We start from the raw sequence: 60,948 nt of genomic DNA, 5'->3' as shown, positions 1-60,948 counted from the left end.
GGGCTGTTCATGCCCAGCCTGGGCTGCTAGCAGGGGTTGCTCCAACCCAAGTGTGCATGGCCTTGTTGAACCTCATGCAATTCTCATGGGCCCACTCCTTGAGCTTGTCCAGGTCCCTCTGGAGGACATTCCATCCCTGCCTGTGTTTTGTGGTCATCAGTTTGGCAATGGGCCCATTTGAGTCATATTTTATTGACATTGGAGGTAGTTGCCAAGTGAGACCCGAGACTTTGAGGGTCTCTATCAGCACTGAGACCAGCTGCACCAGAGATAGTTTGCACACAGAGAGACGGATGACAATGCTTTGCAGAGCCCTTGGTGTACAGGGTACAGTGTACAGCCATCCGATGGAAAATACTGATACGGGGGTAATGGAAGGCTTAAAGACTTGGAAGCTGTTTTGGGAGTAGTGAACTTGCCTCTTTTATAGACACAGCTGTAAAAACAGCCCAGAAGATTGAAAAGTGTTCCTATGTGTTGGGATGACATTGAATTCTGCTCCTGCCAGTCCATTCCTCATACAGCTCACAGGGCATCTTGACCGTGAAGACCATGGAAATACTGCACAAACTTTCAGAGCCTGATCTTGCAGCTGAGTCTGGGTCAGCTGGGATGAGCTGTGTCTGCTAGAGGTATGTATTGCTTTGAATATTTTCCCTTTTTATCTCATTTTCCTTCACAGGAATGAAAAAGGAGATTTGGAAATTCTCACTGCCAGGTCATGGTTTCCCTCTGCCTTCACTTTATCTCATGACCTTCAGGGCTGGTTTCTTGGCTTGAGAGCCAGCAGCTGCTGCTCTATCAAGGCACTGCACTAAGTGATTCCCCAGACACTGTCTTATCTCCAAGGACCTGCTTGCACAGGTCCTGATAGGCATTATCTTCTGTCCCCACCTGCTGGGGGCCACATGTTCTGTCCCCCCCAAACCTCAAGGAAGTGCTTGGCACAGCACAGCAGTGAGGTCTTGGGGCAGATTCACACAGGTAGATAGCAAACTTGTCATGGCCAGCACAAAGTTTCAGTGCTGGGTGCTTCTCTATTCTGGAATCTAGAAATAGCCCACAAGGACCCATCTACCCCAGCACTTCTCTTCATGCAAGTCCACCCCTGGTGTAAGGACAAGTGATATTTCCCCAGAATATTTCCTCAGTGTCCAACCTTTTTTTTTTGTGACTCTGACTCCCTGAGCCAGAAGTGTTTTTATACATAATAGCCTTCAAATTTTTCTCCCATTAATTTGTTTGGTTATTTTTGAAGGCAGATAAATTTTAACCATTTGCAACATCCTGTACCTAACAGCTGCCCAATCTAATGATCTGTTTGGGTGCAGAGCAATTTTCTTGGGGCTTGTTTTGATCCTGCCACCTCATAGCTTTTTTGATGCCCTCATCCTCACAGTGAAGAAAATGATAAATGGTCCTTTTCTGTCCAGCCACACTCTGCCCCTTGTAACTTTGCAGGCTGTACTATAACCTTTCCTGTGGTGTCTTTTTGTTGCAGAAGATTCCCAGCCTACACAGCTGTTCCTCCCCTGGACACAGAGACCTTGTAGTGCTATGATCATCTGAAAATTGTTTCCTTTTTGTCTCCACTCCTGCTCACTAAGTCTTGGGTACAATTCTACAGATTGTTTAAAAATAAATCAAAGGGAAATTCCCCAAAATGAGATGCCCACCATCTGCCAGGTGACTTCAAATTGTCCCATGCCCATACTTTCTTCCCTGGATGTTGCTTCTGTCCTCACACAGACTGCAAGACCTGCTGCCTCTGGTATCTGTCTCTTTGTGTTTCCTCCCACACCAGGCAGAGGGGAAGCAAAGGAAACCCCAAATGACAGCAGAGTCATTCATGGCCAGCATAAAATTTGTGTAGAATAACCAGCCTGTTTCAGGACAGAGGCCCATCTCCCAGGGGCCAGTGAAGTCTTTTGCCCATGGCTCGGTAATTCACAGCAGGGCAGGATGAGGTACCATTTAGTTGGGAGGCATGCCTGACATCCCTGGGTTTTGGGACTTTTGGATCCACCTGAATGTTAGATAGCACAAAGCCTTCAGCTCTCTGTGCAGTTGTCAGCACCTCCAGGAGGCATCTGGTCTCAGTCCGTGTTCCCCTGACTCGTCTTGGGGTATGTCTCTCCCCACTTTCTAAGCCAGGACAGGTAACTTCTACTGTTTGAGATCAAACAAGGCTAAAGGTCAGTAAAGATTTGCCAAGATTTCCCCAAAGCTGATGCCCATTTTTTTATTTTGGTGGAAGAACTCGTATTTAGAGCTCAAAGGTGTCTTCTTTGCTGGGGAAGATGAACCTGACCTAAGCACATGAGAGCTCTGGCTCACAGAGCAGCCTTGCAGGGGCTTTAGGAGCCAGGAAAGAGGGGCTCATCCCAGCCCAAAGCCAGAGTGCTTCTCCCTTCCAGCCAAAAGCACACCAAGGGATGAAGTGAGGCCACATGCTGGGGACTCATCTCAGTGCAAAAGAAGGATTCAATATTCACAAAGTAAGTCTTTAGCAAGTTGTTCCTGGAGTGGCAGAGCTTTGAAGCTGATTTTTGACAGCACCATCTTTGCTGGACCCTTGAGTGGCTAGTAATACAGTTCAGAGTGCCTCACTATCTTCCTCCCTGCAGTAGAAGACTTGGTCTTTCTCCTCCACCCAGCTGAGCTGCCAAATTCCACAAAACGGCTCTGAAGCACCTGCATCCGGAGGTGAGGCAGCCCTTGTGGGCTGAAAATCACAAACTAGGAGGGATGTGGCAGAAACACAGTCAACACTGTTGCTTAATCTCGGTTTCTATGAAAAGCAAAATGGAGAACTGTGAGGGAATTTCCTGAATGCTCTTCCTGAATTCGCATTCCAGCGAAGTTCTCCACTGCCTTGCCTCTGTTCCCCATCAGGTGAATAAGTATGTAACATACCTGTCTTGAAGAGTCGTTGGAATGTGGTGTGTGTGTGTGTGTGTGTGTGTGTGAACCAAAGAATAAAAAAGGCCAGAGCTGTTAGAAATTTGAGTCAGGTGTGCTTGAAGATTTTAATTAACCAAGTTGTCATCATCATCATCACCACCACCATCATGTCTGCTGACGTTTGCTCAGCAATATGCAAGTTGGGTTTGGAAAGGCGGGGAGGGCACTCACATTGCCAGGTGATTTGGCACTCAGAGGTTTAAGCCACAAATAAATAAAACTCACACTTGCATGTTCTTGGCTCTCTCCACTCCCTCTTGTCTCAGGAGCTGCCCTGAAGACTGATTTTTTTTCTGTTGTGGCTGGGAAACAGAGCACTTCTACTGCAGGGAGATTGCCAAGGGATGCCTTGGTGGGACAGGCAAGGCATACCAACTCATCACTGATAAAACATGACAAGACTGCAAGAGAAAAGGGTTTTTTTTTTCTTTCCTTCAGTGTCTCCAATGTGATTTTTAGAGACTGCAAGTTGTTTTTTACTACCAGAAAAAAAAAGAAAAGGGTTTCTCCTCCTTGTTGCTATGTGTAAATCCAGCCTGGCAACAGACAGGAAATAAGGTAAATTTGCTCTCTTGCCTGTTGCATAAAGCAAACAAAGAAACCAGAGAATAAAAACAAGGCACACAAAACAATCTATGTGAGATGCAAATTGGTAATTTAAGAGGAGGCAAAACTGCCAGTACATTTCAAAGCATACCAACTTCCCATTAGTTCTCTTTGTGTAATTCAGATCACCACAGTTTTCAGATAAAGCTGCCAGAGACTGATTTCGGACAGTAAAAATCAATCTCTCTCTCTGTCCCTGACATACATGTATGATTTAGTTAAGCTTTGCTTTTTGTTTTTTTCTTCAGACAGGGTGTCTAACACACCATCCCAGTATTTCACCCACCCAGGAGGGCTGTGGCTGTTGTATCACCCTGTGAACCTCGGCATTGCCCTTATAAAGCCCTGAAGCTGCAGCTTCTGCTGGTGGAGGGAGGATGCAAAGTACTTTCTGTGTCCCAATGCAGATGGCTGAGACTTAATGAACCAGGTGAGACTTAACAAACAATCATCCATCCAAGAAAAGAGTGATGATTGAACCTCGTTTTTATCAGTGCAACACTGTTTTTCCTGGGTGGTCCCTGAGCCCCAGGAGAGACCTGGGTGTCCCTCTGACCCCATCCCACAGGCAGTGTCTGGGCTCCAGCTCTCCTTGGACTTTACTTTTTCGACTGCCAGGAATGTGCTGGGTGTCTGCCTGAACCCCAGGGTGAAGCCCTTGAGCTTTTTTTAAAAACTTCAATGTTTTGAAGTTAAAACTACAAACATCTACTTTACCGTACCCTGTTGCCTTGATGAAGTCTCCCACCTCTTGGCCATTGTGAAGATTGCTCAGTGGCTACATGTTTCTGTGATATGGCCATACCTGGGATGGACACTCAAACATTATGGAGTGTGTCATTAGCCTATGTGCCCGGTTATTTTTGAGAGTTACAAATGACTCTGCCATGTGTTAATGCTTGAGAATTTAAAACACTTGAAAATACTACAGAAACGAAAGGGAGGAACTATTTAATCCTACAATGAAATGCAGATTTATTGAAGTGGGACAGAGCCCCCACTCCACAGAAGCAGCAAGAAACTCCATCAAATCTGGGTGAAGCTGCCAGACAGTGAGAAGTGCCATGTCCAGGTGTTATCACTGGGATGGGGTTTTGGGGTACTTGGTAAAAAAAAACAAAACAGCCACGGCCATGGGCTGGCCAAAGAGGGTTAGGGGATGGATGCAAAAGTGCTGGAGGGGGGAGCTCTGAACAGGAACTGGCTTTGCCTGCAGACACCTGCAGGTGATACCAGGCTACAGGGCTGTGCCAAGGTTTTTGCCGCAAATTTAGCTCTCCACAGCTGCCAGGGGAGCGGAGCATTTCCACAGCAGTGGTGTTTTTGGGGAGACCCCGGGAGGGGACAAGCTGGTGCGGGGGTTAAGCCGACACAAGTCGGGATCAATGTGACCGCTAAACTTGCTCGGCAGCCGCGTCCACCGCAGCCCCTTCCTGGCAGCTGCGCCTGATGCCTGCAGCATTCCTGAGGCCGGAGCCGAGGGAGCAGGGATGTGTGTGTACACAGGTGTGCGTGCGGGGCGGCACTCGTGCGCTTCGAGCCGTGTGCTGGAGGGCGTCACCAGCGGGGAGGGCTGAGGGCTGGCGATGCTCAGGTGCTGCTCCCAGGAAAGACAGCACCGAGGAAGCGGCTCCACACGCTCCCAGTGGTCCCTCTGCAAGTGTGGCAGAGTGGGATTTTCCCAGAGGTGCACTGATGCCACACTGCTATCTGTCTGTATCTCTTAGGAAAGCTGGAGCTCCAAAAGGTCACGCTGAGGAGATGCTGGCACACAGAGTTTGGGAATGCTTAGCATTGTTGAAAACCCATCTGGGAATGGTTTCACCTGAGCCAAGAAGTCCCAGATTTTTAGGGACAGAGTGCAGGGAACATTCCTCCAATGTCCCAGGTGTTTCTGAGCAGCATGGATGAAGCATAACAAGAAGCAGGAGCTCAGCAGTAGTTCTTTGGGCTAGGCAGGATAGGAGGAGGTGCATGATGCCTGCAAGGGCAGGCACATGGTATGGAATGCTGTAAAAATTTTTAAATTAATATTACTACTATTAGCATTGTATGATTGGGTGTAATTAATGACTCACTATGTGCTGAAATGCTTTATTAAAGAACCTGTTCTGGGGCAAGCATGAGTGGTCCTGCTCTCCACTGCAGAGCTGGCTGGGCTGCCCTGAGGTGACACATCCAGGAGCTGACCTGTCCTGTGCCCCCAGTCCCCTAAACTCCCCTCAGTGTCCCCAAAACAGACCCTGAACTCATTAGTTCAAACCAGCTGGGCATTACATGCCATCCCAGCAACAGCAGGGGTGCATAGAGGATGCTGAGGGATTTGCACAATGGACACCCCAGCAACCCACCCTGGACCTGCCCCTGAGTGAGTCCCTCCCCTGCTGCTCTCAGGCAATACGAGGATGTGTCCTTGGGGACAGGGATGACCAAACTGGTTTGCCCAGCCTTCCTAAAAATCCTGCACAGGGCTGTAATTACCCTCCCCTTAAAAAAGAGAAGAGCCTGACATTGCAGGTACGGCCACAGCACCCGCAGGTGTCTGGCAGTGAATCACTGGGGGCGTGGAGCAGAGCTGAGGGTGGCAGTCCTGCCCCTGTCGGGAAGGGGGAGGAGCAGGAGCTCCTCCAGCCAAGAAACTGGGTTTTTTTGGTAACAGGGAGGATAAAGACCTCCAAAATTAGGAGCTGATTCTGACTTGGTGGAATCACTAAAGCTGCACTCAGGAATTACTTGCAAAATTGGACAGGAAGTAAATAACCATATTAACTGGAAGTCAGTTCTGGAGGCAACTTTGGCATGCAGGGGAGTGTGTGCATGGATGCAGATGGATAAAGGGGGTTTGTCTACTCAGTTCAAGGTTCAGGGTTAAGCCTGAGGAATCTGTCCCAAGCCATTGAGATGAAAGAAAAAATGATTTGGAGGCTATAATCAGCAAAAATCCTTTCCTGGGATCCTCTGGAGATGGTTGGGGAAGTTGCTGCTGGTGGCTGGGATCCAGAGAGGCTATAATGCAGCAGCCAGGCAGGAACTGCCATTAGCAGTAACGGGGGACAGAAGCCTCATGTCACACCTACAGCCATCTGCATCCCTGCCACAAGTTGCTTGTGTGAGGCATGTGCTCCCCAAACAGCATCCTGAGTCTCCAGACACTCTCCTTGGAAAGCAGGAACCAAACACCCACCTAGAGGAGTCTTTGTAACAAAGTTGACACAAGGCTGAGACCTTCTAGCAAATTTCCCTGAATGGAAGTCATTAAATATGAGGGAACGATGAGAGGCTTGAGGGGCTCTTGGCAATAATGCTGATGGCCACCCCAGCCAAGCAGCAGGTTAGGTGCCAGCCTTCTTTGGGAACAGAAACAATGCATTCATCAGGAGCTTGGCACTTCGATGTCCCAGGCAGAGATGCTGCAGTGTGTGGAAATGAGCTCTGCAGCTGGGCAGAACATGGCATTACTCTGCTTTCCCTGGCAGAGGGATGGGTGAGAGCCCTGCTCTGAGGCAAGTCAGACACAGGAAAGACCTGCAGGGCAGATATCAGCTGCAAACATCCTCTGAACACAGATTGTCTCCCACCCCAACCCCCTCCAACAGAGCTTAGCTTTTACCCTAAAGCTGCTTGTTTCTCCCCAACAGCCTACAAGCAGTGGGCTGATCTGGCTTAGGGGTCCTCAGCTTACTTCACTGAGTTCTCTGAACTCCCATGTTTGCCTTCAGGATGGATATCTGATCTTCAACCCTCTGTCTTAACATGTCTACACATATGCCCTTGAAGACTTCCTGCTGGTAGTGTTCCCACAGTGCAGGAAAAAGAGTGAGTGTGGCCAGGGTTCAGGGAGAAGTTGGACCTGGCATGGGGATGACAGACTCCAGGGCTGCTATCCCAGAGCAGTCTCTCTGAAGAAGAAGGACGGTCCCACTGGAGACACAGCAGTACTGTTTCATGGTAGGGTGTAGAAAAGTGAATTAACTGACTACACTTATCCAAAGAGCTGAAAAGAGAACTAAAATTACCTGGGTCCAAAATCTATGTCCTCCTGTTCAGGGACACACATGGCATGGTCTTTTAAATGCCCTGGCAACCCAAATCCGAGTCCCGGAGACCCGGAGTCCAGAGCTGCTTCTGTACAGGCCTATGTATCTAATTTATATAACGGGGATATGCCCCCCACTCCAGTAATCTGCACGTAGGATGCCACTGGCTCCTGATGTCCTTCCCAATCCCTGCGGAAGCTGGCCAGGAGGATGATGGCTCCCGGTGCCCGCTCCTCCAGGCCAGAAGGGTTTTCCTGGCTCCCGGTGTCCGTTCCTGCCGGCCAGGCCGGCTCGGGCTCTCGGCAGGCCGCATCCAAGATATCCACCCCGATTAAGCATCAAGTACTACAACCGGGATCTGCGGCACGCAGGCGACCCCCGCGCTCGCCCGCCTGAAGGCGAAAGCCCGTCATACTGGCCCGAGAGCCGCAGTTTTGGGGTGAAAGGCGGTGATTTCGGCAAACCCGCGGCCCACGCAGCCTGCTAGCGGCGCCGCCATTGCTGAGGAAGCCGAGCGGCGCTGCGGACACGCCCCCCATGGGCAGGCACGAGCAGCGGGGCCAATGGGAAGCCCCGCGCCGTCACTCGCGCCCAATAGGAAACGGCGCTCGGCGACCGGTGGGGCGCGCGGCGCCGCACGTGGTGACGGAGGTGCACGTGGGCAGCGGCCATGGCGGTGAGAGGCGGCGGGTCCGGGCCGGGGGGATCGCGGGGCTGATCTGGGCCGAAGTGAACCGAACCGTGCTGTGTTCTCCCCGCAGGGCTCTCCGGAGGCGGCGGAGGAGGCGGAGCAGGGCCCGGAACCCCCTGCCGGGGGCGCGGTGCAGCGGGGGAAGAGGGCTGCCCCGGGAGCCGCAGCCCCGCAGCCGGCCAAGCTGAGCCGCGCCGAGCTCTACAAGCCGCCGACCAGCGAGGAGCTGACCCAGCTGAAGGAGACGGAGGATCTGTTCCACTCCAGCCTGCTCCGCCTGCAGGTCAGCCGGGGGGACCGCGCACTGCCCCGCGGGGGAGCGTGGGGGCTGCGGGAGCCCGGAGTCGGAGGTGGCCTGGGTTATCAAGCTGTCTGTGTTAGGGGAAGATCAGCTGGTAGTTACATCTTAGTATCATAGAGCAGTTTGGGTTGAAGGGGCCTTTAAAGATCATCTAGTTTCAACAGCCTCCCAGATTCACCTTCCACTAGTCCAAGTAGCTCAGTCTCATCCAGGCTGGCCTTAAACACTTTGAGAAATGCGGAATCCACAGCTTCTCTGGGCAACTTGTGCCAACACATTCACAGGGAAAAATTTCGTCCCATTTTTTTAATCTAAACTTACTCTCTTTCAATTCAGAGCCATTGCCCCTTTTCCTATGTGTGCTCATAAAAAGTCCCTCTCCAGCCCTCTTGTAGCCCTTTTAGGTATTGGAAGGCCACAACAAGTCTCTTCAGAGCCTTCTTTTCTCCAGGCTGAAAAATCCCAATGCTTTCAGCCCTTCTTCATAGGTAAGGTCTGTCATCCCTCTGATCATCTTGGTGGTCTCCTCTGGGCTGGCTCCAGCAGGTCCCTGTCCCTCCCATGCTGGGAGCCCAGCTCTGGATGCAGTGCTCCAGGTGGGTCTGAGCAGAGCAGAGCAGAGGGGCAGAATCCCCTCCCTGCCCTGCTGCCCACGGGGCTCTGGATGCAGCCCAGGACACGTTTGGCTCTCTGGGCTGGCAGTGCCATGGCCGGGGCATGTGCAGCCTCTCACCCACAGCACCCCCAAGCCCTTCTGGGCAGGGCTGCTCTGGGGCTGCTCATCCTCCATGCCAGATTCAACATCTTGTACATGGTGTCTTGTTGAATCTCATGGGTCCAGGTCCCTCTGGATGGCATTCCATCCCTCAGGTGATTGGTGGTTTTTATGAGGAACAGCTTTAGTCTGCTAGCTACTTGCTGTTGTCAGTGGCAGGATCTCTAGGGCCTGGTTTGTGGTGGGAGCTTGTGTGGTTGTTTCCTGCAGCTGATTCTCTGTCATACAGTCAGCCTGAGAGCTATGCTTTGTGAATTACATCAGGGTTTTTTGCCTGGACCTTGGTTGGGATGGAGATGATTGCAATCCAGCACTCACAGAAAATGGCAGGAACTGAACAAACTGCCAGCTCCAGGCAGGATTTAAGGAGAGTTTGGTGTGTCCCCCAGCTTACCATCTGTCCTTTGCAGCAGGCTCATGGCTGGTGCTGGAGGACAAGGTAAAAGGAGCACTTGCAGTGTTACAGATGCCTTTGATGGTTCCCTTTCCCCCTACAGATCGAAGAGCTTTTGAAGGAGGTGACATTGAAGGAGAAAAAGAAGAAGAAGATCGATGCCTTCCTCCATGAAATTAACAGCCTGCTGAGCACCATCCCAGAGACTCCAGAAACTGAAGTATGTTCCAGGGTTATGGAAGAGGTGGCAAGACCCCTGTCCTGGATGGAGCAGAAGCAGGCTCTGCTGTTGTTCTGCAAGCAGAGCTGCTTGTAAACTGTATCCCTTAGGGGCTGAAAAAATAATATTTTGCTTTTTCTTTGAGGAAAAAGTGGGGAGATTTTCTTTAAGCTCTGCGTGCGGCTGTGTGGGGAGCGGGGTCTTTGTCCCTGCACATCTGCTGCTGTTGATGCTCAGAGTGTTTTATGTGTCATATCTGTTCCCAGCTCACTGACCAGGCCTGGCTCTCCCAGGATGTGAAAGTCCCGTTCCTGCAGGTGCCATTCAATGTCAAGGGAAGATTCCGCTTCGTGCCCCCAGCCGAGCTGAAGGTGGTGGGCAGTTACCTGCTGGGCACCTGCGTCAGGCCAGAGATCAACGTGGACATTGCAGTGACCATGCCACGGGTGAGTGGCTGTCACTGCTGAGTAAGAAAGCAGCAGACTGCAAGCAGGCTGGTTTGCACAGCAGTAGCTTTAGTGCGAAAACTGTTCTCTTTATAGACAGGTCTGATACGTTCCACTTGATTGGCTAATTAACAAAAACACCTTCCTCACAAATGGTCCTTGAGAAGAACAGGAATAAAGAGAATAGGAGAACACCACCTGCAGGTTCTTTATAATAACAGGTTATCATCGTTTCTCTACAACTCCCCAAAAAGTCTCACAAGTCCACTATGAGAAAACTAATTTCATTTTCTCGCTCTCTGACCAGGTTGTCACATCCACAAGTGGCCATGCCACCTCTTAAATGGCTTGGGGCCTGCCAGAGCCCTGTCCTCTCTTGTCCTCCATGACCCCTGCTCTGCCCACTCCATTCCTCAGTGAGGCGACAGCCTCTGGATATGCAGGATGACTTCCACAAGGAGTGTGCGCTGGCCTCTTGCTCTATCAGAGCAGCTGTTTGATCTTAGTTCCTCATGAGGATCTTCCTTCTCTCTGCCTGGATGGAACATTGCCAGGCAGATGCATGCTGTTTGTTTTTGTACCCAATTGCACTTCTACTGCATCTCCCAAGACTGTGTTAAAGGGAGGGAGATGTTTGGAGCCTGGTAACCTCCCCTTGCTGCCCAGACTTAATTGTAAGAAAAGCTTGAGGCCAAGCACACCCTGTTTGGCTGCATGACTGCTCTTGTCTCCTGCACTCTTGGAGCTCGGTGAGCCAGTATCAAGCTCCTGACCAGCTTGGAGCTCCTTGGTGCTGAGATAGGGCTGCCTGCGGGGCCAGGGGGAGCTGTGGGTACAGGGGTGCCTTGGGATGAACTGAACTTGGCAGGCTGCTGAGGTGGTATTGTCCTGTCCCTCTCTTCCCAGGAAATCTTTCAGGACAAAGATAACCTGAATCAACGCTACCACCGGAAGAGAGCCCTGTACCTGTCCCACATTGCCCAGCATTTCTCCAAGGAGAAGCTCTTTGGCAGTGTGAAATTTGCCTACATGAACAGCAACCATTTGAAGCCCATCCTGCTCCTGAGGCCTCAAGGTGGCACTTGAACCTTGCTCTGTTGTGGGGTGTGACTGGGTACTGGTGTTGGGTGGAGGGTGCTGGTGGTGATCTGATACCATTTAACTCTTCATTGGAGAGGGATCAGTCTGGGGCTGCCATCACAACTGGTGATAAATTTTGGGTGCTTCTCATCTGTTTTCTCTCTTCACCCAGAGTCTAGTCATCAGGGTCTCTCCCCTTCCCAATCCTCCTCTGCAGCTTGGCTGGGCTCTCCAGCCTTGGCCTCGCTGGTCGACATATCCTGTGGGTACTTCAAGGATTAAAAAAAAAAATCCTACAAAACACACCTGTATCCAGCACTGCCCTTCCTTCCTGCTCTCCCCAGCCCTGTTCCCCACTGTCCTCCTGCCTTCCCGAGGAACCTGTATACAGTCTGTCTCTTCCCTTATGAGATGATGTCCCTGTGAAAGGGGACCATGAGATGCAGGTGCTGCTTGTTCCCACAGCCCTCAGGAGACAGTGGGCTGGGATCTGGGACAGACATGGCATGGCAAGGCCAGCCAGGCAATGCTGCCAGACTGAGCAGTGAGGAGGAGGATGGGGCTGGGGCATGAGCTGTGTGATCTCAAGGTCATCACTGGCTCTGGGATGTGGTCACTCTCTGCTCTGAGGTGATTTCCACTGCTTTGGAACTTTGCTGGGAGGGAGGATTTGCCTTTGCCCAGGCTGGGGATGCTCCGTCTTTTCCCAGTTTAATCTTTGACATCTCTTCCTCTGGTACATCTTCCCTCGGCTGCTTACAGGCAAGGATGAGAAGATTGTCACTGTCCGACTCCATGCTTGTCCTGACGCGGATCTCTTCAAACCCAGCCGCTTCTATCCCAGCAAGAACAACGTCCGGACCGCCTGGTTCATGGAGCAGAGCACCCCCAAAGAAGGTATGGCCTGGGGCTGGGGGAACATGGGGCCGTTTGTTTCAGGCAGAGACTGCCCCCAGGGCCTGTGGGTGGGTCCATTGCAGCCCTTCTCCTTGGGCAGGCAGTTGATGATTGGGTTCAACATGCTGTCATCTCTCCACACAGGAGCCACCGAGCCCCCGACCCCGCACTACAACAACTCCATTCTCTGTGACACAGTGATGCTCCCCCACCTGCATTTCCTGTCTAATGCAGCCACGGACTTTCCAGGCATGAAAGATGGCCTGGCCCTCCTCAAAGTTTGGCTGAATCAGCGGCAGCTCAGCAAGGTATGTCCTGTGCCAAGGTGAGCTCTGCCTACCTGGCTAATCTGCCTTTGGCCTGCTCTCCTTCCTATGGCAGAAGGGTGGTGCTTTGATCCTGGTGGGTGAGCTGGTGGCTTGTGGCTTTGCTTTGAACTGTGTTAGGTTTTCATGGATGGTGACATCCATTCGTATTTTCTGAAAAATCCCTTTGCCCAGGATTTTTCTCCTGGGAAGCTGAGAAGCCTCAGACAAAAAGGAAAACAATATTATTTCATTTGCTTCTCCTGTGTTTTGCTGCTTTGGAATGTGGTTGGAGATTGTTAACCAACAAGTGGTTGTTTCATTGGTTTCATGTGAATTATTTTGAGGTATTGGCCATCCAGTGCCAAGCTGTGTCGAGGCTCTAGAAAGAGTTACAAGTTTTCATTATTATCTTTTTAGTCTTCTGTAAGTATCCTTTCTGTATTCTTTAGTATAGTTTAGTATAGTATTGTTTGATGTAATATAGTATCTTAAAATAATAAATTAACTTTCTGAGAACATGGAGTCAAATTCATCATTCCTTCCTGCCACAGGGGCACCCCACAAATACAATACATGGAGGCCCCATCCTAACTTGTGGGCTGCCATGGGGTTGTGGTACCTCTGTTTTCACAGGGCTTGGGGTGCTTCAGTGGCTTCTTGGTCTCCATGCTTGTTGCCTACCTGCTGATGAAGCGCAAGATTGTCAAGATGATGAGTGGCTACCAGGTGTTGAGGAGCACTCTGCAATTCCTGGGTGAGTTTCCAGGGGCCTCTCTGGACAAGGAAAGGTTGCTGTCTCTGCCAAAGCCTGAACACAGTGGAGGAAGGGGGAGAGAGGCCATTGTGGCTTTTCTTTTGAGCTGAGCCCCTGTGGGTGGGATGGACAGGAGGGGATGAGTCAACAGAGCAGGGCTGGATGGTGCAGCTTGCACCTACCATCGTAGGGTGGAGGCCAGCCTTGTATTGTAGCGCTGTTGACGTTGTGAGACCTTGGTGGTATTGGCGTGTAACTGTGCCACTGTCTCCAGGGGGAGAGATGGGGATGGTGGTGTGACTTGTTCCTTCCTGTCTGTCCACAGCCACCACTGACCTGAGTGTGACAGGGATCAGTCTAGCCAAGGATGCTGATCCCTCCCTGGTAAGCAGCCCTCCGAGGGGTCTTGTGCCTCAGTCTGTCTGTGTTGCCACTGCTTCTGGGGGTGGGATGTGCCTGTTGCAGGGATGGCAGGTGGCAGCAATTTTGGGGTGTCTTGATGTATGTGATGCACTGTAGCACTGAGGACCATGTTTGCTTTTCCAGCCTGTCCTGGATGATTTCCACCAGGCATTTGAAGTGGTCTTTGTGGATCCCTCTGGGCTGGTCAATCTCTGTGCTGATATGACTGCCAGCAAATATCACCAGGTACTGAGCAGGTTGTGGTGGCTTCTTGAGGTGCTGTCTTAGGAGTGAGCTCAGACAGAGGATGGTTAGATGTCTTCAAGGAGGATATAGGACCAAGGGAGAGCATTCATTGTGGTTTTCTAAGCTTTTAACATCTTCAGCTTTGAAGTTTGGAAGTGAATTTGGAGACTTAAATGTAGAGCTGCCTTACCAGTCTTGCTCGAGTGGTGTGAGAAAGTTGTTTCCCTCTTTGTGTGAACCTTTGGGTGAAGCTAAGCAGCTGTTTAACAGGTGTAATTGTTCTGTAGGAGAGAAAAAAAATCACCTTGGTGTCGGGGATATAAAAAAGAGACTGTCTGGCCAGCAGTGAGAGCAGTTTGTTACTTGGCTTCATGCTAAGGACAGACACTGGGATCAGGGTGTGCTGCTGACCGTGGAAATGGGCTGGCCTTTGTTGATGAGGGAGCACAAGTGACCACTGCTGGAGGGATGTGCTTTCCTTCTCCCTTTGCATTCATGCTCCTGAACTGCTTTCCCTCCTTGCTCAGGTCCAGTTTGAAGCCAAGCGCTCTATGGAAATTTTGGATGACCGGATGGTGGATGGCTTTCAGGTGCTGCTCATGACCCCGAAGCCCATGCTCAGGACCTTTGACCACGTCTTCCAGTGAGTCTCACTGTGCTGGTGGGGTAGTGCTGAGGCAGCCTGCTCAAGGACAAGTGAGCTGCTTCTGGCTTTGGTCTGGGTTAGATTTGAACTTACCTGGTGAGAAGTGGCTCTGCTAGGCTCTGAGATAGACATTGGTGCCTCCTTGCACTGGGCTGTTCCACTTTTACTGTCTAGATAGCCTCCCAGAGGAGGGGAACAATGTTTAAGCCTTGGTAACAATGACCAGCATCTCCTGAGATGCCAGAGGGCATTCTTGTAGCACCCATGCTGGGCTAGGACCCTCAGTTCCCCATTTTATTCGTCTTCTAACATAGCCCTCTCTCAGAAAGGATTTGGTGGCAGAGGTAGGTGACCAGCTTCTCTTCTTCTCCGTAGCCTGAAGCATGTCTCCAAGCTGCAGGGTACCTGCAAGAAGATGCAGCTGCTGAATGAGCTGATGGATCGGGGTGGGAACTATGTGGCTGCGGCCCTGCCCTTTGTTGTCTCGCTGCTGGCACGTGGTCTGTCCCAGAGAGCTCAGCTTGTGGCTCACTCCCTGCCCCAGATCCCCGAGGTAATGCAGCTTGACAATGACTCTGCATCCTTTGCAGCTTGTGGGGTCTCAGCTGTTTCTTGTGGCACTACAGAGCACAGGGAGGGCTCACTGGGGAAGGAGACAGGCTTGTCTCCCTTGTTGGGAATATGGAACCTGAGACCATGCCCTGGGCTGTGGGATGCAGCTGTGTTGCTTGGTCTGGGCACAAATCCTGGGCCAGTAATGAGGAAGGATGAAGACAGCTTTTCTTGTCATTGGGGAGACCTATTAGATGAGACTTTCCCTGTCTGTACTTGTCTGGGCACCTGGGAGAACATAGCAGGAGGTTCATCTAGCACCCCAATATCCCAGTAGCTGCTGCTTCAGAAACCTCATCTCTCCTTGTGCCTCATGTTCCTCATTTTCCCACAGTGGCCAATTGATGCTGAGCCCCCAAAACACAAGGATGTTGGGCCCTTGACGTTTGGTCTCCTGTTTGTCCCAGAGTTTGCTACCAGCACGCTGGAGAAGGGTCCTCAGGCTGATCACCCCAAGGTGAGGGGAGCCCTGCTTGTGCTGAGTAAGGGCAAAGCTGGTGCTGTGCTGTGGTTGCAGGCAGCTGGGAGGCTAGCTGGTGATCTTGGGAAGGTTTTGTTTGGTCCAGAAATGACCTTTGTCCCTGCTCTGGTCAATGTCCTCCCACAGGCATTGGAGTTCCGGACTTTTTGGGGAGAGAAGTCAGAGCTGCGTCGGTTCCAGGATGGCAGCATCTGTGAGGCTGTGGTGTGGGAGGCCAGCACTGTCTCCCAGAAGCGCCTCATTCCTGAGCAGATCATCAGGCACCTGCTGAAGCTGTAAGTTGCACTGAGCAGCAGCTGTGGGTTGCTCCATGTGTTGCTCCTGCCATGTGTCCTGTCCCTGGTGACCCCATTGACAGCTTCATGCTTTTTGGGATGTTGTGGGTTGTTTCAGATTTGTGAGATCGTTTTAGTTGTCCTAAAGCTGTGAGCCGCTTCCCAAGAGTGGGTGGGAGGGGCAAGCACCTGGTGCTGTAGCCTCTGCTGGATGTAATACAAAGGGCAAGGAGACAGCTTGGTCCTGCCCTTACCATGTGGATGGGATGCCAGGGCACTCCTCAGAGCTGGAAGATAAGCTGTCTGGACCATGCAGAACATTTTTGTGAAATCCTCTGAGACCTTGCAGTGGTTCACAAGATTGTGTCCTCTCTATGGCATTGGAATGCCTCTGCTGCAGTTTATACCATCTGCCAAAAGTGAGGCCCTCTTGCACAGAAAGGAGGGTTTGTCTGTGCTTCTTTGTCCTGACTTGAGGAGGGGTCTTGTGAGGGAAGGCTGCACACTGGTGCCTTTGGCTTTGCATCCTGTGAAGCTGCACAAGTACTGGTCCACTTTGGGTGGATTACTTGGGCAGGGAGGAATGCACAGAGGTTTGTCTTTTCACCAGGGCTTCCTTTGGAGAGGGATTGCTCATCCTTGGGCTGACACATTCAGTGTCAATAGGGTCGATAGGCTGGCATGCTGTAGCTCTGATGTTCTGTTGTCTTCTCCTGTATAGCCATGCGGACATTCCTGAGTCGTCCATCTGCTACACAGGGGCCCTGCTGGAATCTGTGATCAGAACTGGGAAAGAGGTATGATTGCTTCCCTGGTGGGGCTGGGGCTCTCTCCAGGAAGAAGAGCAGTGAGGGAAGGGCTGTAGGAAGATCATTTGAGTGTCATTGAAGCAGCTGGGTGGTCCCGAAGAGAATATAGTATGGGTAAGGATCTGCCAAGTCTTTCATGGCAGCCAATGCATAGGTGCTGAAATCCTCTTGCTTTAGCATCCCCCAGATCTCATTTTGCCCTGCTAGCACCCCATTGTCCTAGTCTCACTGCTTTTGCCCCTGTCCACATGCCTGAGCATATATTACTGTGCCAACAGTGCTCCTCTGGCTGCATCTCTGAAGTACTGCATCCTTCAGGACATGGGCCAGACAATTCTGTGCTGCCCATCCATTAGGTCCAGCTGGCAAACCCAGGGAAAGGATCTTTCCTGGCATATTGCAAAGTGCTAGATTGTGCTCCTTCTGAATGTGCAGCTGAAACAAAGAAACTCCACTTTCAGACAGAAAAGATGCATCTCAGAGGCTGGGAAATGTCCCTTCTTACAATATCTGCTTTTCACCTTGTGAAATTAAAGTCTGGAGATGAGCCATGAGCACTTTGGCACACTTCATTGGTCTTTTTGTACTGATGCCTTAGGGTTTTAGTGTTAATATTTTTCATATATTTGTAATCCTGCAGTTCTGTATTGTATAACTCTAAACTCCGTGTAGAGTGTTAGCTGCTGTATTCACATTTTGGTTAGACAAAACAATTCCTCTCTAGGCCTGGGAATCAATGATACTTTACTGTCTCAGGCCCTGAGAAATGTAAACAAAAGTGAGTTGGAGAGGGAGCAAACTTGGAGCAGATGTCTTCATTACCTGAAGCTGTAATTGGAAGATTAACCCCTAATGTGTAAATGAACCAAACTTATAAAAGTATGAAAACCCATTACCCATCGTCCATTTTTAGGTGTAGTCCCTGAGGGGGGCTTCATCTGCCTGAAAATGTACCTGAAGGCCCTTCAATAAATATAACCACTTTTTATTCCCTTAGTTTTATCTGGCCTCCGTTTTTAGATAGTCCTAAAAAGGCATCAGTACAAACAGCTCTTTACCTGGTTGTTGAATGGAGGAAGAAATTGTTTCCTTTCCGCTTTTTTAGACTGAAGGAGCATACATTTGATGGAAAGGATCTCCTGTGCGAGAACCGACTGCGGTCTTGGCAGAGCTGGGTGTCAGATTTGGGATGAGGTGCTGGTTTTCACAGCCTGTTGTGTGGTGGGGCAGGAAGGTCTATGTGCTGTCCCTTCAGGCTGCTCTGGGGTTAGCAGGGTTGGTACACCCCAGTGTGGTAGGGGATGCATTTTCCTGGAGCCTGAGGGGTGCTTAGGGGTTCCATTGTTGCCAGTCCTTGAGGAACAAAGGAGAAAGTTGCTGTTGAGTGTGGGGTGGTGGGTGCAGGGCACCTGCTCCTCCAGCTGTTTGTGTGCAGGTAGTTTGGGGAGCCAGCAATGTGAGGATGTTCAGGATGAAGGCAGGGGAAGGATGCAGCCACAAGCAGGAGGGGATTTGTGGTTCAGCACACCCACAGAGGGTGCTGCTGCTCCGCCACAGAGCTCAGGTTGGAAAACTCCAGCAAGGTTCGCTCGTTGTGTGACTCAGCTGCCTCTGAGCTGGGTGGTTTGGTGTCACCAGCGTGTCCTCCCTGACAGATCAGGCTGCTCTGCTGTTATTTGGGGAGGTGGAAGCAGTAAGGGCAGCACAAATTCTCCTTCTGGTGCTTCTCTGCTGCCCTCCACAGGGTTCCTGTGATGCTCTTGAGTGTTTTCTGTCTTTGCTTTTGCCATGTGCCAGAACTCTGCCTTGGCTAAGGATGTAGTCAGTGGAGTTTTTTGTTAACTGCTGCCTCTGTTGGTGTCATGGTAACTCCTGGGGAGACAGTAGCAGGGCTCTCACCTTGCCAGCCTATTATGATCTCTTTATTCCCTGATGATTCTTGGCTTCTCCTTTATTATAGTGGTTGCTGGCAGTACAGCTCTTGATGCTGCCTTAGTGCCTTGCAAAAGAAATAATTTTATTAGCCTCTGGGATAGCTGTGGCTGCTGGGGAGTCGCAGACAGCCTTGCTCTTGTCTTTTCTCTCTTTCTTAACTCCCCATTTTGCTGAGTGCTCTTGCCAGGAGCTGCTCCCAGGGGTGGCAGCGCTGGCTTCTCAGAGCTTGGATGTGATGCCAGCCTATGAGGGAGGTGAGATGAATGCAGGAGCAGGAGAGGTGCTTGGAAAGACTCGCTGTGTGTCCGCAGGCAGGGGGAACGGGCGAGGAGGCCCTGGTCAGTGTTGTGTGCTCCTACGATGACCTGAGCCGCAAGCTGTGGAACCTGAAGGAGCTGCCGCTGACGGTGACGGCTGTGCAGGGTGTCCATCCAGCCCTCCGGTACACAGATGTGAGTGTCCAGGGGCATGGCCATGCATGGGGGTCTGCAGGGAGCTGGGCTGAGGGAGGGCTGAGAAGAGTGAGTCACTCTCTGCTTTTGTGGCTCCTGAGAGCCCTTAGGGCAGTATGGTGCCTCTTCTTTGCTATTCCATCCTTTGGGCTGGCTGTGCACAAGCTGACCAAACCCTCTGTACTGGAGGGCTTTCCTGGTGTGGGAGATTTGAATGAGGGAATACACATTGCCAAGAGGTTTCTGCTCCCTGGTCTCAGTTGCTGGGTGGCTGTTCTCTTTCAGGTCTTTCCTCCCATTCCTGTGAAGCCAATTTATTCCTTCCATAACAGAAGCAAGCACTTGCTGCTTCCTTCAGAGGAGAAACCCTGCCCGGCCTACATAACCCCTTTGAAGAGTAAGTGGGGTGAGATGTGAGTGGGAGATGATATGGTGGAGGGAAGTGGAGGCATGCATCAATCCTGCCTCTGTTACTGCTGTGTGCTGCAGGCAGGAGCAGAACCCTGTCGCATCCTGCCCTTGTGCTGTAAACTGTAGTTCCAGACACCCCTATCCAACATCTTATTTCTGTGTGGGATTCACTGACCTCCTGCTCTCCCTTTGCCCCCAGTCATCTGCCACATGGAAGGCAGTGGCCAGTGGCCGCAGGACAAAGGAGCCATCAAGCGCATCAAGGCTGCTTTCCACCTGCAGCTGGCAGAGCTCCTCCGGCAGCAGCACCAGCTGGTTTGCAGACCTGCAGTCACCCACACTGATGTGTACAAGGTAGGGGTTCCCGGAACCTTCTCCAGGCCTGACCTTTTCGAGGTGGGGGGCCATGGCAGTGGTCCCAGTCTATAAAAACAATATTTGGATGGTGGGCCTAGGAAAGAGTGTGGTGAGACTGCACTGCTGTCAGGATGCTGCTGTTGTATCCCTGAGGGGCAGCATAACACACATCATGCTGCTTATTTCACCATCCAGCCTAATTTTGCCTTGTGTCCCATCTCAGGATGGCTACGTTTTCCGTCTCCAAGTAGCCTACCACCGGGAGCCCCTGATCTTGAAGGAAGTGGTCACTCCGGAAGGGATGCTGAAGTACCAGGACACAGAGGAATCTCGGCAGCTGGAGCTGGAAACATTGCATCTGCCCTATCTAACTAGCTCACTGCATGGGTAAGTGAGGTCGAAAGTGCCTGAGAGGTCAGAACATGAGACATGGCTGGAAACCCGCCTGGAGTGCCCTTGGATCCTGGAGGGTGATGGTGGGTGGAGGAGCTTGCTGGGGGAAGTGGCCCTTCAGCCAGCCTTGTGAGAGGCTCTTTGGAAGGATTAAGGGAAGGATGTGGGTAGCACCAGTTCTCACCCTGAGGTCACTGATGCGAGGAGACAAATATTAAAATGCAGTATGCTTAGAGGGGAGCATGAGGCAGCATTTTCCCTTCTTCCCGCAATATCTCAGCATCTGCTGAAAGTTCTGTGCTTGTGATGCTGTGTAAGTGTTCCTTGCAGATTTTTGCCCCTCTTTTCTTTCTTGCCAAATGCCAAGGGGCTGTTGTGGGTCCTGGGGTGTGTGTGCTGAGCAGTGGCATGTCTCCCTCCTCACAGGCTCCAGCAGCAGCACCCTGTGTTTGGCAGCACTTCCCGGCTGGCCAAGCGCTGGATCAGCGCCCAGCTCCTGAGCGACAGCATCTCTGAGGAGTGTGTGGACCTGCTTGTGGCATTTCTCTTCCTCCACCCAGCTCCCTTCACACCACCCAGGTGAGGATGAAGAGCCCAGACTGGCGTGATGGTGGTTTAGTGCCTTTCATTACATGGCATGGAGGAAGAGTGGGATGCTGCTCAGGGTGGAGGTGTTGTGAGGGTTCACAGCAGGGAGCATAAGGCCCCTGTTCTGACACAGTACTGTCCCAAGTCCTATTGGGAGTTGCCAGAGGTGATGGAGGCACTTAGCACTGCAGGGCTATGGCTTTCCCTCTGCTGTGCACTGCAGAGAAAGGGGAAGGGCAGGTAGGGCTGGGAGCGAGTGTCCTTGTGGCCTCTAGGTGCTGGTGGCACAACTGCAGGTGTCTTGTGCCTTCTGGTGGACTGGTGAGGCCCCTTGTTCTGGGTGTGGTGGCCAGGAGAAGCAGGGTGAGGGCTGTGTTGTGGCCACCAGCATGCTGGGTCTCCTGGGTTCCGTAGGAAGGATGTAAGGGTGGTGATGGCAGCTCCAGCCTCCCCCCCTCCTGGAGAAGGCTTCCAAGGGAAGGATGAGGGGTCGGACCCTGAAAACTGAATGGAGCAGTGTGTTGGTAAATGCTGGTCCCTGGCAGACAGATGTTATGGAGCCCAGAGGAAGTGAAATGAAGTTAAAGGAAATGTTTTTCTTCTGTGTGGAGTTAAAAGGTTACTCTGCCCTGCACCTGGGGTGCAGTTTCCTTTCCCAAAGTAGCAGGAACAACAGTCTGATGCCTAGAATGCTTTCCTGTCTCCCAAAATAACAGAATCCCCATCTTCCCAGCTATCTGGCTTTGTGGATGTGTCATGTTGCAGGGGAAGAGGCGCTCTGGGAACTTGGCTGGTGTTCAGACCTGTACCAGAGATGGGAGCAGCCCTCTCTCCCCTTCCATGTTCCAGACCCAGGAGTCTGGGTGGAAAGAGGATCAGGAGATTGGGCAGCTGGGAGGGGGTTGGGGGGGACTATGATTTACGTTTTGCTGGTTTCTTTTTCCTGAGGAATGAGGGGAAAGGGTGAAAAGATTTTCCCTGGAGATATGGAGAAGGGGAAGTGTCTCAAATTAATTCTGAACTTCCCTTTCCCATCACAGATATCCCTCGTTGGGCTGCATATGGGTTGGGCCTTCACTAAGTCACCCCCAAGTGCAGCCCTTCGTGCTGCTGATGTTGAATTGTTTTGTTCCGTCTGCAGCTCTCCACAGGTGGGGTTCCTGCGCTTCCTCAACTTGCTGACAACTTTTGACTGGAAAAATAACCCTCTTATAGTCAACCTAAACACTGGCCTCACAGGTGAGCAGGCAGTGGGTAGGAGAGCTGCAGCATGAGATTCTTGAGCCCTCCTTGATCAGTGCCTGGCTCCACATCACTTGGATACATCATAGCTTGTGCTATGAAAAGATTTTCCACTCCCTTGCTCCTGTCCATGTTTCACTTGCCTGTAGGATGGGTTTCGTTGTGCCATGTGTGGTTTTCTTTTTTTCCCTGCCTGCCTCTAAAGAGGTGGTCTCAGTGATGATGCTCTGCTGCTTCTGGTCTTGTTGAAATCTGTGACAGTCATGGGTGGTGTTGGATGTGGTGTTGTCTTTGAAGCAGTCTGTTCCTGCCCTCTAGTGTTTTGTCTGTTGATTGTCTTTTGGGTATATGCTGGAGCCACAGGAGACCATGGGATTGTCTTGGCTCTGCAGAGTCATGGCGTGGGGGAGATAGTTACACCCAGCTTTTAAAGCTGATTTATAAAAAAAAAGTAAAGGTGTTTGGGAGAGAATTGGGTTTTGAAAACTAATATTTTCCTAGGTGCCCTCCAACTTATTTTAATGAACTAAAGAGCTTTTCCCCACTTGAGGGGAAATAAAAGACAAAAGATGGAACACTCTTTGGATAATACAAACTGTCACTAGCTTATAATGTGAATTTCCAGCTTATGTCAGTCTCAGTACCTACCATGCCTGAGCCCACCCGAGTGGGTTTAGAGCAAAGGTCCATCTAATGGTAGCGAGGCACAAGCCTGAGGTGAAGGAGTTCTGGTTTCACATGGACTGTGGGATCAGAGGGTGCTGCCTTTTCCTGGCTGTGATGGGGCTGAGGAGGTCAGAGGGCTGTGGATGGGGCAGAGCATCTCACCTGTCTGGCTGCCCTCTCCAGAGTCCGACTGCACAGAGATCAAGAAAAAGTTTGTAGCAGCTCGTGCTCACCTCCCCGTCATGTTCCTGGCCACCCCCAAGGACCAGTGGAGCTCCATGTGGACCCGGGAGCGCCCCTCAGCACAGGTGAGCTGGGCCCTTTGTCCCCTTGTCTCTGGTGGCTGCTGGCTTGGGGCAGTTCTCTGCTCCTAGAGCCCCTTGAGGGAGGGATGTCCCTGTTACATCCAAGACTGCCAGGTTTTACCATCTGACTTCCTTCCCTTCCCAGATCCTGCAGCGCCTTGTCCTGCTTGCCTCAGAGTCTCTCCGTGCCCTGGAGGAGCAGCTCATGGACCCGCTCAGGGACCAGGATGTGAAGGTAACCCCCTGGGGCAGCAGCACAGGGGTTTTCAGGCTCTGGCCAAGTAGACTGGGCTTTGGTGGTGGTTGCTGGCGTGTGTTAGGAGGTTTCAGGCTGTGGCCATGTGGTTGCCCTGTAATATAAAGCTGCAAGGATGGGAGGAAGGAGGCTGGTGTCCTTTTATGCCACCCTGCTTCTGGGGGAACCAGCTGTACACTGCAGCTTGGGGAGAGTAGAGCAAGTTTATTTTGTATTCTCTAGTTTTCCTGGGACATGAGCAAACCCACAATATTCCTCTGCCAAACCAGTTGGTGTGTCCATGACCAGATCAAATGGGTCCTCTGGGAGACTGTTCTGGAATAGCTGTGGAAATCTGGCTTGTTTGCTCAACTCTAACCAGGCTCAGGGTGTTGAAGGTTTTGGCAGAACAGTACCAGGCACTTAAGGAGGATGTTATTTTGGTTTGAGTGGAGGAGTAAAGCCCTATGGAGTTTAACCCTCTTCAGTTTCTCAGTGATTTCATTCTTTAAGTAAACTAAAACGTCCATTACTGTAATGGATTTGAGAGATGTATATTTATTTGCACTTTGAAGGGAGATACATGTGTTTTGAAGGGTGCTTCGTTGGTGTACCAGTTAGTGAGCCAGGAGATTGAATCTCAAAGGACTAAAGAAGCCAAGCAGTGGTTAGATATGGCAGATTCACGTTAGGGACAAAAAACTCCAAATGAAAACCAAAACCAGAAAGCAGCACATACAGTGGATTTTTTTCTGCCTAAGCAATATAAAAAGGACTTACTGACACTGCTTTCTGTTCTGCTTTATTTTGCACTGGAAATATTATGAGGTGAAGATGTACTTGAGACAGTAGCAGTGTATGTTACAGGGCTGTGAAGGAATGAGGCATGGTCCAGTGTGTTGCAGTCACAGTGCTGGCCCAAGACTGAAATTCAAGAGGCACATTGTGAGCTTGGGATGGTTACCTTCTAAAACAAACTGTTATGTGGCCAGAGCAGCCTCCCAACACCTTGACTCAACCTCCTTGGGACATCTTCCTCCCTTCCATTGCAATGGGATTGTTTCTCATTGCCATGGAATCTCTCTGGTCCGTTCCAGTGTGTGGAGGCCTGTCATGTTCCTTAGGGATAAACATGGGATGCTGTTTCCAGGGCAGAGCTTGGGGCAGGGAGGAGGGAAAAGCCTTTCCAGTTCAGTTTGGAGTTGCCTCCTGTGTCTAAGAGAGTGCTGGAAGCTGGTTTTTTTGTCTTTGCATTTGGGTCCCATGGGGGCATGCCTGCTGTCATGTAGATACAGACATGGGTTTGCTCCCAGGGCACACACAGGAAGCCATGGACTGACTCAGTGCTGGTCACTGATGTTCTTCATGTGTGTTCTCCCTGGCCTGGCTGTAAACCAGTTCCAGGCAGTGGGTTTTCTTCCAGTGCCAAGATGAGCAGTGTCCCATGCCTCTGTTCATGTCTCTGCATCATTTGTTCCATTTGAAAATGTACACATAGTTTTAAGTTTTTTCCATTTTAATACAGCTGTATCCACAGCTAGATCCTGCCTGTCCAAATATTTACATGTCTGGGATTGCTCCCCTCCATTAATGGGGTTTTGCTCTCACCCTCTGTCTGTTTGATGGAAAGTGCTGTTACCCTCTGGGGCAAATCCTGATGGACAGATGGGGCCATCCCATTATTAAACAGCTCCTTTGTTCCCTGCATGTTGTCCAGCTCCTGTTGGGTTCTTGATTCCCCTCTTCATCCTGAGACTGCCATGTGCAGTGCAGTTATCTATCTCAGCTCACCTCTTTGTCCCTCTCTCAGTAGCCCACCCCACTAGCATTTACTCAGGTAGGCTTCCTGGGGTCTGTGGCAAACTTCAAACATTAATCTCACAAAAGTTTTGTCTTTGGTTTACTGCTTCCTAAGGAGAAGGAGACAAAATGCAAACAAGGACTTGGGAAACCTCTCTTACCTCTCCTGCCTGCTTGTGTCCTGTATTGACTGTTTGTTTCTCCCTGCAGATGGTCTTCCGCCCTCCTTTGGACTTCTATGATGTCCTGATCCACCTGAATCCAAACCAGATTCCTCGGCTCCTGGAGAGCGTGGACCGTCCGGTGAAATCGGTTTCCCGTGGCGTGGTGAAGAACAGCTCTGCCACGAATATCCTCTTCCCTGTGGTGGATTATGATCCTGTGCAGTTGTACCTCAAAGAGCTGAGGGTAAGCACGGCCTTTTGGGGAGGCAGATGTGGTGCCTGAGGGGGAGTTCCCCTCTGGCTTATGGATTGCCTGTGGTGCAGGACATGGCTGGTGACATCTTTAGGTGTTTGTCTGGGATGGGCATTGCTTCTCCAGCAGAAGTCCTGGTGAATACACCTCCTCCTGCATGGAAGTGGGAGTGCTGCTGTGAAGTGAGGATAAGCTCAGATACAAACCACTAGGAGCTTTTGCTGAATAACATTGTATTCAGCACAAAAGTGTCTAAGCCATTTGTCTCCAGTTAGTTAACTCACTTTTCATGGCTTCTTCCACTAGTTGGTGTGCATGATGGGCAGTAGCCACATACAATTTCTGGGGGGGAGTAGAGGTATCCATGACATGGTCCCAGTAAGCTTTCTGCTGTTAGGCCAGTGGTTGTGTGAGCCAAAGGAAATCAGTATTGGTCACAGAGTGGTTTCTCTGTGTTTGGCCGCATGCATAACAACAGAGGAAATTGTTAGTGTGGGAATATGGAGAGCATCAGTACCCAAACTCTTTGACCCATGTTCTTTTCCACCATAAGGCCAAGCCAAAGCCTTGGCAAGGGGGAGAGATATATGCAAGGTCCTGGATGATAGCAGTGATCCTCCCTGGATCTGGACAGCCTGTGCTTTGCAGTTGTGCAGCACCTGGCACTTCCCAGCTTCAGATGTGGTGGCTGGGTTAAATGCAAATGTTGGATGTGCAGAGAGGTGGGATTGTGGTGCCCTCTTCTCAAAGCCTGCCTTGACTTTGAAGTGCCATCATCCCTTACTGATAGGAGTGCTGTGAGCAGTGTCAGAACTGTAAGCATGGGAATCTAGGCTGGCTGTGGCAGGAAGGGACCCGTGGGGGTCTCTTGTCCTGTTCCCCACTCAGGAAAGAGCCAGCTTTCATGTTAGAGCAGGCTGCACAGAGCCCAGTCCTGCTGGATGCTGTGTGTCTCCGGGGATGGGGATTTTCTACTTCCCTGCCCTGATGTTTGGCCACCATTGAAAAAGTGGTGCCTGAATTGAAACTCCAGTTTAGGCTGGAAGATTCTGGGCCCTTTCAGTTCAAGCTCTCCTTTCACCTTAACTAGGTGCCTTAGGAGTTGGGCAAAGAAAACTTGCAAGGGTTTCTTTGAAGGTTTCCTCATCCTGGGCACAGCCCTGTTACCCCCCAAGTTGGTTGGTTGCATGCCAGCCCCAGTACATGATAACCTGTGCCCATGGGAATCTGCTGTGGCTTCAGCAGAGCTGCCAGCTCTGCCAAGGTGTAAGCTTAGTCATCCTGTCACCCACAGCAGCCTGGGACAGTCCTGGGTGGTGAGGAAGTGAGAGACAGGTATGTGTGAAAGGCTTCATGAAACTGAGGAAGACCACAAAATTGTCACACAATTTCCCTGCAAAAAGCACTGCTTCCTTAGCTGGAAGGACATTTGGGAGAGGAGGTGCCCAGTGCTCTCCTCCCTTTGAGAAGGAAGGTGGACCTTGAGGTCCTGCAGATATGTTCTAGAGAGCACTGGGGGATTTCTTGGGCAAGAAAGAAGGGGAGAAGCATCCTTCACAAGGGTTTTAAAAGGGAGGTGGAAGCAGATTTGGAACTGTTTGCTCTTTCACTTTCCTTTCTGATGTCTGAGGAGTAGTATCAAGACCAGCCCCTCGCTTTTCCTTGATGAATGTTTGATCTGCTGCCATGAAACCTCAGCCAAGAGGTGCAGATGTGGGTAGGAAATAGAATTTTTTAAGTCTTCTTTTAATCCTTCTCTGCCTAGTGCTGGAAGTGGGTTCTAGAGCTGAACAGAGCTTTTCAGCAGCTACCAAGGTGCTGGAGATGCATAGGGACAGAGCCTCTGTATCTCTGAAGGGGTCAGGGCTAAGCAATTCTCACGGAAGCCTAAAAGAAAGAAGAATGCTTGCTTGAAGAGAAACTGGAGGATGCTGGATGAGCTGATTGGGAGCGCTGTCTCTTTGGGGAAGCTTGCTGCAGGTCTGGCTGTAGATTGAGGCAGTCAATCAGGAGGCTCATCGGGGTTTATAGGGTTTACTTTTATGCATCTAGAGAAATTGATGTCAGTAAGTGGCTGTGGAAGTTAAAGGCAGAGAAAAGATTTTCATTAATCTTCAGGCAGTTATGATTTACGTGGTCCAGTCAATAGTGACATCCAAATTGCCTGCATTTTTACTGCTTTTACTGCCTGTTTTTATTAATACAGGTTATAATAGAATGGGGATTGGTTTGGTCAGGTTGCAAACTGTAGCTGCTCCTAAACCCAATATGCTAACATCCCAGTGAAGAAAGATGGATATGAGCAAAGGTCACATTGCTTGTTGGCAGCAGTGTTGATTTTCTTGGTGTCCCTTGTTCTTTCACGTGAGGGTTCTTAGGAGGGAACAGGTCAGAAACTGGTTGCAGCATTCTCTGAGGAGTGAGCTGTGAGCCAGAGAGCCCAGAATCTGCATCTCTGTCTGGCGGGCTTTTCTTTGTCTTTGAGGCTCTTAGATACTGTTTTTTCTCTTGTGGCTATCATATTGGAGGTATCTTCCAGTAATAGTTTGCTTGTCATTCATAGCATCCAGATCAGCAGCAGGCAGTCCTGAAGGAGCTAGTAAATATCTGCTTTTCTAGGCAAACAGGTGTTTATTTTCCTGGAAGAGTCTCAGAGGTGATGCTGCACGTGGTCTCAGAGAATTCAGCTGTATCCAGTTAAATTGGAATGCCTCAAAAGCTGATTTTGCACTGCAGGACCAGGTCCGTAGAAGCTACTCCATCCGTTAGAAATTACCTGACTTCATATCTCAGTGTGTTGATGCTGTTGCTTCAAGGCAAGACCTTTTCAGTGACTTAGGCTTTGCTTGGTAGCCTCTCCAGCACCTTTTTATTTCTCCTTCCCTGGCTCTTGCTGCTCTAAGCAGTGTTCAGCTCTTCCTTGTCCTGTGGGCTGGAAGCCCTGGGGGTGATCCAAACCCTGCAAGAAGTTGATGCCAGAAAGGAGTGTGGTGACAGCAGTGAATCCTTCTGAGAGAACTTGGATGAGAAGGCAGTTTGGATGCAGAACTGACTGGCTTTGATTCAGAGTAATTTGCTCTCTCTTAACAGCACAAACCACAGAATTGAGCAACAGGGCTGTAGCCATGGCTGACAGTGCAGCCATGGTGGGTTTGTAGCAACAAAGGGAGACATCTGCCTCACAGATGCTGTGGGATTTTGTGTTCTTCTCTGGGCAGAAAAGAAACATCTGCCATTTACTGAGAGTTACACAAAAACAGGATTTAAATGTCTTGGTGTTTTGATTGAATTGAGAGGGGCAGGGAGTGGCTTCTTCCCCTGGTTCAGACTGGTAACCAGGAGATCCAGTCTTCTGTGTAGCCTGTTTGCCCCTGTTCTTCTAAAGTCAAAGGGTTTAGCAAGACAGTAGTGCTCTGGAGCTGAAGGATTGCTGTGTGCCTTTTCCAGGGAGCTTAATCAGAGTAGAAGATGAAAGGAGAGGAAGTGCTGAGTCCTGACTGCTTGAATTTTTCCTGCTTCAAGGAGATGTGCTGCAGGAACTGGCCTGAGTTGCTCTGGTGCCTGGGAGGCTCTGGGCAGAGATGAAAGGCTGGCTGTAGGATTCAGGCAGCAAATTCTTAAATTCCAGAACAGATCTCATAGAGAATGCCTATTCTATGATCCTGTCCACAGGAGAAGGCTTTGCAGACAGACACTTCTGAGGGCAAGCAGGTGCCAGACATCCACAGAGAGGGCTTCCCTGGAGATTCAGCCCATCAACAACCTCCCTGCCACTTACAGTTCAAAGTGCCTTATTGAGCAAACCCTGGGTTGGCTCCTGGTGGGGATTCTCCAGCAAGGCTAAATGAAATTTAAGTGTCTGGAATGAGGCTCCTATTGAGTCTCCATCATGACTGCTGATCTGTGTGGTGGTGGCTGTGGAGCTGCAGAACGCCCCTGTGTTTGCTGCGGATGTGGTGTTAGAAGGCTCAGTCCATGCAGCTTTTGCTCCAGGGTGACTTGGCTGTCCTCTGGACTTGAGAACATCCAGAGGACATGGATTGTGGATGTGCTTGCCTTGCCTGTCTGCCTGCATTATGGAGCTCACAAAACCAAAGGCAGTGGCCACCTCTCTGAGCTGTTCAGTCGTTGTGGGGTAAATTGGGTGAAGCTGCCTGTGCCATGTCCATCTGCCTGTCTGTTATGGCTGTAATAGACCTCACATTTCTTACTGGGTCTTTGGTCTCACCAGGTCACTGGTGGGATGTGCTGTCATGCACTGAGATTTAGCTTTCTTGGGCTGCACCTGCCAGAGGAAGAGCTTGTGGCAGAGAAGCTGTCCATCTTGTGAGATCTTTTCTGGGTGGACGAGCAGGAAAATGCTTCCTGCTTTACAATAAACATCCCTCTAAAGTAATGTTTCGCATTTCTTGCACCTTAAGACAAGACCTATCAGGAAGACTTGGAGACCTTTCCTTTCTTCCTCCCATGGTGTAAAAATGTCTCTTGCTACTGCATGTTAGAAAGGAGTTAATGATAATAAAAATTCTCTGTCTCCTATAACATGTAATGTAGCTGTGATTGGTGAAATCTTTCCAGGTCAGTCTGCTCCCTTCCTGTTTTGACTGACAGGGCTGACTCCTTCTATGGTGACACCAGGTACACAGGGAGAAGCTGAAAAAGCTCTGTGGGCTCTCATGTCGGGCAGGAAACTTCCTGTCTAAATCTGCACCTTTGAAGGGCAGAGGTGTCAGGAAATCAATCACTGCTTTCAGGGCTGCAGAGCTGCCACCAGACCCTTAGCATAGTGCCCTGGGCTGAGGGTGGGTACGTGTGTGTGTGCCCACTTGCTCAGTGGGGCATGAGCCCCCCATGCTCCCGGGATGAGCTGACAGGGGACTTGTGGCTGCATTTCTTGTGTGTTGCTAATGCCCTCCCAGAGGCTGTGCAGGGTTTGTCGTGTAGGAAGTGACAGAAGACTTTTGTCTCAGTGATTTGGTGGATTGACAGGTTTGCTGATGGAGCCAGGAGGACATGAGTGGCTTCTTTCCTTTCCATGTTTCTTTCCTGCTGCACCAAAGCCCAGGACAAGGATTTATGTGTAGCTCCCAGGTGGAAAAGTTTGCTTAGTTTGAATTAAATTTTAAACCTTTAATCAGCTGAATCCCAAACCTAAGGGTTTCCTTTGTCTTTTAAAAGTAAGTTACAGAGGTAGCCCCAGCGTGGGGTTACTTGGATAGTGCTCCTTGCTCTGTTGGGTCGTGGAGGAGGCTCTCTCTGTGTCACATAACTGGGAGCATCAGGGCAGGTCACAATAGGATGACAGAGACCTCGAAATGTTAACCACAATTGTAGTTGTTGGAAGTAAGTAGCTTTAATAAGGTTTTGCACTGGTGGGTTCCTTGCTAAGAGCACTTAAAATGCTCTGAGCACTGAGCAAGTGTTTATTGATGCTTTTGCCTGCTGAGCTGCTGTTGAACCAGGAAATACTACTGTAGGACACATTTTTGTGTGCAGAGACCTCCCTAAAAGGCTCTTCCAGCATCTGTGATGCAATGAGCCTAATCTCTTGGTAGAAGCAGTGAAAAAACTGGGTGGATAAAGGGCCAGATGGAAAAAACCCTATCCCTAAAAAACAATGTAGTTACTTAAACAATGGATACTTAACTAGCAGCAAGTAGATACTTAACAATGTAGATACCTAACAGCTAGTAGATACTTAACTAAATTTCACTTAGCTCATTGCAAAATCCATGCTTCAGATGGAGCTGCTTAATCTGGTTAATCACATTTTAGATCCAGGCATTGTTTTACTCACTGCATTTCTCCACCCTTTTCATTCCTATAACCCAGATGATTTCTTACAGAGCTTGTTCTAATCTTCTTCCAGGTGTCATATACACCTTCTCCCTGGACAATGAGGCCTCTCAAAATTGAAGCCCTGAGCCTGTAGGTCCCCCATATCCCATATTACAGATGGGAACCAGCTGTAGGTTGTGTTGATGGCAGGGATTTCCATGGGCCTTGAAAGCCGAATTGCAACCAAAGATAGAGCACCTGGAGAAGTGAACAAATGTAGTCCCTGCCTTTTCTCCCTTTTCTCTGAAACTTTTCCTGGAAGAAGGTGTTTGCAGGCTCAGACAAGTCCAGTGACACTGGGCAGAGAACGTGGGATGTGGAAAGGAGGGTGAACTGTTTGCTTTTACTCCCCAAGCCTCTGAACAAACAGCAGTGCAGTGACTAATACACCTGACCCTTTAAATGCTGCCATTTCTCAAGAACTCCACAGCTCTGTGGGCCAGTTTGAAACACTATCACGTGGACAACTCTAGGAGCAGGACAAGCGCTGAGATTTTGAATTGGATGCCATCCTTTTAACATCTGCCCTCTGCTCCCTGCTGTCTGGGAAAAAAAACCCTGCTGGGTATCAGGCCAAACAGTGATTTTATTGGGAAATTAGCTGAGCCTGGGAGGTTTTTTTTACTGCAAATGCTCCTGGCTTCTGTCCAGCAAGATGCATCTGTAAAAAATATTGTTCTCACAGGGAGCATCGCGTGGCGCTGAAGACCTCGCCCTGTAGAGTAGCTGGGCTCTTTCAGGTTCTCACATGTCTGCTCCCCTTTGGTTCAGAAAGCTGCACCTTGGCAGTCAGTGTGCCCTGAGCTTTATTACCCTTCCTTGAGCTTTCCCTCCCTCCCTCTTTGGCTAAAAAAAGAGAAGTCTTCCCTTGTTGACTGGGCTCTGAGCAGAACCTGTTGCTCTCAGTACAGAAATGCCAGGGTGGATTACCTCTTTCTCAATGTATTTTTAGACAGTAGTTTTTCTAGCCAGTTTGCTGAAATAATGCCTTGACCAGGCTTGCCCCTATGAAACCCCATGGAGTGGGATGAGTTGGTAGTTCTTGGGATCTTTCCATCTTGATGACCTGATTTTGTTGCCCTCTGTGCGGGCAACAACAGTCCAAACTCAAATCTGTCTCTGAAGATTGCAGACAACACCACCCCTCCTTTCTTATCAGGTCTGTGTTCTAAAAATGCCACCTTGCCTTTTTGGATCACTGGTAACACCAACCCACTCTACCTTTTTTTTTCCTACTGCAATCCTAGTATGTCCATACAAGAGTCCATCCAAGCTTTTCTTTGATGTTGATTTTCTTTTCATGCACATCTTCATGAAAACCTCATGATACAATGATGCCAGCAGAGACCTCTCTTGGTAAAAGCTGGGAAACAAAGGTGATGGAGAAGAAGGCTGAAGAGGGAGAAGAGGGTCTGTATTCTGGGCAATAGTTTGTTCCAAGGCTGGTGAAACCCTTTGCAGACACTTCTCCTGTACTGATGCTGGGGACTATTTGCTCAGCCTGGTAAATACGTCTTGTTGCCTGATGTTGATCGGCACCAAGACAAAGGTGTATCAGGGAGCAGCTGCTTGGCTGTCTTGGTCAGCTTTTTCAGGGTACACATCTCTTGGTATCAGCACATTAGGTGATGAGCTGTAGGGCCAGACTTTTGGGTTCAAGAAATTGCTTGCACACAGCATTGTTTCCTTCTGCTGTGATGCTCATCTGCCTCCTTGCAACCCTGGGAATCCAGCTGATGTGGGCTTGGGGGAAGCCAGACTGGGCTTTAGTCATCCCTTTGTGCAACATCTCTCTTTGATCTCTGCTGCCCAGCACCACCAAAGGAGATGCTCACTGACACCACTGTTGAAACACAAGGGGCAAGGAGGACAGATTGCTGCAGTGCCTCTTTTGAGCTTTCCATCTCTTTCCACCCCACAGAACATTGTGTTACTTAAAACCTCTGCTCTAATGTTTCCTTTTTGGATAAAGTGCTGATAGCTCACGTGGGGTTTATCTTGGTGGAAGAAGGAGCTTTGATACCTTGGTTGCACAGGTTGCAGATCTTGAGGTGCTGGTCTCTGGTTTCATGTTTGTCTTTGGTGCTGTGAAATGTACCGTGGCAGGACTGCCTGCTGGGTAGGGCCTGCCTCTTTCTGTCTCATGCATTGTAAAATTTTGCATATGGTTGCTGGACACTGGAAAAGTACATCTTGGTGGTGCCAGGTCAGCTGATGGAGGACCACAGTGAGGGACACTCAGTGGGTTGTCTCTGAGGGGTCACTGTCACTAACCTGTGTTTGTTTTCTACCCAGAACGCCTTTGATGATCTTGCCTTGTTCTTCTATGACAAGCATGGAGGGGAAGTGATTGCAGTTCTGTGGAAACCTTTGAGCTTCCAGCCTCAGCCTTTTAAGGTGAGTTTTTGTCTCTGCTTTAAGCTTTGTGTTACCTTTATACCCTGAAAGCTTGAAGGGCTCTTTTTATTTTTCTGTATTGTAATTGCTTTGTCCAACTCTCATCAGCTCCAAAGCCCTTTGAGAAATGGAGGTCATGGTTCTGTTGCTTCTTGGAAGGGGAGAAACCAAGACACAGATGTGGCCACAGTGTCTTCAGTCATCAGGAGAACTGAGAAGGGAAATAGACTATCCCATTCTTGTGGCTTTGGGATCTTACCAGAAATACCCAACCCACAAGAAGCCTAGGTTCAGAGTGCCCATGTCCTCATTGATGCATGGAGCTGTTTTCCAGCTGCACTGTGTGGGTTGGCAAACCCTAGAGGGTGGTTAAGCCAGGTGTGAGGCACGCTGGAGTGATTCATGCTGCTTTCTATGAAGGAAAGACACAAAGAAACCGGTTACTCATGGCTCAGAGCTGGCAGCCCAGGCTCTTCTGTCAGTCTCTGGTGATTTATCTCCCCTCTCTTCACGGCCAGAGGGCATTGGCCATTCTGCCTGGCTGCTGTTGTGAAACCCAGTTATTGAGTGGTGAAACAGAGGAGGAGATGCTTGCATCGGAGCTGAGTCTGGCTGGATTAAACACAAGGATTTTGTTTTTGCCACTGTTGGAGCCAAGGATATCTTCCTACCTGAGGTCTTGACACCCACCAAAGAGCAGAAGCAGCTCTTACTCAGCCTTGTGCTGTGATCCCTTTTGCATACTCCTTGTGCCCTGCTTATCCAGCCTCTCCCATGCATCTGCACACTTGTCATTCCACCATGCCCCTGGCCATTGCTTTGCTTCCTGACTTCCTCACAGTCTTTGGACTGTGGCTCCAGGGTAAACCCTAAAAGGGGCTGGAAGGGGTCACTTTTGCACTTTGTTAGCTCTAAAAATGAACACTGACAGTGTTAGAAGTAAAACTTGTGGAGCTGGGTGCAGTGGTGTAACAGGGTTTGGATGTGACAAGGCAGGAGAGGAACTTACTTCTCTTACTTGGGGCTGGAGAGGTTGCAATGCAACTCTGAGCAGGTCCTCCCATTCATGCAATGTTTTCTGTGTCTTGCAGGTCTCCAGCATGAGGGGAAGGAAGGTGACAACTCTGAACAACGAGCTGGTCTGTGTTCCCAATGTGGAGGCAATTCTGGAGGACTTTGAGATTTTGGGAGAAGGCCTGGTCAAAAGTGTGGAAGCTCGTACAGAGAAATGGACTATCTGAAACCACTGAGAGGTGTCAGAGTGGCCTGTCCTCAGGCAGTTTGTTCCTTCTGGGTCTGTTCCCTTCTATAAATCAGTCCTAGAAGAGCCTTTTAGCTTCCCAGTACTGTAATCCAGTACTGTATGTTTTACTCTATTTATCTTTATATATATGGTTCAGAAAAGCAATGGAACCTGTTATTGTTTTCAAGAATACAAATGCCTTTTTATTTTGAAGAAAATATAAAGATGGGATAAAGTTTTTGAAAACATTCCTGTTTCTTGTTCATTTGTAGGAATTGGAGATGTGTTCACATAAAAATGTAAAGGTCCGAAAAATAGGGCTGAAGTGTGCAATGGAAAGGCAGTTTCCTGGTTTGGTAGGGAGTTGATACAAGATGCTGCTGTTCTAGGGGTTAGCAAAACCAAAAAACTCTTGTTAAAAGAATGACCAGGTTATTCCCTGCTGCTCAACCCCAGTGAGGCATATTTGGCACATTGTGTTCAGTGCTGGTTTTCCCAATGAAAAGGAGCAGGTCCAGTGAAGGGCAGCAAAGACAATAAAGGAATTCAAGCCTCTGTGATGAGGGGGAGAGGGTGGAAGAGCCAGGCTTGTTCAGCCTGGATAAGAGAAGGCTCAGGGGGTTATTGCCAATGTGTTTTAATACCTGGTGAGGCAGTAAATAAGATGGATTGGTTCCAAATGATGGGTAAGAGGGGTAAACTGAAATGCAGAAAGTTCTGCCTAAAATGCTTTTTCTTTACCATGAGGGTGGTTAAACATTGGCACAGGGTGCCCACAGACTCCCAGGTGGAGTCTCCGTACTTTATACTCAAAACCCAACTGGACACAGTCCTGAGCAACCTGCTTCAGGTGACCCTACTCAGAGCAGGGATGTTGGGTTATTTCTCTCATGTGGAATGATTGTGGAGACTCCTGATAAGGCCAGAGAAGAAAATAAGTTGGAGCAAATGCACCTGTCCCATCCCCTCTTCTGGTGGAGGCAGAACACCTATTCCAACAGCAAGACACAATTGAATCAGATGCAGAGCAAAGAAAACAGACTTCATGACAGCAGATTTTGCTTGATTTTGGTGATCAGGCCTGGAAAGGCAAGTGGATATTTAGGCAGCCTGATAAATAGGCAGCTGTTGCTTGGTTAGGAGCATTTTGGATGGGAAGTTGAGTGTATTGCTTCGAGACCTGCTGGTCTTTTTAGCTGTTGGCAATGAGCCCAGGGCTTTGCTGAGGAAATTCACAACTTGTTTTTCAGATGTTTTCTCTGAATCATTTTAAACTGGGCTGTGGCAGAGATGGGACTCTGGGCTTGTGCTCTTTGCTTAGTGCCTGTTGATTGTTGTTGGAAACACTGTGTCCTCACACAGTGGGGTAGGAACATGTGTGCAGCGCCCCTGGCTATGGGATAAATCAGGTACATTTCAACTACAAGGATAATTTTTCTCTCTTCCCTGTGCTGGTGGCTGAGGGAGGCTGCATGTGGAATCCATTGCCCATTGTTTCTGGAAAGAGCTTTGAGTGCACCTAAACTGAAATCATCAAAAGCTCTTAATGGGCAAAACAGACCTCTCACCTGAGAACAAAGCAGCACATTCTGTTGCTGCCATGACCCCTGCATCCTCAGAACTTGCTGACAAGTCCATTAACAAATGGTGCAGGCAGTGATTTCATCAGGTTTCAGAAGCAGCTAATTAGGGATTAATTCTTAATCTTCTCTTTGTTGTGCTTTATCATCCTCTAGATGTTGGAATTGCCCAACCTGCCTTCAGCGATGGCTGTAATTTTCCTCGGTGGTTGGATTGTTCCCTCTTTTTGTGTCCATTTGCCTTCACTCTGAACATGCAGCTTGACATTAGAATCACATACATTTTCCAACATGGCTTTTGGACACCACTGAGTTGGTGCAGTGGTTGCTTGTGCCACAGCTCTGCCTGTTTCCTCCATGCCCCATCCTACCTTTGCTTTTCCCTCTGCTGTATGTTGCGGAGGCTGGAACATTCTCCCCACTGCATATATCTGCTTTCTCCCCAGTCACAAGCACGTGCCAGAGCCTGCATTAGCTTCCAGAGAAGAAGAGCTCCTCTAGCTACCTTCTTCACCAGGTAGGCTTGAAGATCCTGCTCGCCCTTCTCTGGGGCTGTCATGGGATGTGGCCCCTCAGTGGCTTATTCCCTGCCTGGATATATTTATGGGGTGATGGCCTCTGCATTTTCAGCTGAACAATGCTGTAATCTCCTCTGCCCTGTCCTCCCCACCCCAGCTCTGCTTGTATCTGTTTCTTTTACGCTGTAAGGTGTTGTATTTCTACTTTTTCCTTCTTGCCTTTAAAAAGCATAAAGCTGCTTCTCCACCTGCCATTTGCAGTGTGCAGCAAAGGGACAGGAAACATCCAGGCAAATCTTTTGCTGGTCCCAATAAAATGATGGTAAATGATACTTGTAAGCAAACCCTTGTACAAGTCCTAACCTGCTGGTGTTTCATAAGGTGGTGCACTGTGCTCAGAAGCCAGATGTGAGTCCAGTTTAGGTGACAAACATGGGTACCTCAGCAAAGACCTTGTAATGAATTCACCTAAGACTCACCATATTGACCACTGCTAGCCCAGGTTACATCACCTGGAAGGGATACACCTGTGTCAGCAAAAGTTACCCAGATAAAAAATTATCCCAGCCTTGCTTGCAGTACTCTTGTTGCCAAAGCTGTAGGTGATCCACAGGCTCTACTTTCAGGGGAAGGATAACTCTGCATTGCCTTAAATCACCCAATGTCCAAATATTTACCACCCTCACTGGGAAGAATTTCTCCTAATACCTAGTCTAAAACTGCTCTCTTTCAGTTTTAAGACATTCCCCCGTGTCCTGCCACTATGTGTCTTGTAGAAAGTTCCTCTCCATCTTCCTTGTAGACTCCCTTCAGGTACTGGAAGGCCACAGTTAGGTCATTCTGAAGCCTTCTTTTTCCAGGCTGACCAAATCCAATTCTCTTCCCCCTTCCTCATAGGAGAGAGGTGCTCCATCTGTTTAATAAATTTCGTGGCCTTCTCTGGACTTCTGCTGATTACTCTTAGGATGTGGATATTGCTGTACTCTGACTTCTTGAGCAACAGTTTACCTAAAGCAAAATCCAACACACCTTTTTCAGGAGCAGAGGGTCTCTGCACCTCTAAAGGGTCTGAAGAAGCAGGATCCAAAGGAGAGGGGTGTCTCAGGTGCACAAGAGAGGACAAGTGAGGTCTCTGCTGTAACTTTATCTCCTGTTGCTGGATTTGCTGCTCCCGTTGGAGTACTGTGACTAATTCCTATTGTGAAAGCTAGGGTAGGGCCTGGGTTATTCAGAGCACTCTTGTTTGACAAGCATGCTGGGTTTCCACTTCCAGAGCAGTGAGTGGGCACTTGCTTGTTTGATTAGCTGTGGTCCCGGCCGTAAACAAGAGCTGCACAAACACAGAGCTGCCCTGGGGAGCCCATGCCATGTCATGTTGCAAGAGCTGGGACGAGGGCAAAGGGAGAGCTGAGGCAGCAGCAATGGGCTGTGATGTGTTGGTTTTGCAAAGCTACCTCAGAAGCTCTTTACGGGGGTCTCCTGTGCGTGGGGGGCGAGTGCAGACCACTCACAGGAGGTGCTTCCAAAGGCAAGACTGGGCTGGCGTGATGATATTGGTATGCTTAGTGTATGGATGGAGCCAGCCAAGACAGGGCTCAAGGGGTGCATGCTTTATGTGTGCTTTCTGCTTTCTAGCAGGGCTTTCCAAATGCTGGTGGGTTCCCCTGGGCCTTTAGCTGAGCCACCCTTTGGGCAGCTGTCTACTAAAGGATCAGCTCATGCTTTGCAAGGATGTGGCAGACAGCAGTTGCTGGGAGGCTCAGGAGAAGGGGAAGGGGATGGAGCCTTCCTTGTGCCACCAGACTCCTGCTTGCCAGGTGCCCTTGACAGCTTTGAGTGACCATAACAAGAATTGTGAAAGGGAGCAGGTTGATGAAACCCAGCTCAGATGATGGGATGACCACAGCAGGTTGAGTGCTGTGAGGTTTTCTTGCTTACTGAATTGTTCAGAATTTGATGTTCATTCTTTGGGGCTGCTGAGATTTTTTCAGAGGCTCTTTGGGGTCTCTGTGAGGCTGTCTGGCTTGAGGCTGACCCTTTGAAAGCAAGAAGCACATGTGTCCTGGAAATAAAGGCCTTTTAAAGAAGCATCTTGCTCAGGCACCCACAATTACTAGTCATTTTTGAAAACCCTTAGGTTAAATTTCCACAACTGGCTAGGGAAGGAGTGATTGGGTTTTTTTTGGCGCAGAAGGGAAATAATCTCCCCTCGTTTGCTGTTCCCACAATGGCCATTCTTCTAGGCTGGGCTGGTTTGCTGGGGTTTCTCTTATCAGGAAAATGCTCTGGACCTGAAGTGATTTTTCCCAGCCAAGGCAGCAACTTTTGGGAAGTACTGGTTCCTCAGCAAAGCAGCTCTGGCAGGTGGCAACTTTTAGTGCTTGTGGTCTCAGAAAGGCAGAGTGATGCAGCTAAGGGGTGAGGGTGGCATTTAGTGAGTGCAGGGTGCACCACAGGGAAGGGGAAATTAAGATGTTGGGTGGGTGAACTGCAAAATGGGAGAAATGCAGTCTGGAAGGAGGCTGGGATTGGGACACAAGGGGTAGTGGGAGAAGCAATGCTGGTTGCTGGCATGCCAGGGCTGTGTGAGGGGGAGCAGAACAAAACTGCAAGCTGCTGAGACCATAGGAGCTGTCACAAAGATGTATTCTCTGGTGCTTTGAAGCCTTTGCATAGACTCAAGTGCTAGAGGCTCAGCAGCCACCAGGAGAAAAATCAACACTGGCCAGAAGCACAGTGGGGAGGTGCTGGGTAGGTGGTGATGCCATGGTGGGCTCTGGCAGAGGAATGCACTTGGGGTGTATCAAGGATCTCCCCATTATTCCACTTTCTTGCTGAGCATCATCAGGCTCTGCAAACTCTGCCTCTTCCCACCAGAAAGCAAGAAAGGGGGAATTTGTTCCCCAGGGTTTCATTTGCTGTCACAAACGAAGGTGCTGAGAGCTTGTGTTGGCAGTGAGCCTGCAGAGAAACACTTGTGCCTTGTGCTGGTGACTCTGCACTGCCAAAGGTGCCAGACAGACTGTTCCTGTTAACGTTGCTCCTGGATATGCATGGGAAGTCTAAGGGACGTGCCAGAAAAGGGCATGTCAGGAACCTGGTACTGTATTGATTTATTAGCTTTGAGTCTCTCCTTTTTGGCTACATTACATTGTTTCATGCATAGTAAAATACTGAGGATCAGAGTGTCTGGGAGGCAAACTACAGTGGTGGCCCCACTAGGCTTAAAGTTTGTAATTTTCTGTCTCTTCCCTGCCTAGTTATCAAGGGAAGCCAGTTCAGGAAGCCACTTCCTGGATTTCAGTAAATTTTTCAATACTGTATCTCACTGTGTCCTTCTGGACAAAATGTCCATTCCACAGCTGGATAAAGACATCATGGGATGGGAGACCAGCTGGCTCACAGGTCAGGCACAAAGGGTGATAGTGGCTGGGGTGACACCAGACTGGGGACTTGTCACTAGTGGGGTTCCTTAGGGCTCCATCCATGGCACTCTGCTCTTCAACATCTTCATAAATTACCTGGATGCAGGACTGGAGCAAGTTCACAGGTGATACAAAACTGGGAGGAGCTGCTGACTCCCTCTAAGGCAGGAAGGCCCTGAGAGAGATCTCGACAAATTAGAGGGCTGGGCAATCACCAACCACATGGAGTTCAACAGGGGAAAGTGCCGGGTTCTGCACCATGGGACAACCCTGGATACAGGGCTGGGACATGGGACAGACAGACTGGGGAATGAGATGTGGAAAGCAGTGCCAGGGAAAGGGACTCTGGGGGTCCTGATGAGAAGCTGGACATGAGTCAGCAGTGCCCTGGCAGCCAGAAGGGACATCCCTGTCCTGGGGACATCCATCAGGCCAGCTGGGCAGGGGAGGGGATTGTCCTGCTCTGCTCTGCACTGGAGTGCTGTTTTGGGTGCCACAATAAAAGAAGGATATAAAGCTACTAGAGAGCATCCAAAGGAGGGCAACAAGGATGATGAAGGGCCTTGAGAGGAAGCCATGTGAGGGGCAGCTGAGGTCACCTGGTCTGTTCAGCCTGGAGGAGACTGAGGGGAGACCCCATTGTAGTTACAGCTTCCTCATGATGGGGAGAGGGGGGACAGGCACTGATGTCTGCCCTGTAGTGACAGTGACAGGACTTGAGGGAGCGACCTTAAGTTGTGTCAGGAGGTTTAGGTTGGATATTACCAAAAGGTTCTTCACCTAGAGGGTGACTGAGCACTGGAGCAGGCTCCCCAGGAGCGTGGTCACAGCACCAAGCCTGACAGAGCTCAAGAAGTGTTTGGGCAATGCTCTTGGGCACATGGTGTGACTCTTGGGGTGGTTCTGTGAAGGGCCAGGAGCTAGATTCAATGATCCTTTTGGGCCCCTTCCAGCTCTGCTTGTGCTGTGATTCTGTGAGCACACATGGTGGCCAGGCTTGGTTTGGTGGAATGCTGACCTGCTTTGTGTTAAATGCAGGGCAAGACCATGGCTGTGGGCTGGAGGTGCTGCCATGGGGTAACCATGTCCTTCTGCATGATGGGAGACCCTAAAGTGTTACAGGGAACGGATGGGGGGCTATGTATTGCAGGTGGGCAGCAAGCTGTGTAAGGATACCAGGGATCAGCAGACCCTGTCCCAAAACAAGGCTGCTCCCCAAACCAAAGGAAGGTCAGAGGGGATGGGTGATGCCTCTCCTCCATCCAGTGGGATCAGGGCTCACAGGGCAGGACTGCATGGTGCAAGGGGTGTCCTACGGTGCAGGGCTGAGCCAGCCCTTTCTGTTAGATCTTGTCAGTGGGGATTATCTTTGCTAAAGGCTCAGCCAGGTGGAATAATTGGCAACCAAATCCCATGCTCCCTCCCAATACAGCCTGGGGGTGTAGATGGTTAACATTCTTCCTGCTGCCACAGCACCAGGACCTTTTCCCCAGGCAGTCCATCCCAAGGACATTTTCTTTCCCTTATGCCCTTCAAAGTGTACTTCATATCCCTCCTTTGCATGGTTACAGGGCAAGGTGTTGCCCTGCCTTATACCTGCCCCGTACCTTATATTTATATAGGTATGCCTTTCCTTCACTTTTTTGGGTACTTGTTGGAGGCTGGTGAGGACTTGGGGAATTACATACCTTTCCTGGAATATGTAGTTGGGGGACTGGTGGCCTGTGCCATGTCACCCCTGGCCTGCAGCAGAGAGTGAGTGAGGCAGCTGCCCTCTTTGACACAGGCAAATACAATTCCCTGGGTGAGTAATGCTCCCAGCTCCTGCCCCACGACAGTGATGATTTTTGGCAGGAGCTGCAATTTGTTTAGCACCAGCAATTTGCCACAGCCCATGGAAAGGAGGCAATGGGATACTTTCCCTGCCCTGGAGCACCAACGGTTGGAGGCAGGTAGGATGAGACATGGAGGGCGTGAGCGCCACATGGGGAGGGAGTTTCAGGGTAAGGATGGGGTCTGGGCAAGGAATGGGTGGGACATCATGAGTCTGGCAATGATCCTGGGAAGAGAGAAAGCCTGTCCCTGTTTTGCAAGGCAGGAGGATGGCTGGCATGCTGATACGCAGCCATATGGGCTTGCAGGATTCCTTCCCCTGCTCTTCTCCATGCCGTGGACGTGCATCTCAAAGCAGCATCCAGAATTGCATTTGGCAGCCCCTGCTCACCCCAGTGATGTGTCCATCCCAAGGTGGGGCTATGTCACTGGCGCAGCCACTATGGGGAGAAGCATCAGCCTTTTCCAGACCTGTGCTCCTGGTTTGGCTGACAGCATTTCCCCAGTGCAGCAGCTGTTCCCTCAGCTACCCAGAGCCAGGCTGGGGGGTGAATGTGTCAGTTCCCTTTTGAGGCTGCAGTCTTTACCACCTGTATGTGTAAAGTGCTATACAAATGCCTGATAGCCATGGTCTGGCTTTGTGGGGCTGCCTTTATCTTCCCATCTCAGCTGGACGTGGTATGGTTTGTGAAACAGTGGGACCCAGGTCACAGGACAAGTCACCAGCAGTGCTGGAAGCAGGGACATGAATCCAGCCACTTTTTTACTTTTCCAGCAAGACATGTCCAGGAGCATGAAAATATTTCCATGTGTCTGCTGCTGGACTTGAACAGTAACGTTCAAAGCAGCCAAGAAGGTTTTCTTCCAAGGGTTGAGGGATTGCCAGTGCTCAGGAGAGTTCCAAGATAAACTATCAGCCTGTAACACACTTCTTCAAGGCCTCTCCTACACCTCTCCTGCTGTGAGGCAGCTCCATGGAAATGGGATGCTGAAAAGCTGCCATCCCTCCTATGATGAGGACAGAAGAGCCCTGTCTGACTGGAGGGATTTCCCCACAAACCTGTTGCACCTGGAAATAGCAGGTGGCTTGTCTGCAGTTTTGCATGGGCAAAAACCTATTGGTGGTGGCAATTGGAGAAAACAGCCTGCTCAGCAGCAAGCAGCAGCCCTGAATCCACAAGCTGCAGGATGAGAGATGGAGAAGCTAGAGGAGGCTTTGGGCTTGCAGCTCCCAGTGGCAGTGCTGCTGGCAGGGATGGAGAGGTCGCTCAGCGTGGAGGCTGCCTGGGGTTCACTAATCACTGGAGCAAGCCAGGCTGGTGGTGCAGGCGTGGGGGCTGACCACCCAGGTCCCAGCTGCGTTGTGTGGCCGCTGAGCCAGGTGCCACTCACATGTGCCTCTCCTGTGTCCCTGGTGTGAGAGGGCTGGGGTAGGACCTCCCTACCACATTTTGGGGAGTGAGATGAAATCCAAGACCTGCAGGCTGCCAGGGAGCCCTGTCATTGTGGGTACAGGGGAGACCAGTTCCCCTCTGCCTCCTGAACCAGGAGCACATCCAGCCTTGGATGTGCCGGGGATCTGGCTGTGCTTCCAGCCCAATATTCTGGTGTCCTGCGGTGGTGGCTGTCTCCTGCTGCTGAGGGTGACACTGAAACCCAGTGGTGAAACTTGGCTGGAGGACTCACATGTCTTGAGTTTCATCTGAAACCACAACGCTGTTGGTAGGTTTCTGTGCAGAGCTCAGAAACATCCCGCTGCCCCGTGCCAACACTTCCAGCAAACCTTCATTTATTAGTATTAGCTTTTCTGCAGGAATTTTGGCCGAGCCAAGCGTGCTGGCAGGCCTTGCTCAGGCTGGGACTTATGGCTGGAACTGGTACCCCTGGGGCAAACGGGTCCCAGTGTGAGTCAGGGCAGACCTCGGCCGTGCCAGCGCATGCGCTGCTTCTCTCCAGAAGGTGTTCATCTCCTAGGAAAAAGATCAACACAGCCTCCTTTGGGAGTTGCTGTAGACAACAAAGGTGAGTTCACTGCCAGAGCAGCTCTCTGGGTATCCTGAGAGAAGAAATCTGTTTTTCTGAGGTTTTGAGCATTGCTGAGGCAGAGCTCAGTGTGCACAGCAGGAATGTTCCAACTGGTGCCAGAGAATCTGAGGTCTGTTTGGGGATCACCCACACAGAATTCTTGAGAAGACAGGATCTGGCTGCGTGCACTGTCAACAAAAATAGCCAGCCTGGGAGGTAGATGGGCATGGATGTAGCACTGAGAGGGCTTGCACTGCCCCTCTGCTTTGCCCAAGCTTCCTCCATGCTGTCTTCTACAGTGTGCCCATATCCAGTGAAACCCTCGGGCTTGGGGTTACTCTTGCACTGCCCACTAGGACAGCCTGAACCGGTGTAACCCCAAAAAGGGCTGCAAAGCCTTCAGAGGGAAATTCCCTGCACAAGCTATACTTGTTCAGCTTATGCCTTCAGCTTGTGTCTGGCAAACCAGCTGGGAGGGCTGGAGGGCAGCACTGACCTCCCCACACACCTCCTAGGGGGGCTGGGTGACCATAATCTGATTCTGGGGTGGGGGCAGAGAGGCTTGAGCTGGGATCCTGAATCTAGTGGGTCCCACAAGCACTGTCATCCCTAGTGCTGCTTCTGTGCCATGTTACGTCTCCAGGGACACGCAGGGAAATGTGGGAAAGGGCAGAGCAGGTGGAAGCTTCTCATGTTGCTCTCTCTATGGCAGCATAAAGCACACAGGATGATCCAAGGGTAGATTTGCCTTTGGTCTTTCCAGAGGAATTGTGGCACCAGTATGAGAAGTTCCTGTGTTAATCTTGGGATTTCAGCAGTAACACATCCAAGGAGTCCTCTCCAGTGGATAGTCAGGTACTGGCTGTGCTCTCTATACACAGGCTGGATCCTGGCTCTGCAGGGAAATTTGACTTGACCCCATTAAGCTGGGATTTGAAACAGAATGGTTTAGTTGGAAGGACCTGAAAGGACCTTTTTCCCAGGTGGTCTACTACAGGCAGGGACAGCTTCCACAAGGCTTGGAAGGGATCCTGCTGAATGTCAGATAAGACAAGCAGCTGAGAACAACAAATCACGATGTATTATGATGTTCTCTCCTCTCAGGCTGAGCTTTGGCTTGGGCTGTGTCTGAGGGCTGTGTGTCTCTGTCCCTGTGGGAGATGCTCCCCTGAAATGAAGTGCCAATGCCAGACTGTCCTCTGTGTTCAAGTCGTGGGAAACTTCAGCCCTGCTGTCCTGTCTCGAAGCAGAGATGACTCACGGTGGAGCTGCGCTTGCTATTACACATTCTGTGGCCCAAGGGACTCTTCTTTTTTTTTTTTTTTTTTTTTTTTTTTTTTTTTTTTTTTTTTTGTTTTTTGTGAGGTGGAACAGCTCAAGGAAAAGGCATGGGGAAGCCATCCCTCCTACCCCTGCCGTCTCTCACCCCATCTCCCTGTAACTCCATCTCTGGGTAGTCTCCTGCTCCCAGACCCCATCTCCCTGAGTCCAAAATCCCAGCTGTGGTCCTGCCATACCCTGCCCATGTGCTGTGAGAAATGGCAGTGCTGGGAAAGGTAAGACTGTGCACAGAGGTGGGGTGGTCGAGATGACAGTAGCAGGGAAAAGTATGGAATCTTAGAGGAATCAAGGCAGGGAGTCAGGGTTTGTTGGGCCAGTTCCTCAGAGCTGTAAATATCCACAGCCAGACCCTGGCCAGCAAAGCTCTTTGGGTGCCTTTCTGAGGTGGTGAGCACACTACTGCCTTGCCATGGAGCTCACCAAATCCTAGCCATGAGGATGGCCAGGCTTAGGCTGGGAACTGCAGGGAGTGGTGGGTTGACTCTGGCTGGATGCCAGGCACCCACCAAAGCTGCTCTGCCCCTGCTCAGCTGATCAAGAGAATGTATAACAAAAGTTCATGAGCTAAGGACCCAGAGAGATCACTCATCAAATACTGTCATGGGCAAAACAGACTCAAACTGAAAATGTTACTTGAATTTATTACTGATCAAAATCAGAGCAGAGTAATGAGAAGTAAAAATAAGTCTTAAAACAACTTTTCCCCCACCGCTCCCTCCTTCCCAGCTCTACCTCCTCCCACGGTGCCACAGGAAGATTGGAATGGGGATTATGGTCAGTTCCTCACTCATTGCTCCTGCTGCTGCTCCTGAGAGGAGTCCTTCCCCTGCTCCAGCGTGGGGACCTTCCCACAGGAGACAGCTCTCCATGAACATCTCCATTGTGAGTCCATCCCATGGCTGTGGCTCAGTCTTCCATGGCTGCAATCCTTCAGGAACAGGCTGTGCCAGTGGGGGTCCCCCACGGGGGAGTTCTACCAACAAACCTGCTCCAGTCTGGGCTCCTCTTTCCACAGGTCTTCAGGTCCTGCCAGGATCCTGCTCCAGCACAGGCTTCCCATGGGGCCACAGCCTCCTCTGGGCATCCCCTGCTCCAGCCTGGGCTCCCCAGGGGCTGCAGGTGGATCTCTGCTCCCCTGCCCTCCCTGGGCTGCAGGGGCACAGCTGCCTCACCCTGGGCTGCTCCAGGGGCTGCAGGGGAATCTGAGCTCCAGAGCCTGGAGCAGCTCCTGCCCCTCCTGCCCTGCCCTGCCTGTCTGCAGGCCTGCTCCTCTCACATCTTCTTACCCTGCTCTTCTCTGGATGCAATTACCTTTGCACAATAACTTTTTTTTTTTACTTCTTAAATATGTTGTCACAAAGGCATTACTGTCATTCCTGACTGGCCCAGCCTTGGCCAGTGCTGGGTCCATCCTGGAACTGCCTGGCATTGGCTCTGGGAAGCTTCCAGCAGCTTCTCATAGAAGCCGCTCCTGTAGTGCCTCCCCTACCACAAGCTGGGCATGCAAACCAGACACAGGGCGTGGAGCTCTTCAGCCTGAGTGATGCCAGTGGTCAGCTTTGATGGTTACTGTCCATCTGCCCTGCAGATCTCTGGATGTCGGAGTTTGCTCTGAAAGGTCAGCAGCAGTAATGATGGGAATGGGATAGAGAGGGGAGATCTGGCCTGGACTAAAGAATCTGACCCAAGAGCAGGTTTTCCTGCTCCTGTCTTTTACTGCCCAAGTTGTTGCTTCACCCTGCTGCTGTCTTGTCTCATTACCCCTCCTTGAGGGTTCCTAAGATATCCTTTTTACAACAATGCCCTGTGCAGTGCAGGTGAAGTGTGGTACCACCTGATTTGCTGAGCGTCCTCCCCATCACAGCAAATCCTATGAGAGGATTTGGGTGGCTTCCCATGGTGCAGCTTCCCCAGGGTAAGGAAATGAGTTGGTGGGACTTATTGTGTTACAGTGCCTTGAGACCCAGGTTCCATAGCGAGGGATTTTTTCCACTGTTGTAGTTGTTGCCAGGCACAGAGCTGTTTTGTGCTGTGACTCCCAAGAGATCTTCCCAAGGTGATGTTTATGTGGGCTGCAGTGTGAGGTTCTGCAGCTGGGCTTGCTCTGCTAGGCAGAACTTGCCACAGGGATTCAGTTATTCCCTTCCATATGCAAGAATGTGACAAGATAAAAAGGCATGTTTCTTCCCTCACGTTCATCCTGAAATGCTCCCTGATAGAATGGGCTAATGAGGACAACAGTTCTGCCCCTGTTGATGCTTCCACTCTCTCCAAGTTGAGAATTGCCCTCGGCCCAGGGGAGATCTGGGCTGTGCATGATGCAGCAGCAGATAGCAGAGCTCACACCCAGATATGCAGGAGGTGGTTTTGGCCAAGGGAATCCATCAGTTATGAACAAGCTCAGCCCTTGGAAGAGGATCTTTATCAGTTCCTGTTTGCACATTACAGGTTGCTTTCTGGATGAGACTGTAGCATTTGCACTTGGCCTGATGAGCTGATCTTTCCCAATTTACTGTATTTATTTATTCCCTGCTTTAATCACTGATCTTGATGTGAGATGGAGCCAACCCCCACAAGCAGAGAGAGGAGAGTACACAGCAACAGCTGAAGGTGCAAGGTGTGCTTGGGTGACCCAAGGACCGGAAGGTGAGTGTTCCCATATTACTTCCATGGTGTGTTCTCTGTCCATGCCTCCAAGATGACCACTTACCAAGCTGCCTGACAACCTGCTTCCTCCTGCCCTCAGCATAGTGATTGTGTTTCTCCCATGCTTTAGAGGGAAACCAGCAAGGGAAGGTGGTGCAGAAAAACCTTCTCTATCTCAACCCATGCACACAGCATCACCTGAGCTCTGGGTCAACATTGCTGCTTCTGCTCTGGCCAAAACCTGACATGTAACCTTGTTTGCAAAGGGTCTCCCCCAAATGATGGATCTCTTCTACAACAGAGCTTTTGAGCAGCAGAGTGTCACAAAAATCAGAGGTCTGTTGGCTGAGTTGAGCCAGGCAGACCAGCTCTTCCTTGGTGCAAGTCACTTGGGATCCCTCCTTTCACATGGTATGGATAGCTTCTGTCACAGCTTCATGCTGTGTCTGATCTAGTGCACATTTATCAGACCCTGAAAACACCTTAAGTTTCATGGCAACTAACAAGTATGACAATAAAGTGGTGGCAAATATTTCACCGTGGCCAAAAAAATACAATGATGCCTGTATAATTAAGTCCAGTGGTAGCTATCGTTCTGAATGTCTCTGCTACCTCCCTCACTCCGTATACATGTGTCACTTTCCATTGCCATTCCTTAGCCAGGCATTAGACACCAGAAACAAGAGGAGGAAGAGCCAGGTTCTTTATCATGATAGAGCCTGAGGAGAGGTGGACTTCACTGTGGGGCTTCTGGGATGCATCTGGTCACATGCAGGTGATGGTTCTTCCCTGGGATGCCAGGGGAAGGGAATTGCTATGGACAGCACCTCTAACCCCAGTGGGTTTCCCACCTAGAAACAAGGTGTTAACTGTCCTGGATTCTGTACACTGCACAGCAGGGGAATCCTCCACATTCCCAAAATACTGCAGGCTGAGAATACAGCTCTTTAAGCCAAATATCCACAATTTCTATTCCTCTTTGTTCCAGCCAGGGGAAGGTGTGTAGTCCTGGTCTGTGTGCTCCTGCAGCTGGCTTCCTTTCCTGGCTGTCTTCCTATTTTCTACCTGTTTACCTCCCTACCATCCTGTGGTTTCAGGAGATCCAGGTCTGGTTCCCTTCCCACCTACAGAGGCCTGAACACAAGCCTTTCAGGTACGCTTAAGTGAGAGGGTGCTGAGGTGAAGGGCTCTTGCCAGCTCTCCTGCTGAAAACTCTCTGCCATGCCCCCGATGGGAGTGTTTTGTGTCCTCTTTCAGATTATTTTGTGCAAAGTGAGGGAGCTTTCCAAAGGGGAGATATGGATATCTCACCTGTGTCTGTCTGACACTCACAGTGGGGTTAACTTGGGGGTCACTCACTTCAGTTCTGTGTCTCATTTCTTGGGGCAGAGAAGGGATTTGAGTATGGAATCCCCTGGTCCTCAGATGAACACCCCAGGCTGAAGGAGGTCAGTGCTGACTCCCCTGCACTGTATCTGAGGCCTGACAAAACTTTGAGGGTTTGCCTGATGGACCAGTGTGCTGCCAGGAACCCTAACTGTGCAGCGCCTACCTTGTACCAACACAGCTGTTTCTTGGCCAGGAGCGTGCCATTAGTGCTTCCTGTGACTTGGCTCTGGCACATGGTTTGACCCTGAGATTAAGCAGAGCTCTCCTCGGAGCCTCATTCTTTGATGCAAGGTGTATTCATCCCCCTCCATTCCCAGACCTGGGAATTCCCTGGTGCTGCATGCCCCACAGGGGACTGCTCTGCAGCCGGAGGATCTCACCTCCCTTTTGCATCTGAGCAATCCTGTGCTACAGCCCACAGTGACAAAAAGCCCTGTGAGCCATCAGCCTGTGCATCAAACAGGATTCTGGATTGCCTGACTATAACTAAAACTTGCTAGAACCATCCAGAAGACCTTGTGGTCAAAGTCTGTTTTCTTTCACTTGGCTTTGATGGGACCTTTGTGTTAATACAAGCTGCAAATCCTGATCTTACTGAGAATTCTGTGAGTGAATATCTCCTCAGGCCACGGTGCAAACTCTGTTTGTGCTGGGGATTATTTGAAATCCCCTGAACACACAGTTTGTGTGGGATAGAGGTGTGGGTGGCAGAGACACTTTGGAGAAAGCCTGAGTGGAGGCACCTGCTCACTGCTGTTTCACACAAAGGGAGGATTTGGTGCAGGCATCACCGGGGCCAGGTTTCCCTGGTCACGCTGCAGAACCAGTTTCCCAACTGGACAAACAGGAGGTGTAGCCAGCCTGAGCGTCCCATGGGTTGGCATCTTGTGTCTACCCAGGGAGCTTTATGTGGAGCACTAAAGCCCACAGCTTTTGGCCAGGTGTGATCATCGGGAACCTAGCGCCTTGTGCAAGAGCCCTCTCACCTCTTGCATTACAGGCATTATCTCCCTGGTGGCATAGGTTTGCTTTTCATCTAGTGACTCAGAAATCTAGCCTTGGCACTGAGAGCCTTTGTGTACTGAATAACCCCTGGATAACACCATTTTTGGAAGAAAAGGAGGACTGGTGGAAGGAGAAGCTAGGAGCAACTCCCCATCCTCTTCCTCCAGCCCAAACCCATTGCTATTGCAATGGCTTTTGGACACAGACAGGCTCCAAGTGTTTGACTTTCTCCTAATGCCACATCCAGGCTTCAGCACGTTGGTCTGTCTGCAGAATCCTTGACTCCTGAGGACCTGTTTGACCTCACCCGTGGAGATCTTTGCTCAGGAAACCTTCTTTGCAGCCATGCTCCCCACTGCCAGCAGCAAAGGAGGAAAGATGTCTCCCTATGCACACCTGCACGCTCTGTCATGTTCTGTGGTAACTTCTCCTTGACTCATTCTTTTCTGCAGAAGACATGGTGGGAACTCCTTTCCTGGGAATGGCTGGTCACAGGGAATTTGCTCTGGCTCCCTTCTTGCCTCTCATGATTTCCCTTTGGATTTTATTACACAGGGCAAGGTTCTGGTTTGTTTTGTAGGTTTTTTCCCCCCTAAATATGCTGACAGCTGTGTTGGGAAGTGCCAGGGTGGTGTAACACCCCTCCATCCATATGTTATCCAATTGGCCCACCTCTTATATTCCCCTGGTGATGGCTGGTGCTCCTGTGACCAAAGGAAAAGGGGACAGAACACAAAATCCTATCTCCTCTTAGGTTCCTTATGGCCATTCTCATGGGAAGAGCTATTAGAAACCATCTGCCTCCAAGGCTCAGAAATATCCCGTGAGGATTTCTCTGCACCACCCTTGCTGTTTCCTGCATCCCCATCTCTCCTTTCAGAATTTCACCTTCCATGAAACAGCCCGTCTGCATAATCAACCATCAAAGAGGGCCTTTCTCCTCTTCTTGCAACTTTCTACCTCTCTGCTGGTACACAAAAGTTCTCTGCCTGTATGGAACAATGGACCAAGCAGTTCCCAGCACTTCTTTGCCTCTTGTCCATTCCATGCTACTTCAAAGTGTGGCTGAAACCTCACCATTTATTGTCAGCATATGTCCCCTATAGATTTATTGCTTTTCCTATTCAATGGATGCTATTATCACCGAAACCTGCAGTAGTTAAAATGATTTTCAGTGACACCCCTGCTGCTTTGATCTGTTTCTGCAAGACATGGTGGGAACTTTTGCAGATATTTCTTACCCTGAAGTGCTTGCATGCTCAAAATCCTGTACAAGACGTGTTGAAACTGAAAGAGTTGTATTAAAGCCACAGGTAGCCTCAGGCTTCTCTAAGAGCAAAGTTTTTCAAGAGAAGGAGCAGGTCCCACTGCCAGCCCTGTGGTGGATTGATTTGAAATCCTGTGACTAATTTAATGTCATTCTTGGGCTTTAAAAATTATGAAACCCACATTATTTTTTATAGAAAAACCTGTATGTTAGGGCAGAGAAGTGGGACCTATGCCCTCTGTTACGTATCTTAGGGCACCTCTGGCACCAGATTCAGCACAGAATTCCCAGTTAGTTTTGATTTCCATCTGCTGCTGTGAAACTTCCTCTATCACTGTCAACATTGAAACATTTCCCTTGGCTATTTCCCACTGATTTGAAATCAATAAGTGTCAGAAAAGAAAACCAGGCCTTTTTAAACAATGCATTCATGAGAAGTTTCTCATTTCTCCCCTCCGAGGTGCATTACAGTGATTGGTGGCCACCCTGTGCCTCTGGGCAATCCCATTAGAGCCAGACAAGATTGATGGTGAGGTGGTTGTGATTATGGGTCTGTTTTCTGAGGGATGCATAAATCTCCTGCCCTGTTCAGGTACCCTGCAGATGGCCTTTGAGCCAAAAGCTGGAGTTTGGCTGGAAGCTGCTCCTTTTGGGCTGGCTCAGGGATGGAGGTGTGCTCAGTGGTCATGTGTGCCATATGTACATCAGACGCCTCCTTAAGAGAGGGAGAGCATCCTCCTCTTCCTCCTCCTTCCTTGCTGCTCCTCAGATTAATTTTTATTGATATAAGAGAGCTGAGTGCTGGTTGATTAAGCCATGACCTGAGCTTTATATAATGCATTGTGCAATGCACTTTATGTAATCAGAGATTTCTTATGTAATTTATTTGCAGGGCACTCAACAAATCAAGGACCAGGCCTGATTCCTGTTATGTGGATGGGTTTGCTGTTTCTGGGAGGGTGTGTTTTTAGGGGACCAGGAAAGCAAATGCATGCAGCTGTTGTGGGTGGCTCTTTGTCCATGTCCACCTCCAGAAAGATCTTTCCAAACTGCTTAAAAAGAAAGAAGGCAGGGCTTAAGATTTCCTTCTGTGGGCCAGGTTTAAAGGGGGCTTATCTGCACCCATGTTCCACCTGTTACAATGGGACTCTCAGGCACAGCTCCCCCTTTGATGAACCTGAGGTGCTTGAAATAGCCCTCACCATTTCCTTGCCAATGAGGCTGGATTGTGCTAGAAGGTGGGTCGGGAATGTGAGGTGAGGATGTGATTCAGGCTGCAAGCTGAGGATATGACCCATATTGGCAAGAGATTAAAATCCAATTCCTCCTGGCAGCTGAGCGTACAAATCATGCCTGCCATTCACGTTGCCTATTGAGGTGGTTAATCCATCAATGGGGCCTCATCTGTGCCCCAGGAGTGGAATCATCCACACCTAGGCACTGACAGAACAGCTAATGGGCTGGAAACAACCACTGCAGATGCCAAAAAAAAAAAAAAAGAAAAATAACTGTGGGGCCTTCTCGCTCTGGCTCAGTGTCACTACTGGCTCATAGAGTGGCGAGTGCATGAATTCTCCCAGGGGATGGCCAAACAGGGATGGTGCAGCATCCCAGGGCCTCACAGGCACTCTCATCAACCCTGTCCAGCCTTCCTCCCCTCCTGTTACAGCAGAGGCTGGGTTGTTCTTGCTGAGATTGCCAGGGATGTGGTGCAAGCCTGGCTGTGGCCTGGCGTGATTTGCACAGCCTGGTGAGGTGGGGCTGCCCCGTCCGCCTCACTGAGCCCTGGGGCCCTTGCAATGCTCTCTCATGCTTCAGAAGCTGTGCTGGTGGAAGAACTTAGGATTTTACATTCTCTTGTGTACCTTTAAACTGTAAGTGTTTCGCAATGGCAAGAGAACCTGATACCTGGCTGTGTGTGAGCTGCACTGCCAGGTGTGTGAACAGTGTCCTGCAGGATAAACCACAGCAGGGGAAGCTGTAGGGCTCTTGGGTGCTAAAGCACTCACTCCCCAGTCACAGACTCATGGAATGGTTTGGGTTGAAAGAGACTTCTACTAGACCAGGTTGCTCAAAATTCCACCTGATACTGAAATTCAAGTTTGTTGATTAATATCAACACTGCTGCCATCAGTGAACCAGTTAATGCATCCCACCTAGCCTGGCCTTGAACACTTCTACGGATGGAGAATTCACAGCTTATCTGGGCAACCTGTGTCACTTCCCGACCAATCTGACAGACAAGAATTCTGAATATCTAATCTAAACCTGCAATATGTCAGTTTATACCCATTTCTCGTTATCTTCTCCATGTCCTTGTAAAAAATCCCTCTCCAGCTCTCTTGAAGCCCTTCTAGGTGCTGGAAGGTCTCCTCAGAGTCTTCTCCACACTGAACAGCCCCAGCTCTCTCATTCTGCCAGAAGTCTAATTAGTTAGGGAGAGTGTAGTCATTAGGAGATCCTGATATGAAGGGAGGAAGACATGCAGAACACCTGATGGACCCTTCCTTTCTCTTTATCTGTGATCTGAACTACTGTGATCTGATTACCTGAGGTGCTTGATACCTGTTAAAATTTTCTTTAGCATGAAGAGAAATTAAAGAGGACAATTTATATGAGATGGGTATTACCAGATCCTTCATGGATCTGCTTGGCTTATCCTCACCACCTGTAGAGGTGGGGTGTCCTGGCCTCCCTGGGGAGCAGGGTCTGTAAGACCACCCTGTATGAGACACCTTGCACACCTCTGGCCCATGGGACATTTCAGAGTAAAGTTATGAAGTCAAAATCCTCCAGACTTTATCCTTTTGATAAAAAAAAAAAAAAAAGAAAAAGGAAACATATTATAGAAAATTCCTGACTTCCCTTTCATCCATCCATCCTGCTTCTTGCTGCTATTTTGCTTTGAATTTCAGCTTTGGCAAAGGTGAATATGAAAGGCCAGGAGCACTCTGATGGGTTTCCTGGTCACAGTTTTTTGAGCGATGCCACGACCTGTTTTATCCACCTCAGGCTACCAGGCAGCTGAGGTGTAAAGCCCCAGGTTTGTTAAAGCTCCACTTGCTGGGAGCTCACAGGTTCACTTCCCTCCACAGAAATGCTTTGTGCAAGCGGGTTTTGTGTCAGGAGGAGGATTTTGCAGGGAGGCAGCTTGTGCTGGGCACTGGAACTGGGGAACCACACTTTTCACTTTTGGTTCTGGGAATCCCTGCCTGAACTTTGTTCACCCACGGTAACCAGAGCTGTGTGGTGCTAGCATTGCAATCCCACCCTCATTTGTCCAGACTGTTGAGAGATGTGCTGTTTGTGCTGCATCTTGCAGAACATCGACAAGGAACCAGAAGAAGTTGGGAGAAGTTCCCAGCTGGAACAAGAGATTTTTGATTAAAAATAAACAATGTGGATGATCACTGGTGGCACAGATGTTGCCAGTGAGTTGACTACTGTGGTGGTCAGGTCTCTCAGCAGAGAGGCTGAACTAAGCCTGTTTTGAATAATTAAAATATTTTATTTTTCAGTTTGCAATATGGAGGTTTTTTCCCCAGTGTTACAGACCACATGCTGTCCCTCCTTGCTGACTGTGACGTGCCAAACCCCACCAGCTCTTTGCTCATGGTATTTGTCAGCTCTGACAATTGGGAAGGGATATATTTCAAGGAGGAAGGTGCAGATTTTGGTGTGGATGCAGGAATAGTCCTTTGTACAAACAAGGGAGAGGCAGTCATCTTGGGAGGCAGCAGCTGTATAGAAAGGGCTTTGCAGGTGGCTGGAGCAGTTATCAGCTGACCATAAGTCAACAGAGTCATGGTGTTGCAAAAAAGAAAGGAAGATTTAATAAAATCCCTGGGATGTATAAACAATGGCATTGTTTGTAGGACACATAAAATAGTTTCAATGATTTTTTAGTGTGGGTCATGCCTACATGGCAGTAATATAACCAGTTCTGGGCACTGCCCTTCAGGAAGGTTATGTACCAGTGGGAGAGGGCTCAGAGGAATGCAACAGAAGTGACTGGAGGGCTAGGGAACATGACCTGTGGCTGGGACCAGGGTCTAGAGTAGGGGTTTTCCAGACTGTGGCCTGTTGTCTTCTGGTCTATTTGTACATTGTCTGGAAAATGTGAGTAAGAAAGGCAAGTTTCTCTGTGCTTTAGGGCTGTCTACAGATAGAGTATCTCTAAAAAGCTCTGTCCTTGCAAAAGAACTTAGGGCCCAACACTGAAGTGAGAGACAATGAACCACTCCTGTTTCACACAGAAGAGTGAAAGAGGCCCAATGCCAACTTTTAAAAGCATAAAATAGAAGGAAGAACCTGTTCTCTTGGTTGGAAAGGTAGAAAGTTGGGAAGGAAGAGTGCATTGTAGCAATTACAATGGAGGAAATCTTAGGGACGGTGGGATCTCTGCGGGCTGGAATGTGTGATCTGGGCAGGCTGGCAATTCCCAGCATGGGAATCTCAAAGAACAGGCTAGATAAATATCTGTTTGTAATCACAAGGTTAGGGCTGACCCCTTCTTGGCTCTCTCCAGGTCACTCTGCATCCCAGTTCTCTATGATTGTGTAATAAACTAGTGTTAATTTATGGTCATTGCTATTTAATATATTCATAAACACAGTTGAGAAGGGTGTGAGCAATGATCGAGTTGTCACCTAACTGCTCACTTCCTTTTCTGGATTAGTAAAAGTATATTGAGCAATACTAATCCACTAATCCAGCCCCAGGTATCTATGAATTGCTAGGAAGACATCCCCAGCTCCATTTTGTCTATGATTCTGCATCACAAGCCTGGCATGTTGATTCTGGGAGGCAAATACAGTGGCCTCAGATTTGATCCTAACTTTTCACAATGCTGACAAACATCCTGAATGTCATCCACCTCTCTGCTAATCTGCACTATCTTGAATTTTACCTGGTAGCAGTAAGACAAAAGGTAATTCCAGGAAGCTTGGCTGTGATGCTACTGCTGTTGTTTGACAAGGATCTGATTCCTCTAAAAATACTTGCAGTGGCTTGAAGAAAGCAAAACCTGCAGTTACTTACTACAATACCTCTGTTTGCTAGAGAGGAGAGATTACTGAATTACAAAATCACAGAGTATGTTTGGGAACTGGATAAAGTCTTGCAGCATGTGTAGTTTTTTTAGAGAGGCCATGCTTCTGAGAGGTCTCACTGAAAGGTAGAAGAAAGAGTGGAAGAGATTATGGAGTTGAAAAGTGTTTTTAGGACAGAGATTTAATGAGAATGATCCAGTTGAGGTGAGATACTTGCACTTCACCTGGGTGGATCCAGGTTCTCTGTAATTTCAGTGCAAGGGCAGGGGCTTTCTTTTGTCTTGCTATTTTGGTTCTAATCCAGTTCCATTAATTACAGCTCATTTTCAGTTTTAAAATCTTCTTGTCTTTGAAACCCTAGGCTGATGTGCCAGAAGGCTTTGGTAATTCAGGGCACAGTTTAGAAGTGGGGCAGCCATTGTCTCTGGAATGCAATAACTCATTGACCCACTTTAGCTTCCAGCATCTCACCTCGGCCTGGGCACCACTCAGGACACTGACACGTACTGCCGTGTTTTTCCTAACAGGCTCTCTCTTAACTGTGGTTGGTGGAGATGGACTGTCCACTCCAGAGGATTTCCTGTGTGATTTTGCCCAGGGGTTTTTGGGACAAAGGTATTTTTTAGGATGTTAAAGTAAGCAGACAGCGAAGTGTGTTTCATGTTATCTTCAACCCCTTTGCAGAAAGGCCTTGCAGGGATTACAACTCTAAGTGGGCTCACCCTTTTGCACAAATTAGTAGAAGAGCTGCAAGTATCAGCAGTAGATAAGAGGCTTCACCATTTCCTTGTTGGAGAATCCTTATGGGCATGTCCAGGATAAAACTCACATGCTGAAAGGACATGCACAGGTGATATTAATAAGCTCTATGAAATAAAGAAGTCCTCTAAGCCCATTATTCAGAATAAGTAATCTAAGGACTTGTCTTGAGACCTCAGTAGCTAGCTAAAGCACAACCAAATCCTACTGGGTTTCTTTCTCATTGTAATTTTGTTTGTGTTTCATCTTGAGGAAAATGTCCCAATCATGAGATTAACAGGGATATGCTGAATTAATGAGAATGTTTAAAAAGTCCATTAACAAATATGAAAGTGACAGTCTGATTTGTGGGTAGTGTTTTAAATGCTTTGCCTCACCCAGAACACAGAAGCCTCTGATATGTCATTTTGCTAAAAATTTGCTGAGTCTAGCAATTGTGCCATGCGATAAACTCTTTTATTTCAGTTATTTGTCTTGCTGAGGTTGTTTACAGAGAGGGTGTGATGAGTGCTGAGAGATGAGGATAGAGGACACATTTACATGTTCAGTTCAGAGGTTTCTTTATGATCACTTCTTTTCAAAGACCCAAATAAGAAAGAAAGAAAGTGCAATTATTTTATACTTGTCTGGATCTGAAGAAGGCTGTTTGTGTTTCTTCTGTGTTCTTGCAATGAGTCAGTGTTCTTGTGGAGTTCATTTGTTGAAATTTTCAGCTTATAGCTTTGGGGAGTTTTCTGTTCTTTGAAAAATTATTTTTGCTTCTCCTTTTTTTAAAGTGGAGAAATTATCTGAATGAATTTCAACAGGTGAGATGCCATTTAAGGTTATTCAGGATTTTGCAGAAGTGAAGATAATCCTTGAAAAAAGTTTTGACACTGAATTTATTTTTAAACATCCCAGTATCTTTTTCTTCCTAATATCCTTCTGGTCTTTTTGAATTTCCCAAGGAGCTTGCCTATGTGCTGCCAAACAAATATTTCCTGATTCTTGCAAATACTCTCTATTTTGTGAGTTGCCATGCTAACAATAGGGGAGTTTGGCATATGAAACATAAACTCTCCCAGATTTGTACAAAAAAAGGAGTAAAGGACTAATTACACAAAGGTTTAGAAAGGTGAAAGGTGAAGGGTGAAGGTGAAGAAAATCCACACTGAACTTCTTCAAAGAGTTTTGTCATCACAATCAGTTAGGAATAACCTAGACTAGTTAGAGTCTTGAACCAGAAAGATAACCAACATCCACATAAACTTTTTGAGACATCTATCAGCTTGAGATGCTTGGGGGATAGAAAGTGCCTCCGTAGGAACATGCTTTTCACGATTCACAGAATCTGCAGTGCCTTTTGTCTTTACTTACACTGCTGCCTTTCTTTAAGCATTATATTTCTCAAACCAGCATCTTTCTCAAGCAGAACGTAGGCTTGTGTTTTTATGACATATCTAATATCCCTAATGGCTCTAATAACACCCTCCTACATATTTGCTCCCAGCCAACAAGATATACAGTATTTCTTGCACAATAATTTCTCATTGAATAACGTAAATACCTCACAAAGCTTGCTTTCCTCATGTACATGTTGGGTCTACACTAAATCTGATGTATGCGTAGGAGTTGCTTTCCCATAAGAAGACATTAATTGTTTTCTTGCCTTTTGGACCAGAGGGTCTCTGGTTTTACAATCTCTTCTGTCAAGCAGGTCTATAAGTTGCATGTAAATTCTATTTTCTGGCTTGATTGAGTTCAGGTGAATGTCTTGATCTTGTTTTACATCTAAATTACAACACAGTCCAGCACCACCTCAGACAGGAGGTGGCAATTAGCTAAGAGCTTCCTAAACCACACAGCAAACTGCCTGTGGTTCTTTGGGTTTCCTTGTACACCCTGCTACAAAGCAGCTTGAATTCCTTGTGGTTTCCAAAATTCCCCTCCAACATCCAAGGGCTGGGGTTTTAACCCTTTCCCAGCAGTGTCCCATTTTGTGTGTACCTCTGAGCTGGGCACAGACTGGTCTCAAGGGAATCAGTCAGAGCTGCTCTTAGCACCAGAGACCCAGGGAGTGTCAGGTCTTGCTGGAACAAGTGCAGTGGAGGTGGGAGTTCCCAGGGAACATCACTGGGCCACTCTCCATAGGACTGAGCTGGAGACAAGGTGCTGTGGCTTCCCTGGGAAGTACGAGCAGTGGAGGGGTTTCTCTGCAGGAGGAATTGAGAGGGCTGGGTGTGGGTGTGGGTGTGTTGGCACAGTGCCTGTGTGTGTGTGTGATTAGCAGTTTGCTGGGGACTTTGGGGCTGGCAGCACCAAGTCCTGCTTCTGGGCAGGATGTGGAGAGAGATGTTGGGCTGGGCAAGGGGAACAGGGAAAAAGTTAGAGCGGGTCTGATTAGCTCAATACTTGGGAGAGATTCCAGCAGCCATGCTAACTGGGTGGGTTGGGATGATTTTTCTCTTCCAGTTTAACAAAAATACCCATTTACTTTTGGGCAATATGAGGGAGGAAGGTCCAAACTCAGGTGCAGGGAGCTGTGGAGCGGATGTTCCGCTCTTGCTCTGCTTGCACACTGGGGGAAGAGTGAGGAGTAATGGAGATGAGGGGGCTGACTGCTTACACCTCATGAGCAGGGGCAGAGCACACTGTACAGCTCTGTGCTGAGTGCCCTGTTGTGGCTGAGAGAGCTTTGCTGAAAGGTGAACCCATCTCCAAAGGACCCTGCTGTACCAGTAAGTGATGTGATGATGGGGGCAGGCTGTGTAAAAGAAGTGGAGAAGTGGGGGGTGGCTCACATGGCTCAAGTTGTGGACAGGTGACACTAGGCTTGACCCTAAATGCTTGTCAGTTGAAAAGTGAATCCATTCTTTGCCTGCATGCCAATCTGAATTCCTTCAAACT

The 60,948-nt window shown here is 49.4% G+C and overlaps 1 protein-coding gene across 3 annotated transcripts; it reads left to right on the top strand.

Moving 5' to 3' along the window:
- Nucleotides 1-317: 317 nt before the first annotated feature.
- NOL6 (nucleolar protein 6) lies at nt 318-35,469 on the top strand. 3 transcript variants are annotated; one of them, XM_041472008.1, is made up of 27 exons: nt 318-632; nt 3,819-4,000; nt 8,369-8,581; nt 9,872-9,988; nt 10,255-10,434; nt 11,341-11,509; nt 12,277-12,411; nt 12,556-12,719; nt 13,353-13,473; nt 13,799-13,857; nt 14,020-14,121; nt 14,649-14,764; nt 15,143-15,320; nt 15,714-15,836; nt 15,987-16,135; nt 16,857-16,932; nt 19,191-19,331; nt 19,617-19,728; nt 19,942-20,096; nt 20,323-20,486; nt 20,919-21,071; nt 22,222-22,319; nt 23,172-23,296; nt 23,439-23,528; nt 25,539-25,736; nt 33,879-33,980; nt 35,072-35,469. In XM_041472008.1, exons 2-27 carry the CDS (start codon nt 3,992-3,994, stop codon nt 35,219-35,221), a joined length of 3,399 nt encoding a protein of 1,132 aa, XP_041327942.1. In that variant the 5' UTR covers nt 318-632; nt 3,819-3,991; the 3' UTR covers nt 35,222-35,469. The 3 variants fall into 3 exon arrangements, with proteins under 3 accessions (XP_041327942.1, XP_041327932.1, XP_041327950.1); XM_041471998.1 differs by lacking the exon at nt 318-632 and having other exon boundaries at nt 3,795-4,000; XM_041472016.1 differs by lacking the exons at nt 318-632; nt 3,819-4,000 and adding an exon at nt 7,407-8,283.
- The last annotated feature ends 25,479 nt before the right edge of the window (nt 35,470-60,948 follow it).

Source organism: Pyrgilauda ruficollis, unplaced genomic scaffold, assembly GCF_017590135.1.
Source record: "Pyrgilauda ruficollis isolate IOZ18807 unplaced genomic scaffold, ASM1759013v1 scaffold107, whole genome shotgun sequence".
Lineage (NCBI taxonomy): Eukaryota > Metazoa > Chordata > Aves > Passeriformes > Passeridae > Pyrgilauda > Pyrgilauda ruficollis.
The sequence above is the reverse complement of the archived record's forward strand: the minus strand, read 5'-3'. Positions and strand labels throughout refer to the sequence as shown.

Bases quoted from the DNA above. Each gene is read 5' to 3' on its own strand.
- NOL6 (XM_041472008.1), top strand. The intron at 9,989-10,254 runs GTATGTTCCAGG...ATCTGTTCCCAG, and splicing joins CAGAGACTCCAGAAACTGAA to CTCACTGACCAGGCCTGGCT. The intron at 14,765-15,142 runs GTGAGTCTCACT...TCTTCTCCGTAG, and splicing joins ACCTTTGACCACGTCTTCCA to CCTGAAGCATGTCTCCAAGC.